At 51.8% G+C, this 70478-nt stretch overlaps 2 protein-coding genes, 1 long non-coding RNA gene and 1 other non-coding gene across 6 annotated transcripts; 2 read left to right on the top strand and 2 right to left on the bottom strand.

Moving 5' to 3' along the window:
- Positions 1–23815: 23815 nt before the first annotated feature.
- On the top strand, positions 23816–23888 carry TRNAT-UGU. Its single transcript has one exon. It is a non-coding gene; the product is annotated as a tRNA-Thr (tRNA).
- A 1969-nt stretch (positions 23889–25857) lies between these two features.
- HHIPL2 (HHIP like 2) lies at positions 25858–44423 on the bottom strand. Its single transcript, XM_028531424.2, is given in 9 exon segments — positions 25858–26335; positions 27420–27502; positions 30054–30135; positions 34343–34488; positions 35585–35711; positions 37297–37628; positions 39562–39705; positions 40558–41075; positions 44097–44423. Coding segments are annotated over 9 exon segments (2169 nt in total). The 3' UTR covers positions 25858–25925.
- Positions 44424–48660: 4237 nt separating this feature from the next.
- On the bottom strand, positions 48661–65859 carry TAF1A (TATA-box binding protein associated factor, RNA polymerase I subunit A). Of its 3 annotated transcripts, none has more exons than XM_028531299.2 (11): positions 65680–65859; positions 64587–64709; positions 62483–62652; positions 60999–61112; positions 59362–59560; positions 56423–56553; positions 55264–55422; positions 52518–52584; positions 51129–51252; positions 49515–49669; positions 48661–49042 (listed from the first exon to the last, which is right to left on the bottom strand). In XM_028531299.2, the coding sequence occupies exons 2-11, from the start codon at positions 64705–64707 to the stop codon at positions 48930–48932; spliced, it is 1353 nt and encodes a 450-aa protein (XP_028387100.1). In that variant the 5' UTR covers positions 64708–64709; positions 65680–65859; the 3' UTR covers positions 48661–48929. The 3 variants fall into 3 exon arrangements, with proteins under 3 accessions (XP_028387100.1, XP_035871946.1, XP_035871947.1); XM_036016053.1 differs by lacking the exon at positions 65680–65859 and adding an exon at positions 65530–65562; XM_036016054.1 differs by lacking the exon at positions 65680–65859 and adding an exon at positions 64806–64871.
- On the top strand, positions 64650–67540 carry LOC118498273. Its single transcript, XR_004900797.1, has 3 exons — positions 64650–64711; positions 64926–64928; positions 65535–67540. It is a non-coding gene; the product is annotated as an uncharacterized LOC118498273 (long non-coding RNA).
- Positions 67541–70478: the final 2938 nt, after the last annotated feature.

Genomic DNA, 70478 nt, shown 5'->3' with positions numbered 1-70478 from the left:
TCGTTGAAAAAAGAGAGAGAGAGAAGAGTAGGGTGACCTTGGCTTGGTAGCCGAAGACAACCTACTCTGGAGAGTGAGTCTCTCTCTCCTCTCTCTCTCTCTCTCTCTCTCACACACACACACACACACACACACACACGCTCACTGCCCCATCCAGACTCTCTGAGGTCCCGCCCTCCCTCCGCTTTCTCATTTCTCCTTGGGAGGCCTCCATCCGAAGCCCTGGAAATTCGCTTAGCCCACTGGGTCGGAGGCATCCAACCTTGTCCGGGGACTGACAGAGGCTTGCAACAAGGTCACTCACTCTGGACAGCCAGCCAAACCCTGTGCAGGGACGACTGGGCTCGTGCTCAGCTGTGGGCCGGGCAGCATCTCCACGGTAGCGTCGCGGGAGCCCTGGCAGAGCCCCGGGGCCTAAGAGTGAGGACCACCGCCCAGGGCAGCCACAACCCCCTCGGGGACGTCCTGCCAACGGATTATGAGGCCTTCTGCAGTCGTCACCAGCAGAGTGAAGCCATGCTCTAGAAGGCCCTGCTTATACCTATCTCTCCGTGACACAGCCAAACGTGGTATGCAGCCCCCAGATTTTCCGCTCCTAAAGCAGTTTCACTTCTTGGGAGGACGGGCGTGAGGAAGGCTTGACGGTACGGGAAACAGGGGTGGGAGTGTTTAAAGAACGGGGAGCCTGGATTGGGGGCAGGACTGAGAACCCAGACCTGTCTCCTCTGCAAATGGCCCAGCCGTGACCAAATCGGGGTCCCCTGTGCCCATCACCACAACACAGGGAAAAACTAGAGAACCAGGAACACAGCGCTGGCGGTTGGAAGTCAAGATAATGGACATATTTATGACCATTGTTGCTGTTGCACATGTATACAATGAACTTCACTTTCAATGAAAAGCACTAAATAATCTAATGACAATTCACTCCTTTCAAACCATCGCTCCTCCCATGAGCTTTGAGAGACACTGTGGCGTGAAAGCACAGGGCACCTTCTGGGAGCCTCTGCCCCTCGTTTCACCCGAGAGGAGTCCGGGGCCCAGAGACGCCACGTGACACATCCAAGAGCTCACAGCTCTGAAGCGGCTGAGTCCAATTCCAGCCCAGACCTTCTGAATCCAAGTGTCTCACTCTCTATAAAAAGAAGATGCCACACGTTCTACGAACTCACCAGTGGGACTAGCCAGTCAACGCCCCTCCCGGAATACTCTTCTAAGTTACAATCTCACGTGCCTCTCATTGACTCCGCTGGTGGCCTCAGTATCCTATTAGAAACGGTGTTTTGCATGAGCTCCGACTGCTTCGGTGTGGTCTTCCAGAGACACGGTCACCCGTCCAGACAGTAATGGTTAGACAAGAGTTCTCCATGGAAAGAATGTCAAATACTTTTACACAGACATAGGTCACCAATTTATTAAGGTTTGCATGAATTCCTTTGAAATATAATTACCTATTTAAATTTCTCTAAAAAAAGTAAACTCTTAATTAAAATAATAAAAGCATAACAGTCCTTTTTCCCCCCTGGTGGATTTTGTCCCATGGTTCTGTCGTAGAGGAACATTCTCCATGCCCTGCTGTAACCAACATGAGAGATGTCACTTGCAAATCCCCTCACCCGAGGGCCACATCCCATGAGGAGCTAGTGTCCTTCACTCTGCCGATTCTCCACACTAACACATGCAACAGAGACCCTGCCATGATGAAAAAAAGTCGGCTGGATGGAACAAAGGTCCTAAAGAGAGAAGGGGGGAAAGGGAAGACGGACAGCGGACATACGGATAAAGTACAACGGCTGAAATGGTTGGTGAGACGTGGAATGGATCTGCGGTCTGCCGTGTGCAGTTTCATCGTATGCTCATTGGCTGCTTACCGGCCTTCTTCCAGGGGTGGGTAAGTGGCAGATGGAGGGAGGGGGGAGGGAAGGGAAGAGAAGGGGAGGGAGGAAGGGAAGGGGACAGCAGGGGAGGGGAGGGAAGCTAGTATTATACAAATAAAAACATTTGAGCTATGTAATATATACTGATCAGAACACCCACTATCACAAAGAGCATTACCACTGTCACTTGGGGTCCCATGACCAGTCCAGTCCAGCGTCTCCCTTTCATAGTGGTCACTGAGGCCTTTGAAATCCTCTGCGATGTCAATCCTTGATGACATGTGATTGTGCCCCAAATAGCCCTTGAGTCCTTTAATAGCCCATTATGAGTCCAAGGTCTCGAACTGTTCTGTAATCTCAGTCTATGCTACATTTTAGAGGATAAAATTTCCATAAAATAGACTCTGCGAAGGCTTTCCCTTGTGTTTGTCCTTAACCTTTCTATTTCAGGCTCTCGGGCTGCCTCTAGATTGTGTTACAGTGGGGGTTTGTCATCCAGTCCGTGTTGGCGCCGGTCTAGTCCCTTCACAATTCCCTTCACTTTTAGGGTGTGTAGGGCGGCCAGAAAGCCAGACAAACTGGCTGTTCCTACTGTTTCTGCCTGAAAGGTTTTCACAGGGGATGATCTTCTACTCAGAAATACTCTATGCTCCTTAGCCTCACCCTGAGTCCCCACTTCAGGTCCAGGCATAAGGTCCACATGGAACTTCCCAAGAAAGAGTCTAAAAAGACGAGCCAAAGCAATCTTGGTAAAGAAGAGCAAAGCTGGAGGCATTCAATGTCCTGATTTCAAAGTGTATTACAAAGCTATCATCATCAAAACAGTTTGGTACTGGCATTAAAACAGACCCACAGAACAGAGAACCCGGAGATAAGCCCGTGCATAGACGATCCATTAATCCATGACAAAGGAGCCGAGAGTATACAATAGGGAAAGAACAGTCTCTTCGATAAATGGTGCCGGGGAAAGTGGCCAGCCGCGTGCAAAAGAATGCAGTGGACCCCTGTCTTACACTCCACACAAAAACCAACTCAAAGTGGCTTCAAAATATGAACCGAAATCCTGAAACCAGGAAGCTCCTTCGCATCAGTCTCGCAGTGATTTTTTTGGATTTGACACCACAAGCAAAGGCTTCCAAAGCAAAAGTAACTATTGAGGCTGCATCAAACTAGAAAAGCTTCTGCACAGCAAAGGGAACCACGGACAAAACGAAAAGCCAGCCTACCGCAGGAGACAAAGCATCTGCAGGTCGTACATCTTATCAGCAAGGGGTTCGCATCCTCAACACACAATGAACTCACTCGTACAACTCCGTAACAAAAAAACAAATGCACAAACAATCGAATTTTAAAAACGGGCGTAGGATCTGAATAGACGCTTTTTCCAAGAGGACAGACAGATGGCCCACAGATGCATGAAAAGATGCTCAGTATCACTAATCACCAGGGAAATGCAAACCAAAACCACAATGCGAAGATATCACCTCACCTGTGAGAATCACTATCATCAGTAAGTCAGTAAGCAACTGTTGGTGAGGAGGTGGAGGACAGTGGGCCCTCTGCATTGTCAGCGGGGATGTAAATTGGTGCAGCCACTGTGGAGAACAGGACTGAGTCTCCTCAAGAAATGAAAAACAGGATTGCCTTATAACCCAGTGATTCCACTTCTGGGTCTTTATCTGTTCAGAAACAGAATCAATATCTCAAAAAGATATCTGCACCCCATGTTTATGGCAGTGTTATTCACAACAGCCAAGACACTGAGGCAACCTAAGTGCCCATCAGTGGCTGAAAGATTATCTTTAATGGGATATATAAATCTTCACGTGTGTGTGTATCTCTACACATCCATACAAACACACGATGGAATCTTACTCAGCCATGAAAAATAATTTGTGAAAACACAGATGGCCCTCAGGGGTATTAGGCTAAATGAAATAAGTCAGACGGAAAAAGCAAAATACCATACAATCTCACTTACACATGGAATCCAGAAAAGGAAAACTGGGCCCACACACACAAAGGCAGACGGGTGACTGCCAAAGTTGGGGGAGGGGGAGGAGACTGGGTGAAAAGTCAGAAGGTGCGACTTCCCCGTTATGAGCTAAGTCACCCTGGGGTGTCATGGACAGGCGGGTGCCTGTAGATAAGGCCGCTGTGTTATATGTTTGAATGCTGCTAAGAGAGTAGATCCTCAAAGTTCTCGTCACAAGAAAAATAAAGTTCTGTACCTAGGTGAGGTGACACGTGTTAACTGGACTCACTGTGGTGGTCGTTTCACAATGTATATAAATATCAAACCACTGGGTTGTACACCTGAAACTGGCATGGTGTCACAGGTCAGTTATCTCAGCTAAAAACAACGACAACAATAAAATACTCTCAGTAGCAGAACGGTAACAAGAAAACACGGTGTGCTGGTTGGTGCCTCCGTGTCCCAAACGACACATCGCTTGCCAGACACCCAGCACCAACCACCTACCTTTGGCTCCGGTGTCAGGTGGGGTGCCACTTCTTCCCGATGCCTCTAGAGTCTCCAGGTGCAGGGTGCATGCTCCCATGGGCCCCCAGTCCCCTCTGGCTCGAGTTTTCATCGCACCACGTAACTGCCCTTTATTCACCGGCATCACATCCCCCAAACAGACCGTAACTCCCACGGCCATTTGACCTCTGCCCAGGACCAAGTGCAGCCCCAGGACAGTGCAATAGGTCCATGAGGGGTGATGGGTGGGCCCCTTCAGCACACACCACAAACTGCACTGATGTAACAAAACTGTCAAATGTGCGTCCCCAATGGTTTCATAGGCCGTAGGTGACTGGGACGCTTATGAAGCCATTGTATAGGCCACTGCCCCTGCAGCAGGGGCTCAGCACCTGAATACACCCCAGAAATTGATCCAACAGCAATGCCTTAACAAAAAGGAATATTTTTGCAAGATTTCATGGAAAGGCCTCAAAGAAGCTTTCCTTCCTCAAAACCACAAACAAAATTTTCTTTAAAAGTCCTTGTGTCCCTTCCTGTTCCTCCCCATGAAATTCTCCCAGTGAGCCCCTGCAGCCCCCGGACACGGCCCCTCCCTCCCCTGGCCACCCTCTGCCTCTCTCCACGCCCAGGTTTGGGGAGGAAAGAGCCACTCGGACTTGCATCGCCCAGCCCAACAAACCACTGCTCCCCCCGGAGACCCGCCCTCCTCAGAAAGCTGCACTACACACCACAAACAAGATATATAAATATCAAACCGCTACAAACCACAAACAAGTTCTCGCTGAAATACAGAATCTCCAGGTTGCACGTTTACGGCGATCATGTGCACTTGACTGGCAGACCAAGTTCGCGTCCAATCCCCCTTCTGGGCCTCTGCTCCTCACAGACTGACAGAAACACCCTTCCTTTCCACTGGAGGGTGCAGTGCCGACCATTCTCCACTCAGAAGTGGGGCAGGGCAGGGGCTCGAGGGAAACGGCTTTTAAATACGTCCCAAGCACCTTGAAATATGCCCTGCCACCTGGAAAGGAAGTACTACGAACACAAACCGTCTCCGTCAAGGTTCAACCTGAGAAGCAGAACCAGTAGGAGCTACATAGATTAAGAGACATCGTCGAGGAATTACCCGTGAAAAAAATACAATAAAGATTTTTTTAAAAATAAAGGCATTACCTGTGCCATCCTGGCGCTGGCTGAGTTCGCCCATGTCCCCAAAGGCAGAGGGCCAGGGAGGCAGCATCTCCGACGGGCTGGAAGCCGGGGCAGAATTCCTTACCTGCCCTGGCTGAAAGGCCTCCCACCTGATTCACTCAGGCCCACCACGTGACCCAGCTCAATCTCCTTACTTAAAGTCGCCTGACTAGGGGCTTTAACAAAATGTCTTCTTAGCAAGGCCTAGCTTAGTGTTTGGTTTTATTCAAACTGGGGACTATAATCTAGCCGAGGTGACACATCAGAGAAGCTACCACACAATAATAAAAACAGTATGAAGAGCCCTGGCCAGCAGCTCAGTCGGTTGGAGCATTGTCCCATACACGGAAAGGCTGTGGGTTCGATTCCCAGGCAGGGCACAGGCTTGGGCTGGGATTTTCACTCCCAGTCAGGGTGCGTACAGGGGGCAAGCAATCTCTCTCTCTCTCTCTCTCTCTCTGTCTGCTTCCCTCTCTCTCTAAAATCAATAAACATACCCCCAGGGGAGAATTAAATAAATAAGCAAAAAAATAAAACCAGTAAGAAGATGCACCTGTGGGGGGCTCCCCACTGTACAGTCCCCCCCTAGGTTACCTCCTTTCCTTGGCACCAGCCCCCGGTGTGACACCTTCTCCATTCTACACAAACTCTCCAGACTGATTATTGGGTCCAACGCCACTGTAAGGCAGCAGCTTACATATCAGTCCATTTCTGAGTTAGCGGCCAACTGCTCTACCTTTGTACAGAGGAACTTGATCTGTGGAAAGGTAATCCTCGCTCTAAGCATTATCTATCTAGTGGGGTGAACCTGAGGAAGGATTCTGATGGGTACCTCGCTATCCCATTACCATCCGCCAGGGGGCGCACCTCCCACTGCCTCCCGAAGGGCAGGGAATGTCAGACCGACGCCGAGATTTAGCGCAGCACAGGGTCTCTCAGCAGCAGGATTGCTGACGTCTGGGGCCGGACAATCGCCGGGGAGGCCATCCTGCGCATTAAGACGTTTAGCAGCATTCCTGGGCTCTACCCACTAGATGCCAGCAGTGAGCCTCCCCTCAGGCGTGGCACCCACAGCTGTCCCTAAACATTGCTCAAACCCCTGGACAAGAGGGGGAGGGGGGAAGGCAAAACCCAGCTGAGAGCCCCCGGTGTGGACCCAAAGTTCACACGGATGACGCCTATCGATGAAAGGGCGGGGGCTGCAATGTAGTCATTTCAACATACAGGACACAACACACAGGCCCCTCTCCAGGCGAGCAGCCACCCTTTGGAAACACAACGCGCTCTCTCTCACCTTCAGGCACACGCTGCTGCCCCCACCGCCCTCCCCTTTGCCCGGATAGTATCTATCCTTCAGGTCCTTGAGCCCCTCACCCTGGGAACGGTGCCTCTCCGTGGGTCCCTGCTCAGAAGCAGTCACTACCCGTCCCCTCCCTGAGGCGCCCTCCCCTCCAGCACTCCATGGCATGGACCTGCCACAGTGCGTAAGACGCTTGCTCAGTCGATGCTCTTTTCCAGATAATTCTAAAATCTAAAACTTATCGATGGTTTACCCTGTGCCAGGCACTGTTAAAAAAAATAATAGTAAAAGAGTGAATAGTAAACGAGGAATGAATGAATGCGTGTCAACTGGGAACCTAAAAGAAGTTACCTGTTCCTCGTCGTGGTCAGCATTTTACTCCTTATCTCAGTACTGAGAGTATTCCAGTTCACACAATGGGGTCTTTGGGGTCCCCAAGACAGAAACCGAGAGGAAACCCCAGAGACCTTTCCAGGCGGATGTTATGAAGCTCGTGCTGGAGCCCAGGGTAGACAGGCCCGAGGGCTCGGGAGGTGTGTGAGCTGCCTCGGGGCGTCTGATCTGCTTGGCCACTCACGTAAGCTGGGGACGGGGCAGGCCGGCCTTCTGGAGAAGGCGAGCCTGGGGAGAGGCAGGCTTTCGGAATTTTCCACTTCAGCGCCAGGCGACCTCCTTTCCCGACTGCGCTGCTGCTGGCGGGCTGCTCACTCCCGCCCCCCAGAAGGTCGTGGGGCGGGCAAACCTGGGTCAACCTCAACCGCGCATGCGGGTCAGTAGTTCAAGGCCGGCAGTGAGACGGGAGATAAAACCGGCTACCTCTGCGTTTCTGAGTAAGGAGTGGGGGGTGGTGACATTGTTGTTTTGTTCAGCTCTCCTGCTCGCCATCTGGCATCCTCGCGGTCCTGAGCCCAGGTCCCCATGTCATCTCACAAAACACTTAACAGTGTTCACAGAATCCGTGCCCTATTGTGCAAATATCGTCTACAAGAAGTGTGCATATTTGGATGTCGGTCCACGGTCCCCGGCTCACAGGTCCCCAAACCCTTGGAACGTCCTGCCCGAGCAATAGCTACGGGAGTATCTTGGGTGGTAACATTTGGTGTTCTGTCCTCTGTTCCTGAAACTACTCTACAGCCATACGGTGAAATGGGTGTCTTGCTATTAACATAACAAGTTCATGGTCATGAGATGACCTTGGGGGGTTATGGGAACCTCTGGCTTCCGCCCAGCGGGTCAGAAGCTCAGGGAACCACCTGGACGTGCGGTTGGCATCTGAACGGAGGGCAGCGTTGTGGCGTGGAGCCCTTCACCTGGGCAGTCTGACCCTACCTGCAGGTAGTCAGAGCCGAGGTGAGCTGTAAGCCGCTCACTGGTATCCAAGGATCGCTTGGTGGTGGGGGCTGGAAACCCGCATCTTGTCCCTGGGTCCAGAGTGGGACCTATGAAACACGTTTTACATTAAAACTTCCGTGAACATCATCTGTCCACCTTTAATAATACGGGGGGCGGGCACTTAAGGTGGTTCCATCTGCAGCAGCCACTACTGGGAATGTCAGTTATCACATTTCACTGGTAGGGGAAGAGTCACTTTATCAACATTCAGTTCTCACGGACAGAACCCCAGGTCAACAGCCCCTTCTGTGGCCAAGACGCGGCTTCAGCACAAACACAGTCACTCTGAACCCCGGGACCCCAGTGAAAAACACCGAAGCCTACCCCCCCCTCCACCAAGAGCCGGTCACTACGGGCCCCAACAGACTGTCCTCTTCAGGACGCAGTCGCCTGGATTTTGCACAGGGACTGAAACGTTACGTGATTTGAGTGCGATCCATCAACACCAATGAGCCCTCCACACTTTCTGGTCCCACACAGACCCTCCCAGACCATTATCTGCGACCCGTCCCCTTTTAAGAGCCGCCCAGTCCCCGCCCCCACAGCGCGGGCAGGACGGTCTCCTGTCGTCCCGCAAGGACCGCCCTGCACGCCTGTGCGTCTGGCCAAGCTGAGGACCGGTTCGCCAGGCGGCCCCCAACACTCGACGCAGCGGAGGACACGCAGTCTGGAAAACCCCGAGCCCGGACCGCAGACCCAGCGCCCTGGGCCCAGGCCTCGCGCAGGGAACCGGCTCCGTCCGGTCTTCCACGGTGGGCGGAGTGACCTAGAAGGGGAGCGAGCGGCAGGCACGCTCCTGGTCAGGACTCAGTGGCCACTGTGCCACTACAGAAGGACAACAGATGGAGAAGTAACCTCAGATGAATATTCATAAGAAGAAAATCAATTAGCTCCCTTATGTGCCACCTGCCCCATCAACCCGACTTCGCCCACAGCTGTGGGGGGCGAGGGCGGGAGAGGCGCAAATCACAGCCTTCACCTTGAAGGCGTCCGCGCAGTCCAAGGGGCCGCTGCCAAACCCGGGGTTCTGGCACACTTGACCTGAAAAGATGGAATATTTTGTGTTCTTGACCTTTAAAACAAGAAGCAAAGCCGTAGAAAGATGGCGTGGTGTCATGGGAAGAAAAAAAGACTTCCCAGGCGGTCTGGTCTGGGCTCATAGCCCGGCACTGACCCTTGTTAAGCCCTGCCCCTGGACTCTCGTTAAATGGGACAGCCCCACCATCCTCCATCCTCATCTGCGTACTGGGGACAGACAGCGCCCCCTGTCGAGGGGGCGGGGAACAGGACAGGGGGACTAAAGTACACAATGAACACGAAGCACGCGGGCACGGCAGGAATGAACAGCTGTTAGTTGCTGCCGCCCACAAGGACACCGCGTTCCGGGGAGAGGCTGGACGTACAAGCATCAGGACCATTGGAGACGGTCATCTGCTGCTGGACGTGGACACCGGGTGTCCAGCAGTGTTACGGCGGCGCCACAGTCTTTTTAGGAAGCAGAGACACCTGTAAAAGACTGGTTATTAGTATAAAATGTTCCTTGAAGATTTTGCAGGTGTTGTTTTAAATAATACATCTCCCTCATATCGATCTTCTACTCCTGCATCCAGATATGTTACAAGAACAAGAGCAAGACCACCAGGGTGTAGCTGGCATTAAAAAATTCCAAGGACTTCAAAATTCTAACTTGTGCTCTTAAAAAGCATTTTTACAAAATGGCAGCAAATGAACGGACTCAGAGAACCAAGGTCAAGGGCAAGGAGCCCCATGTACCCAGAAGCCTCGTCACAGAACACCACTCAGGGGCCAGTGCGCCATGGCTTGTCACTTAGGAAAGGTTGCTTTAAACCAAAGGGAACATAGCAAGTAAAGGTCACACTGTCAGTGACCCCTTCTTCTGGAATCTGTAAATGGCCCCTGTTTCCCTTTAGGGAAACCATCACCAAATAAGAGAATTCAAAACTACCGCAGAAACCGACTGCTCGTGGCAGCCCTGACTCGTTCCGGGTTGTGGGCCACCCCGCGGGGCCACTGTCTGGGCCTCACGGCTCAGACCGCTCTGTTCACGGCCCCAGCACTCGCTTCTCTGGATGGAAATGCGGCCAGAGGTTAGAGCAGAGAGGGGCAGGGTTTTGAGGATTTTATCTGATTTTATGGCTCACCTACAAATGTATTGTAAATAGGGATCCTTGCCCCGGGTCGATTTGTAGCTGTGGAGCATGTCCAGCCAGCTTACTAACTTGCCACACCCCTCGTAAAGGAAGCAGGTGGAAAACTGCATGTCTGGTTGTCGGAGTCGGCCACAGACCCAGCGGTTCCAGCAGAGAGCCGACAGCCTTCCCTGCCCCGGGAGAGGGCACCGCCCCCGCCCCCAGCCAGGCCTGTCACCGCGGCTCCTCAGCTGCGGATGCGGGCGCGGGGCAGAAGAAGCCAATCGGCCTGCAAGTGCATTTCACTTTGCAGAGGAAGGAAATGAATACGCATGCTCACTCCTCCCAAAACTATCGGTCGGGTACGGAGAGCCACTCTGGGCACGCCGGTCCCCCAAAGCCCTGCCCGGCGGCTTTACACGTTCGTCTGTGAATAGGATTCCAGGACAGTTGATCCCATCATGCAGATGAGAATGTCAGACGGCTCACCTTCACCGCCGTCCCCTGAAGCCCGGGGCAGGCACACTTAATCCCGCCTCTCAGTCAAGTGCAAAACAATCTGCATGGACTTGGAGAGCCAAGCGGACTGGAAAAAGAGCTCTGAACATCAGGGTTGAGGTTGCCAAGGTTCAGCCTGAAAATGAGCCTCTCCTCACCCTCCACTTCTTCTCCCCCCACCTCCACGAGCTCCCTCCTGCTGAGCTTCTGCTCTGGGGGATGGTGCAGCGCAGCTGTGTCTGCAGAAGAAGGAGCCATCTGTTGCTGAGGGGCCCAGCATGGGGGTCTTCGCCTCCCACCAGTTCTGCGAAACCGTGCCTTCCCATTTAACAGATGGCAAAGTCAAGGCTCAGACAGGTTAGAAACATAGTCCAGGATGCTCTCCCTGTATCTGCGTTGGAGGCAACACCAGCAATGCCTGGAGGAACAGCCAGCCAACCTCCCTGGGTCTAAAGAGCAGGGGACCCACCGCTGTCCTTGTTGGGTGGCTGATCCAGAAAATTTGAACATCACTAAAAATGAAGAATATAGTCATGCCCCTCCTGCAATCTTGCAACCGTAATTTCTCTTGTTCATCAGATGCCTCCTGTTGTTCAGACCTCATTCCGTGTAATTTCCATAGGGTACATGTCTAACCCTCACCCTTTCTAACGGGGCATGATTCTTGCCCCCCATTTGGCAGAGGAGAAGACTAAGGTACATAAAGACCAAATGCCTTTTCAAAATTGAAGAGGCAAAATGCAAATCCAGATGAGATAATCTGGCTCCATAGTCCACACAAACTCTAAGGTATGGGTTGTACCACTTCTCCGGGGCATTCTCCAGGCGGGGCAAACACCTTCCCCGAGACTGGGAGCTCCTTGAAGGCAGCAACCACGGTTTATTCATCTTTTATTCACATCACACACACATGCACACACGCACGCACACACACACACACCCAGCGCAATACAGAGTACAGGGTAAGCACGTAATAAACTTTTCATTTCTTACATCATTTAACCCCACACACGTTTATGTTCCTCTTTTTTTATGATACATTGTGTATCAAAATACTGTGGTCCCGTTTTATTGGCAAGGGGCTGCCTCATCTTTCCAGAGAGAAAAGAAAGAAGAGAAGAGAGAAAAGAAAAGAAAGGAAAAGAGAAGAGAAGAAAAAAAGAAGAGAAGAAAAAAGAGAAGAAAAGAGAAAAAAGGAAAGAAAAAGGAAAGGAAAGGAAAGGAAGGAAAGAAAAGAAAAGAAAAGAAAAGAAAAGAAAAGAAAAGAAAAGAAAAGAAAAGAAAAGAAAGAAAAGAAAGAAAAGAAAAAAGAAAAGAGAACGTCCACTTGGACAAAAAGGCCAGAAGCCCCAACTGAGAAGCAGCTCTTCCCGACCAAACAGTTGAAACTCTCAGGGGGGAGTTTAGGGAAACGAGTTTGAGACTCCGTGTGAGACCATCTCACCAAGGACCAGAAGGCCAAAGACAGCGGGGGACCGGATCTGGGAAACGCATCATTAGGAGATTTTGTCTCTGGGCGACCTTCCCGGCAGCACTCTCTCTCGCAAACGCGGACGGCCCCGCCCACGGCTCCTGGGCCCCAAGCCCGCAGGGCCTGTGAGCGTGCTGACGGCTGCGGGCGCGCGCAGCCCAGTGGGGAGTGCTCGTGCATCCACACCGAGAAAATTAGGGTATAATCACGGTATAAAAGATGGAAAAGGGCGCCCCTGTCCCGGGCACTGGCCTTCAGCGGGGCTCGCGGGACAGAAGTCTGGCTTCACGCGTGAGTGCAGACGCACAGCACAGCACGCGGGGGGCGGCAGGGCCCAGGAGCCAGGGCACCCGCGGACAGAGCTGGCTCCTTCGGAGAGGAGCAAAGCCAGCCCTTGTGGACGCCTCCTCCCTCAAAGCCCTGCCTCGTCTCTCGCCCGCACTCCTCACACCTTCAGTCTTGAAGCAATCCCTGCATGCGTTCGTTTTTTCACCCCACGCCCCTCATCACATCACGGCCTCCTTCTCATTCTTGCCGCCGTCTCTCACGGCTAGACCATTACAAGTCCTCTCACCTATAACACATCAGGGTAAAATACGTCCGGCCCACGATCACGCTGAGCCCCCGCCTGCCCGGAGGAGCAGGACGATCTGTTTGTGTCCTTCATCCCCCGCTCCCGATACCACCGAGCACAGCGGGAGCGTGCACACCCCGCCCAGGGAGAAGGGGGTCCTGAAGCCTCTTCTCGAAATGGCTCCACCGGGGGGCTGGTCTCTTCGGCCCCCGCCCCTTTGCTGCCTGAAGGCAGAGGTCTGGGGGCGTGCTGGAGCCCAGAGGAAGCAGTGCAAGGAAAAGAAAGCTTCCAGTAACCTCTGCTGCTGTGGCCAGCTCCCTCTATCCCAGCCACAGGGCCCAGGGCCGCCAGGTGTACTTTCCGACCTGCTCAGTCAACAGAAACAGCCCGGACCCAGGGGATATGGTTCTTGACAATAACCTTCTCTCCCCCTCACCCAGCTTCCTCACTCTCCCACCCCCCACCCCTTGCACCAGGAAACAGCTCCCGTTCTCAGGGCTTGCGGGACCACATTCCGGTGGTAGTCGGTCCACCTAACGGCCTCACACAAATCTAACTCTTATTTCAAGAACTAGTTCATGTCCCACCTGCCCAGTGAACCACCGCTGACCGCCTGGCGGCCCTCCGTCCGACTGCGCATGTCCGCACTTCTTTGAGCCCGGGTGGCGCTTCCTCGGGTCACCCGTCCATCACCGCCTGTGCCAGCTCCTCCCCCCACACTGTGCTGCGACTCCCTGGGGGCGAGGACCAGGGCCTGTGCTTCCTGGGTCACTCGAGGTTACCAGGAAGACAGTACATTTGGCAGAAAAGGTACTTCCATGAATGTGTTGATTAAGGCATAAACTTCAATAGTTCGAGGCACAGGGAAGAGCTCAGATCTGCACCTGAACCCCAAGTACGTTTTGAGCTGCGTAATGAGAAGCAAGGTCGTCCCGGAAGATGTCTCTGAATCTGGGCTAATTACAGCTCCACGACAGGGTGGTTGTGAGCAGTAAGGGAGGTGAAGGTATGCGAACTACCAAGTAAGTTACCAAAACGTAGTGTGTCTTCCACAACTATTGCTCACCGTCCCCGGCCACCCTACCTGGGATGGATGGTACAGATGACCTGTTGGGAGGCAGGCAAAGCTGGCAGGTGTCATCTGCATTCCAAAGCACCAAGACCCGGGTCCAAGGAGCCGGGCTCTCGACGAGGCATGAAAGACACAAGATGCTCCTTGACTCTTAAGGGGCCCTCAAAGGAGGTCTGGGTAAAGGCGAGACGCTCACAAACTGGAGACCCCAGTTAATTCAAGAACCACCTCCAGCCCGACGTTTTGGCCAGGGAGGGGTGCCGGGGACTGTCCACCCCCTCGTCACTGCTGGGGGGTGAGTGTTCGGCCCTGAAGAGCCTCTGGCCCTGCTTTAACGGCCCCGTGGCCAGGGCTCTGGCCTGTTCTAAACCCACTGGGGGACGATGGGGCCTCACTCGGCCAGGCCTTGACCAGCAGGCTCACGTGCCCCTTCCGTGTGGACAAACTTCTCCCCTGGCCTTTAGGAGAGCCACCCTGTGGGACACCCAGGTGAGTCCATGGCTATCTATAAATAATGCACGTGTGCAACTTGAGGTGAAAATAAAGCCCTGTGCCTACGCAGGGACAGTGTGTGTGTGTGTGTGTGTGTGCATATGTGTGTGTGTCCGTGCAAGAATCAGTGCAAGAATCAGTGACGGAACAAGAACTCACTGCGTATCCTTTCCAGGGCAGCCTCGAGCCACCTTACAAGTGAGGGAGGAGGCAGCGCCTCTGCTTCTCACGGGGGGCAGTTGAGCTTCCTGCCCACCTGCTTTCTCGGGTAGACCCGACTTAGCCTCCCGGCTCCACCGCCCACCTGCCCGGCGACCTCCCTCGGTGACTCACCTCCATCCCCTCCCGTGCACCCTGCCTGGGGTAACACCTCCCTTGCAGGTGCTTGTGAGCATCAAACTGGGGACAGAGCGATCCTAAAGTGCTGGTACCTGCTGCTCCACCCACGAGAGCTATCATTATGTTATTGCAAGTCCATGCACAGAAGAACAGGAGAACAAATTGTCGCAATGTATTAAGTGTGACAATTTACGTCTAGACAGCCACATGCAAAACGAAAGGGGATGAAAATGGTGGGAATGGCCCCCTGCCCCTCTGGGTTCAAGGTCCGCCTCCTCCAAGGTCACGTGTGGGTGTCTGGCCACTTTATTTGCAAACCTCAGTTTCCGGTTGCTGTGACTCACCTGGAGCAGTACAGGCCCTGCTGCAACCCCCCTGACATTTTATCAATAATTTACAGATGAGAGCACGGAGGCGAAAGTGAAACGACATCCCCAAGGTCAAGGAGCTAGCCGGTGGCAGAACTGGAACTCAAGACTACCAGTTCAAAGCCGGCCTCCCACCCCGTGCCTCCCTGCCTTTCTAAAGCACTGACCCCCTGGGGCCCAACAGCGGTGTCCACAGAGTCAGGAGACAAGGGGTCAGATGATTGGGAACGTGCATCAGGCCAGTGACAGCGAGTCTCCACTACAGTTGAGCTGGAGAGTCCCCCGGAGACCACTCCTCACCTGGACAACGCTCAAACCCGCCTTCCACCTTTCCACTCCCAGGATGGACTCCCGCAGCGGCACTTTGCTTACCTCCCAAGGTAGGTAACCACGGCGATCCCTATCCTAACCGGTGGAGCACGAGGCTCAGAAAGGGGGCATCACCTCCTAATGCAGGGAGGGCCCACCAGACAAAAGGGTCTCCCCACGACCTCCACCGCCACTGCCCATTCACACAACAGTCATCACGGAGGGGCACGGGTGCCAGATCCCAGACCCCCGCCGAGCCCAGCTGGTCCTCGTTGTCTTCCGAGGCCGAGCCTGCTGCGAGGTCTCATTTAATTGTGTATTTTGGTCGTTTGATATCTGTAGCCAGATGCCTGGAGGCAGTAAATGCCCTTTTCCATCCGTTCCAGCAAGAAAAGGTACCTGCCATGGCAGTATTTGCTTCACTGGGCTGCTGCCTTATTTTAAGAACTGAGTCTTTCCTGTTTCTTTATTTCTTTATTTATTTCCACTCTGGGGTGCCTGCACTCCAAGACGGACACGGGTAACTTCCGCGGAGCGCCGCGCTCCCTCTCGGGCGAGAACGCAGCACCACCTAGCGTCCACTCGCTCAACTGCAGCCCAGGCAAATAACCCTGGTAACCTTGACAAAAAAGTGGTGTGCTCTCAGGGAGAGCTTTTTACAGGACGCGTTCTTCTTTTCCTCCCATAACGGCGTTCGCCTGGCAGTATCAGATTTATCTTATTTTTAAAATAAGTATGGTAAGACACAAGGCTCCGGAAAGAAAGCTGAGTAAGTCATCCACTTGCCAGCCCGGCGCTGTAATCCCCAACTTTGGTGGCTGTCAGTTATACACGATGAGCTCATGAGAGGAGCGAGCAGCTCCCAGGTGCCCCAAGCACCGCCGTGGAGAAAGGCGGCCCTCCCGTGGGACCCGAGTTGACAGTCTTGTCTTTGTTTAGCCTTTCCTCCCAGCGTCTCTGAGCATCAAGTGCAGGATTATCCTCACAGCACCTCGGAGGACTGATCCCAGTGTTACTATTATTCAGTGTTATTATTACCAGCAGGTAAGCACAGGGACTCACGTGTAGAGCGGCGGAAAGTCCTCCCTCTGTGGCCCCTGAGAGCAGAGGTGGGGCTGCCCTGCTGGCGAGCAAGGGCCCCAACCATCAACCTGTTGCCACCCACCCGCTCCGGCCTCCAGATGCCCAATTCCTTTCCGACAGGTTAGCTGGGCTTCCCAGCCTGGGCACCACTAGGTTGGATAACCCTTTGTTTGGGGAGGGTGTCTATCCTGTGCGCTGTGAATGTCCAGTAGCATCCTCGGCATCTACCCACTGGCTGCCAGAAGCACCCTCTCCCCCCCTCCCCCCCATTTAGACAACAAAATCTCTACAGGCATTGCCAAACGTTCCATGCGGGTGCAAAGTACCTTTGGTTGGAAACCACTCTTCCAGAAGGCCAGCACACAGAAAGATAAAAATAATAATGCTAATCACAACTGCCACTACCGTTGCTGCCATTTAAAAGGCGCACATTGTGGGCCAATCGCTTCCCATCATTGTCCGATCTCATCCCCCCACCCAGACACCAGGCTGGGTCAGCTCTCCAAGAGACGTTTATGTCGCAGATCCAGAAACTGAAGCTCGGAGACGTCGGGTAATGCGATCGAGGTCGTTGGGCTTGCCTGACGGCTGAGCTCATCACCACGTCTGGGACCTGGGGCCACAGATCACAGCTGTTCCTGGGACAGCCTCGGGTCTCAGCAGCCCGTCTAGAGCACGCCGCCGCTGTGCGAATACAACGCCCAGATTCAGGCTGGGGCACAGCAACACCGTCCCCCTCCTCTGACAGCAGTCCCCAGTGTGAGTGCTGAGGACACTTTGCAGCACAGTAATGGAGAGAACCCCAAGTCTGAGGTCAGCCCCTGTGCCCCAAAATCATCATTTCCACAGCCTTTACTTTGGGTGACTCTCTCCAAGTCTCTGTTTATTCATCTACAAGACGAAATGAATTTGTTAGATTGGGTTCTCACCCCGGCTGTGTGTTATAATAACTTGCAGAGCATTTTTGAAAAATAGGCCTCACCCCCAAACACTTAAACCAGAAATAATGGGGCCTGGGCAAAGGCATTCTTTTAAAGCCCCAAAGGTAACTAGCTAACTAATGGGCAGCCTGAATTAGGACCCCTGCAGCCAGATGGACTGTGAGACCCTCAAGCTCTGCGTTTCTACCTTAAAGGCCCACCCCCGCCCCTTAGACTAGAGTCTTTTCTCCCTCACGGGGGCCACTAGGATCAAAGACACACAAGGGCTCTTCTGCGGGGCAGCTGGTTTCTCTGTCGCAAAGGAGTGTCCCCAAACTCTTGAACAAGTCCTGGGGCTCCCTTCGTGTCTCAACTGTCCTTCAGTCCCCGAACTGACCATTTCTAGAATCCCGTTCCACCGGCCGAGCATGGACACCCCACCCCACCGCCCTGCGGGCGTCGGGGGCTGGGCCCTCCCTGCACACCCTGCTGCCAGGAGCCGGGAGCGCGACAGAAGACAGCTGCGTCCACTGAAAGGCTATCCGCTTCCTGGCCTCGGTGAGCGCCTGCCCCGTCTGCCTTTAATGAGGTTAGTCCTAATCCCTGTTCTTGCAGGAGGTGAGAACGTCTCTCCTTTCTGACCTGAGTCAGGGCTCCCGGAGCGGAGTGATAACATCTCACTTGGCCGTGCCCGAGACGAGCCCTGGCTACAGAAACGGGCGCTTGAAGGCCGTGCTCTCCATCCCCCCGCCTCCCGCTCCCGCCCCCCACCCCTCCACGCCATGCCGGTCTCCGAGACCCAGCCTCCCCCACACCAGGAGGGCTTCGCGCACTACTTTGAGGTGCAGCCAGCAAAGCAATTCACACGGAGGACTCCCCGATGCCAGGCCCTGTGTGAAGTGTTTGCACGCGTCTTCGTCCCAAGCAGGCCCAGGTGATGACGGTATCGTCATTGTCAGCACCGTTCTCGTTATCATTGTTTGCATTAGACAAAGGAGGAAACCGAGACGTCTACACTCCCAGTTCCCGGACCCCGGCCTGGGAACCACGGTTCCACACTACACGAGACCGACTTCGTAGAAATGTAATCCCCAAAACTGAAACGTACGCATTTTTCCCAAGTGTACATGAAACATTCCCCAGGGTAAAGCACTCATTAGGTCACACAAAACAAGCCTCTATAAACTCAAGAAGGTTGAAATTATATCAAGCATCTTTGCCAACCACAGTGGCGTGAAACTAGAAATCAATCGTGGGAAGAAAACTGGAAAAAAAAAACCCTCACACATATGTGAAGATTAACCAACATGTTACTAATCAGCTAGTGCTGATTAATAAGAACAAAGAAGAAATCAAACAAAAAATCAAAAACTACCTGGAAACAAATGAAAATAAAAACATAACTTTTCAAAATGTATGGCATGGAGCAAAAGCAGTTCTAAGAGGGGGAAGTTCATAACTAAGCAAGCCTTACCTCAAGAAACACACACAAAAAAATAATCCCAAATACACAATCTAACTCTGTACCTAAAGGAACAAGAAAAAGGAGAAACAAAACCCAAAGTAAGTGGAACAAAGGAAATCATTAAAATCAGAGCAGAAATAAACAAAATAGAAATTAAAACAATAGAAAAGACTGACAGAACTAAAAGCTGGTTCTTAGAAAAGGTAAAATGAATAGACAAACCTTTAGCCAAAATCATCAAGAAAAAATAAAGAGATAACAAATGAACAAAACCATAAATGAAGAGAAATTACAACCAACACCACAGAAATACAGAGAATCACAACAGAATACAATAAACAATTATATGCCATCAAACCTGACCATCTAAAAGAAATGGATAAATGTTTAGAAAAAATATGACCTCCAAGACTGAGCCAGGAAGAAACACCAAGTCTAAACAGACCAATCACTGGCCATGAAACTGAAGCAGTGATCAAAATAATTGCCAAGAAACAGAAGTCCAGGACCAGATGGCTTCACAGGTGAACTCTGTCTAACATCCAATTAGAATTAATACCTGTGCTTCTCAAACTATTTCAAAAAATTGAAGAGGAGAGAATACTTCCAATCTCATTTTACAAAGCCAGCCATAGCCTAGTACCTAAACCAGATAAAAACACTCCGAGAAAAATTATAGGCCAACATCCTTGATGAACACAGATGCAAAGATTCTCAACAAAATATTAGCAAACCAGATTCAACAATACATTAAAGGGATTACACACACCGTGACCAAGTGGGATTCATCCCAGGAATGCAAGGATGGTTCAACATCCATGAATCAATCAAGGTGATGCTTCATATTAATAAAATAAAGGACAAAAACCATATGACCATCTCAATAGAGACAGAGAAAGCATTTGACAAAATTCAAACGTCCTCTTATGAAAAAGTTCTCAACAACATGGGTATAGAAAAACATGTCTCAACATAAGAAAGGCCATACATGGCAAGCCAAGTTAACATCATCCTCAGTAGTGAAAAGCTGAAAGTCTTTTCTCTAAGATTAGGAACAAAACGAGGATGCCCACCATCACCATTTCTATTCAATATTGCACCGGAAGTCCTAGCCACAGCAAGCAGAACAAGACAAAGAAACAAAAACCACCCAAATCACAAAGGAAGAAATAAAACTCTCATTATTTGCAGATGGCATGATACTATATATCTTTTTTAAAACCCTGCCCTGGCTGGTGTGCCTCAGCGGATTGAGTGTCAGCCTGTGTACCAAAGGGTCAGCAGTTCGATTCCCAGCCTAGGGCACATGCCTGGGTTATAGGCCAGGTCGCCAGTATGGGGCGCATGAGAGGCAACCACACATTGATATTTCTCTCCCTCTCTCTCCCCCTCCCTTCCACTCTCTCCAAAAATAAATAAATAAAAATCTTTTTAAAAATATATAAATAAACAAAACATAAAAACCCTAAAGACTCCACACAAAAAAAAAATGTATTAGCTATAATAAAGGACTTGGGTGAAGTTGCAGGATACAGAATCAGTATACAGAAATCTGTTGTGTTTCTATACACCAATAATGAATGATTAAAAAAAAGAAATTTTAAAAGCTATCCCATTTATAATTGCATCAAAAAGTATAAAATACCTGTAAGTAAATTTAACCAAAGAGATGAGAGAGCTATACTCTGAAAACTGTAAGACACTGAAGAAAGAAATTGAACAAGATACAGGTGAATGGAAGGACATACCTTGCTCATGGGTGGAAAGGATTAATGTCATCAAAACATCCTTCCTACCTAAAGCAATACACAGATTCAATGCAATCCCTAGTCAGGTACCAGTGGCATGCTTCTCAGAATTAGAACAACTAACCCTAAAGTTTGTATGGAACCACAAAAGACCCCGAATAGCCAAAGAAATCTTGAGAAAGAACAAAATGGGAGGCATCATGCTTCCTAATATCCCACTATACTATGAAGTTCCAATCATCAAAACAGTATGGCACTGACATAAAAACAAATGTATAGATTAGTGGACTAGAACAAAGAGCCTAGAAACAAATCCTCACTTACACAGTCCATTAGCACATGACAGAGGAGGCAAAGATAGATACAATGGGGTAGAGACAGTTTCTTCAAGAAGTGGACAGGCACATGCAAACAAATGAGACTGGGCTGCTTCCTTACACTATATACAAAAATAAACCCAAAATGCATGAAACACTTAAGTGTTAGATCTGAAACCATAAAACTTCTAGAAAAAAACATAGGCAGTGAACTCTGACATCACAATATCTTTTCTGATATGTCTCCCCAACCAAGGAAAACACAAGGAAAAATAAACAAATGGGACCACATCAAACAGAACAGTTTTTGCACAGTGAAGGAAACCATAAAAAAAAAAAAAAAGAAAACCTACTGAGTTGGAGAAGATACTCACAAATGATACATCCAATAAGGGGTTAATGTCCAAAATATATAACAGACTCATACAACGTAACATCGAAAAAAATCCAATTTAAAAACGGGCAGAGTCCCTGAATAGACATTTCTATTTCTCCCAAGAGGACATTGCAGACGGCCAGCAGATATATAAAAAGATGCTCAACATCAATAATCATCAGGGAATGCCACTTAAAACCACAACGAGCTCCCACCTCACACCTGTCAGAATGGCTCTCGTCAATAAAGAAAGAAATAACCAGTGCTGGCGAGGATGTGGAGAAAGGAGAACCCTTGTGCACTGCTAATGGGAATGCACACGGGTACAGCCACGGTGGAAAATAGTATAGACGTTGCTCAAAAACTTAAAAATACAGCTGCCATAGGACCCAGCAATCCCATTTCTGGGTATTTATCCGAAGAAAACAAAAACGCTCATTTGAAAAGATATATGCAGCCCTATGTTCACTGCAACATTAGCACGAATAGCCAAGATAGGGAAATAACCTAGATTCCATCAATAGACAAGTAGACAGAGAGTATGCGGTACATAGTATATACACTGGAATATTATTCGGCAATGAAAAAGAATGGCATCTTGCCATTTGCGACAACACGGATGGACCTAGAGGGTATTATGCTAAGTGTGATAGATAACTTGTACAGAAAAAGACAAATACCATATGATCTCACTTATCTGTGGAATCTAATAATAATAATAAGTAAACAAAGCAAAACTGAAACAGACTCAGAAATAGAGAGGACAAGCTGACGGTTGCCAGAGGGGAGGAAATGAAGTTGTGGGAATGTAAAAAAAAATAAATGTTTATGAGGCACATCCATGAAAGAGCTATTTGGTGTGAGACAGAACCGGAATCCAGGAGGTGAGCTTTATTGCCAGTGCCAGTAAGTGGCTGTGTTCCCTTGGGCCCTCGTAGGGTGGGGAGTAGCTCACTGCTGCCCCCCTCCCCGGGAACTCAGACGGTCACGGCCCACTTCCCAAGGGACACATCTGCCCATCCGGGGTGATGAGAAGGCCTTTGTGCCCTAAGTCATTCTGGAGAACCCGACAGTCCCCACCACCAAAGATCCGGGCAAACGGGAGGAGAGGGTCAGCTGGGACCAGAGCCCCTGACCCCAGCATCCCGGGTTCTGAGCCCCTGCTGTGTGTCCTGGGTCCCTCCCGGCTTCCTCACTCGGGGGCAAGCGGATGAGTTCGAACTCCTGCACCACGTGACCAGCCTCGCTGAACACGGAGAGCGTGGCGCTGGGTGTTCATCCCCCCTCTCTAACCCTAAATGGAACCTGGAGGGTAGGCATTACACACGTCTTGTTCGCGTGGAATCTCCTGTACCTGAACACACACACTCTACGTTTCCTGAAGCCACTAATCGCTGCCACTTCCACGTGTGAATCTGCATTGGGTTTACAAAGCCACGGGATGACGTCATCGGTGCCATTCACTCGGCCTGCGCTGAGCACCTGCTGCGGGCTGCACCCTCTCCCAGGTGCTGCACATACAGCAGGGAGTGAAGCAGACACCCCTGGCCTCAGGGAGCTGCCATTCTCACAGGCAGAGACAGAAAAGAATAGTAAACATAATTAATAAGCGTGTCACCTGGCAGGAATACCTTGGTTCAGGAGGACGGGGTAGGAGGGAGCAGGTAAGGAGGGTGGTGCAGCTTTAAACCAGGAGTCCACAAAGGCCTCCTTGGGAGAGTGAGTGTGAGCAGACACGTGAGGGAGGCAAAGCAGAGAGGCCCGGGGGGCACTGGGAGCACACGCTCTTCTTCATCCTCGCCTCGTGCACAGCGGGTCCAGGCGCGGCCGTAACGTCACTCCTGCGGTACCTCGTTCATTAAGCAGAAGACAAGAGGCACCCACAGTTTCATGATCCCGACCCTTCTTTTACAGAGCGGGGACGAGCCTTCCTTTCTCCCCGAGGTCTAGCAGTACACGAGTTCTCAGTAAGTGTGCGTTGAAGCAATGAACTCCTCCACAGCCAATAGTTTATTTATGAGGGCCAGAGACGCCCCCTACCTTCAAGAACTACAAGAACTAAAGTTGCTACAGATCGTCCCAGAAACCACAGGTTGGAGGCTTCTCCGAGACCTAAAGGGGCCGCGTTTCCTTCCCGCATTTTCCCTTCCAGCCTTTGTCTGTAGGCGTAACTCACCCATGACTTAGTGTTGTGTGACCTAGCCGTAAGATTTTTGAGATTTGGGTTTCTCCTGCTGATGTTGTAGGCATTTTTTCTCTGGTATTTCTTAGTCTTTATAAGAATCATCATGGATGTGGGATGCCTAAGGTCAGTTATTCTCCCAGCCTGCCAGCTAAAGCAAGGTTGCTTCCAATGTCCTTGGATTACAGTATCCAAGGTAACAAGTGGGCTCCATAGCTCAGTGGTTAGAGCACTGGTCTTGTAAACCAGGGGTCGCGAGTTCGATCCTCGCTGGGGCCTCCTTTGAGCATTGTTTTTTTTTTTTTTTTTTTTTTTTTTTCTTTTTTTAATTATCCGGCGTAAATACGGAATAGCGACTCCAAAAGGGAAAAGTCATCCCTGAAAACGTTACCCGGCAAGATAGAAGGTTACGCCTCCTGAAACGCAAATTGATGGGCATCCTTACTGTGCTTTAGATGTGATCCGGAAGAGAAAATCCTGGACTGCAACAAAGACCGGAGAAAAAAATAAAAATAAAAAAGCCATCTTCGGCACCCCGCTCCCCCCCCCCCCGCCCCCGCCGGCGCTGTCGGCACCTGCGGGCCCGAGCACGGGAAAGGGAAGCGGGAGGCTCCCGGAGCTCGTTTGCACCGCCTCGGAAACGCCAGCCGGGCAGTGCGCGGCCGAAAGTGAAAAAACGAAAAGGCGTCCCCTCCCGGGCACGCCAGCGCGGACCGGTGGGCGGAGGGGACGCCGCGCCTGCAGTTCTGCCGCGCGGCCAGAGGAGGGCGCTCTGGGACCGGTTCCCACTCGCGTCTTACCAGGCGAGCCAGTGAGCCTGTAGGGAGTGTGGCCAGCGTGGCCAGCGTGGCCAGCATGGCCCGGAAGAAAGCGCTCTGCGATTGCCACGTGGCAACTCTGGCCTCAGAGCCCAGACGCGATAACGGGTCCTGCTGGCTTCCACAAGGAGGGGGAGACATTCCCCAAAATAAACTGCCCTGGCGAAGCCAGTGTTGGAAGCCCGTCTCATTCATTTCTCTGTTGCTGTGTGTGTTTGCAGGGAGGGGGATTGGAGGGGTGCCCCAGAACTCCAGAATGCACATGACTATAGAGTCATAAGACTCTACAGTCTGAATGCATAAAGGTTCCCCACCCACGATTTCTTTTCCCACACCTCAGGGCTAGGGCTAGACAAAGGACTCTCTGTAAAAAGTAGCTACCAGCCATGTGTGGGCAGTGGGTGCCTGAAATGTAGCTAATCCGGGGTGGGATGTGCAGAAAGAGTAAATACTCAGAAAACTCAGTTCAAAAAAAAAGATGTAAACTACCCCATTGTTAAATTGGTAATATGTTGAAATGTTAATATTATAGATACAGTGAATTAAATAAAATATATAATTACATTAATTTTACCTCTTTCTTAAATGTGACCGCTAGAAATTTTTCAATTACATGGGTGGCTCCCATTTGTAGCTGTCATATTTCTCTGTTGGGTGGTGCAGGTTTAGGGAGTCCCGGGCCTGTGACCTTGACTTCAGGTTCATTTTTAACCAGGTAAACTGTAGTAGACAGAGGCACCGGGGGCTCCCCCAGCCGGTACTGTGCCTGGCAGGCAGTAAGCATGGCATTAGTTGAAATAAAATTAAGTATCTCCAACATAATTTCAAACCCCATGAAGAACCAGAGAACGAATGTGTTTCTTAAATTGAGTTAGCTTTGGGACCGATGCAGTTGTGAGACTCTCTATCGTGGCTTGCAAGATGTTAGGTCTGGAAAAACACACTCACACCTTTGCTGGTCATTTTGCCCTTCTGTGGTCAGGACATCTGCTGTGACCGGGAAGTGTTTCCGCGGCCTTGAGGAAATAGGCCCCACTGAGGCAAGAAAAATATCCCTAATTATCCCACAAGGGTCAGCACTTCACCGGCACCGATGTCCTTTTACAAGCCCTTAACAGATCCTTGAATGCCTTCATGCCCAGACTACTCGCTCTGCACCTGCAAAGCCGATGACCCTCTCAGAGGGGCTGCCCTTGGAAACCTGTGGCCTCAGGCCTCCTCTTAGACCTGGGATGTGGCGTGAGAATGAAATAGGCTAATGCCAAACACTCGAGAGATCAAGAGGTATGGCTCCATTCGCGCAAGTGCTGATTTATTGCAATACCTTCGGTCGTAGGCACTTGCAAAGCCAAACAGAGACAGGCAGTGTCTGAGCGGGTTTACAAACCAGTGCCCAGTGCAGGTGTGCTGGCCACGTGGGATCTATCTGGCCCCCTGCCAGGAGCAGACAAGGAGAACTGTTCCAGGAGCAAGATTCCCTCGGAGAGACAAGGAGGCCCTAAGCCAAGCTCTCTCCGCCATCCCGGCCCCGACCACCCCCAGCCCTGCTTCCTGTGTGTCTAAAGAGGCCCCCGTTGAACACAGCAGGTTCTGCGTGGTGAGGAGGCTCTCCCTCCGCAGGCCAAGGAAGGGTCCTTCCAGCCGGCCCCCACTGTGCAGACTGGCTCTCGGGGCCGCTGCGGGGCTTCCGGCTCTTCTTCCTCTTCCCCTGGGGGTCCGGGGGCCACACTCAGGCTCCCTTCTCTGCCCCAGGACCACGAAACAGCTTCCTGCTTCTTGTGGGAGAAGCCGGCTTCTTGGAGGAGCCTTTCTCAGAGGAGGCCGGGTCTGGACGGGAAGCTGAAGTCACGCTGGGTAACTTCCTAGCAGCCTTCTCTGATTGCTCCTTCAGCAACTCCAAGACCGTCTCTGGGAAACAAGCATTTGCGTAGTGAGAAATCCAAGTCCTGGAACAGTAGCTCTACGAAAAGCACCGCCCAGGAGACCCATGATGCCATGAGGGCTCTGTAATATAAATTCTTTTGAAATTAATATTGTTTAAGTCCCTTAACTGGCTTTGATCTAAATACTGTACTTTTTTAGTAGTCACTCCAGTGGCACATACTCTGGAATAGTTAGTGCCCTCACAGGTAGTGCCCCTGCTCTACCGGTCTCTCCTGACTGCCCACCCTACTCCAAGGGAGCGGTCCTCACCCTAGGGGCCTCAGCATTACGTCTATTTCTTTATTCGCCCACATTACCGGGCCCCCCTTCCATTTGACTCTGAACTCCTACAGGTCAGGTTCACGGCTATATCCCCAGGCATCAGCACAGTGCCTGCCACAGAAGTACTAAGTGAATGAAGCCCAATGAATGAATGAATACATGAGATTGAATGATTTAATGAATGAACGATGAATGAATACATGAGTGATTGAGTGAATAAATGAATACATGAATACATGAGTGACTGAATAAATGAATACATGAGTGATTGATTGAATGAATGAATGCATGAGTGATTTAATGAAGGAAGGAAGGAATGAATACATGAGAGAATGAACGAATACATGAGTGGATGAATGAATATGTGAGTGATTGAATGAATGAATACATGAGAGAATGAATGAATACATGAGTGATTGAATAAATGAATAAATACATGAGTGATTGAATGAATGAATACATGAGAGATTGAAGAATGAATGAATACATGAGTGAATGAATACGTGAGTAATTGAATGAATGAATGAATGAGTGAGTGAACACATGAGTGGATGAATGAATGAATACATGAGTGGATGAATGAATACATGAGTGAATGAATGAATGAATGACAACAGGTCATCGCGGAAGCAGGTGCACAGAGCAGATGTATAAACTGAGCCACAAGGCACCCCCCTCAACCACAGGACAGGCCTTAGGTGAGAAAGTAACCCTCCCACCCAGCAGGGCTGTCGTGTCTGCAGAGGGTGCCAAGGTCTGAGTCGAAGACAAGGACAGACTGACTCACTGGCGAGTGGCCTGAACGGGACCCGCTTACTCTTGGTTCCCACCGGCACTGGCTTGTACTTGCACTTGCCCGGGGGTGCTCGCCTGCAAACAGAGAGAAAAGGTGAGGACCCAGGGCTCTGGAGACGGCACTAGAGAACCGAGGTCCCCAGGAAGGGCCCATTTGCACGGTCTGGGTTCAGCACTCCCCTCTCTGTGGGGTGGGGCAAGGTGTAGTCGGAAACAGGTGACGAGCTCAGGTGGAGAGCAGGAAGGACATGGCCGTCACAGGGACCCCACAGGCCCTTGGGCGGTGGTGTCATGGAGGGCTTATCTCCACACCTGCAGAATGGAAAGTAACAGCACCCCTCCTTGCAGGGGGATAGTGAAGATTACATGAGACTGTGTGTATACTTGGCACTCCACGAGTGATGAATATATCACTCTTTAAATTTTTTAACGAGATTCAAAAAAATACATGGAACAGTGCCAGATGTCTCACAAGTGCCCCATGGCTGATGGTGATGGTGATGATGATGATGATGACGATGAAGAAAATCCCTTGAATAACTGATGGCGCGGCCCCTTGAATAATGCCACCTCCCTGCCTCCTAGGGCACTCATCCTGGACCTGCTGGCCAGGGGGCGGGGAGGGGGGTGTCTTCCAAAACCAGAGAGACCCCTGCTGCCTGGAGCAGAGAGGGACCTTGGCAGCCAGTCCCCACCGCCACCTTCCCTGCCTCATTCCAACTCTGTCTCATTACTCTTACACCCGTCCCACGTGAAAAAAGTCACCTTATTTATTTGCTGAGCACTTATAGAGTGCTTGGGCTTCCAAATACCTGATAAATATAACTCACTGAATCCTCCCACTAACCCTGGAAGGCAGGTGCTCTTACTATCCTATGGCGCAGCAGGGAAACTGAGGCACGCAAAGGTTCAAAAACAGATGCGAGGTCACATAGCTAGTTGGCGGCAAAGCCAAGATGCAACCCCAGGCAGGAGGATGAGATGGGAGGGAGGGAAAATTACACAGAAATAGACCGACTGCCCTCGGAACGCTGAGAAGGATGCTTTCAGCGCAACAACAGCCTGAAGAAGCAGGCGGAGCGGAATTTGCAGCCACGGCTACGGAAGTTCTTTAAAAGTCTGTACGAGTCAGCGTAAGCATGGCCAAAGCGAATGGGTGGGGTGGGAATGACTTTAATCCACAAAGGAAACCGAGCCCCTATGCTCAGCCCCTATGCTCCCTAGCTGGACCTACATCGGGCAGGCGATGTTACTGAGCCCGGCTCCGTGGCCTTGTCGGCAGGCCCAGGGTGTTAGCTGCCCTGCTGGCAGCGTGAGTGCCTGGGACATGGTGACCGCTCAGTAGATGTCACCCTGAGGAGACAGGTGCATGAGGAGGGGTGTCCTCGGTGTGGAACAGCAGCTTGCCGGCTGACCTCTCACCGTGGCTGCGCTTGTGATGGAAGACAGCTGAATTATCCCCCAGCCAACTCAGGAAACTGCTGAAGGGAAGCAGAGGGGGTTCACGCACGCACGCAGAGAAAGAAGCCCTGTTACTGGAAAGAGCAGAGCTCCGCACCAGGCACGACCAGCCGCCAGAAGCATTTTGAAGACCCTGTTCGGCCCCGCCCTCTGAGAACAGGAGCTATGCATGGAGCAGCAGATCAGCTGTGGAGAGAGCCCAGCAGCAAATTCAGCCCTGGCCACCCTGCAGCAGTCGGGGCAGCGTCCAGGCACAGCCTCGGGCCCTCGGCTCCTCCAGGGACTCCGAGGGACTGCCCACTGCGATCCCCGCAGCCAAACGCAGATGCGCTGTGAGCCGGTCCTGGCCCCTGAGCCCTGACGGGCAGCTGGACCGATTTGCCTAATGTCCTCTGCCACCACCCCAGACACGGGGAATGTAAGCAAGCCTCCTAGGGAAGCTTTTCCTCTCCAGGCCTTTCTTCAAGCTGGCTCGCGGGGAGACGTGGCTGCCTTGCGCAGGAATCCCCAGAGGAGCACAGCGCCTGCGCAGAGCTCCCAGGATGAACACGCAGCACGTACGGACCACCCACCCTCAACAACGCCCCCCCCCCCACCCCAGGTGGGAAGCTGTATCGTGGCTTCTGCAGGATCAGCTGGAGGTGGGTTAGCCTGTGAGAGCGGTGGGCGAAGCAGCAGGAGAAACAGTGTACGGTCCACCCAGGGCGTCCATACTGCCACTGAGTTCCAGCAAGGACAGGGACAGACACCCAGAGACCCGGCGGTTCAAAGATCTCGGGAACCCCGACCAAACCTGGGGGACAGAGCGGCAGTGCTGACTCAGGGGGCCAGAGGTGAGCACCCACTGTCCGGTGATCCCAGACAGAAGTTTCCAGAACCATGTTTTTAAACAACAAGCACAGCCCAGGAGCCACCGGTCTAGACTAGACTAGTCATCCTGGCCAGGCTCGAACTCCGCATTTCCAACCGCGAGGAGGCCACAGCCGACCAAAGGGTCCACAGGTCCCAGACAGCCGCGGTCCTGCTTCGCCTCACCAAGTGGCCTCAAGCGTAACTGGTCACTTCGGGTCATTCTCGGGGAGTGAGGGCTCTCTTCTGATGGCCTGCCACAAAGATAGGGACCTGATAGAAAGGCACCCGAGGAGAAAAGGAGACCACATCTCACCTTGAGGGGTCAACAAGCTTGTAAATGGATCCGCGAGGTGCGTAGGCACTCGGGTAGGAGGTGGCCAGGAAGTAGAGCTCTCCTGGGAAGAGAGGACAGGCAGGCGGTCACGGGCAGGGCCGAGACACAGAGCTGGGGGCACAGAGGATGCTCGGCGTGGCTGTGGCCCCGGCGGGCAGTGAGCCCAGGGGAGGGACCCCGGGCTCCGGACTGAGAGCCCCCAGAGGGCAGCCCAGCCCAGGTCGGTTCTGCTCACATTCATGGAGCCAGACAGGGTTATGCCTTCACCGTCTCTCTGCTCCCAGAACCCCCCCTCATGCACCCCCGTTACATGCCTACCTCTCCCCTGTTGCCAAGGGTGCTCTGTGACACCCCGAGGCCGTCTCCAGGCTGAGAAGCATCGACCGGTCACTTCACATGGCCCCTTCTTTGGGCTGTTACTCCCCCACTTCCACCTTCTCCAGGCCTGGGGTCCTAACTCCCCGTGACACCCCCTGTCTAGGGCATCTCCTCCCGGTCTTCTCCACACTCACAGAACTCACCTCCACCCACTGTCTCCTCGTCTCCTCTAGAAGGGGCCCCGACACCTCCCGCTCCCTCCCGTGGGGACTCCTGAGTACGCAGCTCCTTTCTCAGAAGGAACACCTCACCCCCCCTCACTCCCTCGTTCTGCAGGTCCCTGTGAGGGACAGGGCAGTGGGGACACAGCTTCAGAGTTGGAGAAAGCTGGGCGTGACTTCTGGTCACTCCGGCCACAGCTGTGTTGTTCTGGGCCGCCTCTCCACCTCTGTCACCCTCGCCTTATTCATTCATTTCCCAAACGGGGACAGTAACCCCTCCCGATGGTCAGGGATCCCATTAAAAAGTGTTTAGTAACCCGCAGTTACTCTTACTCCCTCGTCCTCCTGCTCCGTCCATCAGGGTTGGTGCTGTGCCAACTGTGACAAACAGCATCAGGGGCCTGGCACAATGTCCGTGTCATCGTATGAATTTAATCCACTGCTGTGTGCATTGCACATTCGCTCTCAAGTTTACAGAAGGAAATGCCTGCTCTCTCACAAACTGGAAAAGCCCAGAGCTCCAGGCAGCTCTGGTCACTAAGAAACCTTCTCCCGTGAGTTTGTGGCCAAGAGGGGCCCACGCTAGAAAGCCCTGTGTGGAGTGAGGGAGCGAGGGCTCTGCAGGGCCCCGCGCACAGAGCCACAGCTGCCTGGCACACTTGGGTTCTGTGTGCTGACACACTCCAGTTACCGTCCGCCCCTAGGAAGGGGTCTGCGAGCTGGGACACGCCCGGCCCGAGATCCAGCTGGCCCCTCGGACTGGACACCCCAGGCACCCTTCCAGATGATCCCACCGTTAGATGAACGAGGCGTCCAGGGGGCGTCTGCATGGACGCTGGGCGCCCTCATGCTGGGCCCCTCCAAACCACGCAAAGAATCCCTGGTCTAGAAGGAAATTCACAGACCCTGCATCGCTGCGGATCCCTGCAGGTGTCTGTCAGTTACGTGTCCCAAACACGCCAGAGACTTCCATCGTGTCTTTAGGACAAAACAGTGGTAGAAGTGACTCTCATCTGTAATATCTGACGATGTTTTTTTTTAATTTTTGCTTATTGATTTGAGAGAGAGAGAGAGAGAGAGAGAAAACAGAAACACTGATTGGTTGATCCACTTATTTATGCATTCACTGGTTGATTCTTGTAGGTGCCCTGACTGGGGATCGAACCCGCAACCTTGGCATGTTGGAACAATGCTCTGACCAACTGAGCTACCTGGCCAGGGCTCCAACTGACATTTTTAAAAATATATTCTAGGGCAAAACAAAAGCAAAAAACAAAAAATATATACTACGCCGCGTGAAGCCGTGTGCATTCATGGCACGCACCCTGACTTTGGCCAGCCCTCTTGAAAACGCGTTTCGGGTGCTGACACGCGGAAATCCAACCCACGAGAACCCAGGGGTGGGCAGCCCGTGTCTGCCACTCGCTCTGCGGCGGTCCTCACCCCAGCTGTCACAGGGAAGATCTTGAGAAATAAACAGCAGCCATCCATTCCATTCAAAATGACTTACCTAAAGCTGATGAGGAATAATAAAATAATGAAACAACCCGCAGATCTAAACATGTCTAGAAGTGGGGAAGACGGTGACGGAAGCAGAGAATCTGAATCACTCCATGCAAAAACACAAAAGCAAGAAACTCTGGAAGAAAATTATTTGCCTTGGAAGCAGCCGCCGCGGCTCGAGGGCCCCCCAGACACACACGCCTTGCCAAGTGCCTGCCGTAGAAGTCAGCCAAGGACACTCGGTCCGTCTGCCGGATGTACTGACTGGTACTGAAAACTGTTCTATTTTCTTCTGTGACAAGTCTCCAGGCACCACAAACCATATTACCAAAGCCAGGGTCGTGGCAGACAGCAGCCCAGGGTCCCTGGGCTGGTCTGCACCCGGGGGCTCCAGCCTCGAGGGACCCAGCAGAGGAGGGGCCTGCCAGGCTGTGACTTCCACACCAGCCCTTTTCCCCCACATGTCGCCCAACCAGCCTGTGGTTTCTCTCCTTTCTTATGTGTTTGCACCTCCCATTTGGAACCCACAGAGACTTTTCTCTATTGAGAATGCTTGAACGTTCCAATACCCCCTGCTCCTCTGAAATAGCCATCCTGAGCTGTCTCTTCCCCAGCGAGGTGAGAGGAAAGGGTCCAGGAGCTGACTGGACATTCCGCATGTCCTGCTCCGGTCAAGGTCTTGTTCGGCCACTCTGAGGTCCCGAGGGAGAGGAGACCAAACACACAGGAAGTCGTCAAGGGTCTGCTTTTCGCGTGTGGAGAACCCCGGGTCTGGAGGGGCCCCCCGGAGATCACTTTAGTCTCCTCCTTGCCTCTAAGCATGGCCAGATCCAGTGCCAAATAAAACGTTATAGTTCAAAAATGTACTTTAGGGCCCTGGCCGGGTGGCTCAGCTGGTTGGAGCATCATCTCCATGTACCAAAGGTCACGGGTTGGATTCCCGGGTCAGAGCACACACCTAGGTTGCAGGTCCGATCCCACTGGGGCGTGCACAGAAGGCAGCCAATTGGTAGTTCTCTCTCACATCAATGTCGTTTTCTCTCTTTCTCTTTCCTTCTCTCTCTCTCTCTCTCTCTCTCTCTCTCTCTGTCTCTCTCTCTCCTCTCCCCCCTTCCATTCCTCCCTTCTTCCCTCTCTTTCTCTCTCTCCAAAATCAATAAAACATATCCTCAAGGATTAAAAACAAAATGTAATTTCTGTAAAGCTGAAATTTAAAAACCCACTTTCTTGATTACAAAATTTGGGGAAATATATTAGAAAGGAGTCCTTCTCTCTCTCTATCTCTCTCTCTCTTATACACACACACACACACACACACACACACGCCTTGCTTTGCTAATGCCTTTGACACATGCCCACTTTGTCCAGTAAGTAGCCACCCACCTAGCTGTCGACCCTTGCCTCTGACCTCTGATCTCTCAGGAAAGGGACTGTCCCCTGCTCACTCTCAGCAGGCACCCCACAAACTCGTGCAGGGTCATGAAGGAGCCCAGCCCAGCCAGGGGCTGGTCCTCAGGGGTGCTCTCTCCCAGGTGACACCCCAACAAGACAAACACTCCCTGTCCACCTGGTCCGCCCCACTATTGGCCTTGTCCTCCACCCTGTCATGGCAGATTAGAACAAAATCGGGGCGGGGGGGGGGGGGGCACATGCAACTCCTTGGTCATCCCCGGAGTGGGAAGACGGAAGCGTAGGCCTCCATCTGGCCGGCGCAGCTCGTGCACTCAACCGAGGGGACAGGTCGGCGTGGCCAGTGTCCCCTCGCTGGCCAAGGGAGCAGAACAACAACATCGGGGCGTGTGATCACTAAAGCAGATAAAAAATGCCAAGGGCACGGAACAGTCTCTAGTGCATTATAACAGGTGACTAAATGATAGTGAAAACAGGAGAAGTGGTCCCTGCTGTTTAAATAACAGTAACAGTGCCCTGACCGGTGTGGCTCACTTGGTTGGGCATCACACTGCAAAGCAAAGGTCACCAGTTCGATTCCTGGCCAGGGCACATGCCTGGGCTGCAGGTCCAGTCCCCGACTGGGGCCCATGCGAGAGGCAACCAATCAATGTTTCTCTCCCTGTCTTCCTCCCTCCCTTCCCCTCTCTCTAAAATAAATAAATAAAATCTTAAATAAATAGCAATAATAGCAAGAATAATAATAACGGGCTAATCGTTCGGTTCACAAAGCCTGTGCTCCAGGAGGCAGAACCAGGGGACCCCGAGGTCGGTTACCGGCCTCGTCCTCGGCGAAGGAGATGATGAACTTGCTGTGGGTGCTGACCAGCCCCGGGAAGGCGCAGGACTCGGTGGTGCCCAGACAGATATCCTGCTTCTTCCATTTCTTCGTTTTTCTATCTTCCTTCAAAGCCATAAGCTGACTAGATGGAAAACAAAACCTTACATTTTAGGAATCCATAGTTCCACCCTGCGGGCTGTTTTTCTTCCTAGAAGCAAAGCACCCTGGAGTACTAAGACGGGGTCTCCCCGAGGGGAGCGGTGACCACCTCTCCCAAGGCCCCACAAGCTGCCTGACACACACTTCCATCGCCCACCTGCCCCGGATGGGGAAGGTCATTTGCTATCACCAAGGAGTTTGGTGCCCTGAGAACATGGCACCATGACAAAAGGCTAACTTCAAGTTCATTAGTTATGTGACCTTTGGGTAGCTGCTCAGTATCTCTAAGCCTTAGTTTTCTCACCTGTAAAATGGGGAAGGGAAATAGAATTTACGGTAGGCGAGAGCTGGGAAGGTTAAATCATATACATAAATATGTCACCCAAGTGCCTGGCATAGAATAAAGGCTCAAAGACCAGTAGCAATTATGACGATGATGATGTCTACATAACAGAAGGTAGATGCTTTCTATGCCTCGTCATCTACTGAATTAAAGGCAGGTTTTCAGAGGAAAGGGGAAAGGAAGTGGGTAAACCACAGGTGTCACCTGAAAAGTGCAAAAACAGAGCCCACTGAACCCCAAGTGATTCTAATGCATATGCTTCAATTATGAACCACTGCCTACTGACCAAGCGATACACATAGGGGTGAGTGGGAGGTAGGGGTTGTGGTAAAAGACAGAGAGAACAATGAAATCCCCAAGCTCCAACAAGCGATGAAGGACCTCACCCACTACTAACTCTCCCCCATCTCTGTAACCAAGAACGGCTGCATGAAAATGCTAGCACCCTGTCCCGCTAGGGTGGGGCAGAGGCACCAGACTTACCCTCCCACCTCAGACAACAGCCCAGACAAACAGAACGACAATGGGCTAAAAGACAGCGGGGAGCAGGGAGGACTGTGCCCCCTAAGAGACGAGAGACGAAGTCCCAGCTACGATCCCTTGGGTGAGTCTCCACAGAGGCAGAGCCCCACAGACCCCTGGAGCTGAAAGGACAGAGAGGGAAGCCCAGCCTCCGCACAGCTCCCTTGTTCGTAAAAACGTCGAAACAAAAAGAGAGGCGTCCCTCCTTCCTCACCCACTCATGAAGTCCCCGAAGATGTAGAGGCCGTTGAGATTCGGGGACTGGCACCCTCGGTAGACATAGCCTCCGGTGACCGACTTCCCCACCTCGTGGTCGTAGGCAAAGATTGGCGGGATGTCATCTGTCTCGGAAGAAAGATGTTGCATGGGTCACCGGCCAGCAGTGACCACGGAACGCTGCGGATGGCTCGCCGGAAACACGCGAGAAAAAAACATGCACGGAGACAGACCAGTTTCTGTGGGGAAGTAGGGACGAAATGGCCAGCCCCCCCTAGTGGGGAGCGTGCCGATTTACCATCCATACCTGCTTTTATTGGGCTCATTTTGCATAATAATTCAGGTAAAGTACAGTACTCATCAGGGGGAAGTAAGGAACTATAGAAAACAAGGAAATCTGCCCATCTACTGAGTCAGGGCCAAAGAGCTGTAAGACTTTGAGGAACAAACTAACTTCCTCCTTGGACCCCTCTCATTCAACTGAGAGCATTCTAAACAAAGAAGGCTTCACAGTAATTTGCATATTCTTTGTTAGGCCTGATCACCCGGGGAATCCGCCCTTTTCAGCACAGAGCTACACAACCCTGCCATTGTTTCAGGCTTAGGTGGAGCAAGGGAACTAAAGCAATAAGGAGATTTTCTCCCAGACTATGAGAACTCAGGCTATGTCAAAGCCGAGGAGCAAGGGTCCATCACCCCCTTTTGCTGCAGCCCCCCAAATCCTTCTTTTGGGGGGGGCCTCCCAAAGTGATCGTGCCTGTCTTAGGTCGTTCCCCCCGTGGGGAATCTTACCCATCTTTGGCTAACCGACCAAGCTTTTGGGGGTTCAGTTATGAATAAAGCAGCAGAAGCAGCATTCCTGCCAGGGAGACAAGCCCTTGTCTCCTTGCTGGCTTACGGTTCCAAGGGCGTTCCCTTAGCCTTAGCCTAGGCGGGGGTTTCAGCTTCTGATACCAGTCAGGGCGGTTCCCAACAGAAAGAAACGGCGTATGAGGGTCACCGCTCAAAACTGTGTGCTTCTAGGGGCCAGCAGGGGGCTCTCTAAGGGAGTGGCCTGATTGAGTGGAAACTGTTTTATTCCTGGTATTCAGGAGGGCAGGCCACGAAGAGAATCACGTGTGTCGTCCTCAACAGACAAGCCACGAGACGTGTGAACTTCCCACTAAGGAAGCCGAAAATCCCCCCACCTGGGAGGCAGGGACCTGCGGGCCCACACACCTGAGATTTTCCCCTGGGTGGGCGAGGCAGATCCCCAGGCCTGAGGATTTGGGAAGCGCTGGAAGGGTCTGCAAGGCTGCGTGGTAACGCAGGACCAACGAGACCAGGCTCCGCGACAGAGCACAGAGCCCTCAGGAACACCTAGATCACTGATGTTTAGGGATGGTACGGTTCATTGATTATGTAAGGAATGTCATTTCAGGGGGGCTATCCCAATTGCAAAATAAATAAACACACAGCCACTGATTTTTCTCGGCTAGAGGTTCTCAAAATAGTATGCCTCAAAGTCCCGTGGGTCACTTATGTACAATGCAGATTCCTGGCTCAGTCTCGCTCCCCGAGTCCGCCCTAGACGTTAACAGGGCGACTCTGGCGTCAGGGACAGGAGACCACCGTAAGCAGCACTATCCCCCAGGACACTTACAGGACCTGCAGGACAAGACACCCCCAGGTTTCATGCCCCCACCTCCACTGCCTTCAGGAAATGCTCACCCAAAGAGGCATTGCGACAAAGCTTCTCGTCGTAACATTCGAACCCTTCCTTTGCTCTCCAGCCGTAGTTTCCGCCTTTAACAATGATGTTGACCTCTTCAAACCGGTTCTGCCCCACGTCCCCACAGAATATCCGGCCTCGGCCCCGGTGTGTGACCGGGTCCCCGCGGTCCACGGCACAGCGCCACACGTTTCGGATTCCATAGGCGTAGACGGCGGGGTGGGCTCCTGGCTCAGAGACAAAGGGATTGTCCGGGGGGACCCGGTACCGCCTGCCCTCTGTGCCGGCCCCGTTCACATCGATCCGTAACACTTTCCCCAGCAGGGAACTTCTGGAAGGGAGAAGGCCAGACACGAGGCACGGGGTAAGTATGCAGAAGTGGCATTGCTGGGTCACAGTATAATTTTTTTTTTTTTTTTTTAGGGAGAGAACCATCAATGTGTGGTTGCCTCTCAGAAACCCCTACTGAGGACCTGGCCTGCAACCCAGGCATGTGCCCTGACTGGGAATCAAACCAGCAAGCCTTTGGTTTGCAGGCTGGTGCTCAATCCACTGAGCCACACCAACCAGGGCCTGTTCCTAATTTTTTAAGGCATCACCTTCCTGGTTCCCAGAGAAGCTGCACCACTTTGCATTCCCACCAACAGCGCCCAAAGCTTCAAATGTCTCCGCATCCTGCCAACACCTGTCTTTTAAAAAAAATCACAGCCCTCTTAACAGGTGTGAGGTGTGCCATCTCCTTGTGGGTTTGATCTGCGTGTCCCTGCTGGTGTGTGATGGTGAGCATCTCGTCACGCGCCCGGTGGCCATCTGGGTGCAAGATGAGCAGGTGCCAGGGCTCTGCTGTGCAGCCCTGTCCCTACAACTGACAACACCGTGTTGTACAGCTACAGTGTTGGAAGGTAAAGCTCATGGTAAGCATTCAAAATTAAAAAGAAAATCAAGCAATAAAATAAAATAAAATGGCACCGGACCAGAGGAGACAGCCCAAGAAGACCTGCTAATAGTTGATGCATAGCAACTGCTAGGGATCACCTGGGGAGACATGACAATACATGTGTGTGCACACACACGTATGTACATGTGAGATATAAGGACTTTCTGGTTTGCGGTTCAGTGAACCACGAGGCCAACGTGCGATGGAGCTCGGGTCCACGTGACCCTGAGCAAATCGCTTTATGTTTACAGTGAGAAAGCACCTCTCCGGCTTGGGCTAATACCAGGCGCGTTTAAAAGGAGCGGGTTCTCTTCCTCCTCACACCGCAGCGTGGTCAGGAGAGAGAACGGGGGCTTTCAGAGGCTCCGCCAGCCAACGCCCGGGTCTCTGGGCCTCGGTTTCCTCACTTTCCTGGAAAGCGGGGGAGAACAGCGCCGCCTTGTGGTGTGGCCGCAACATAACGGCTAAGAGAGTTGCTGCGAGAGAGCCTGGAACACGGCAGGCATTGGGCCAACGTTAGCTCTTCACGACCCCCATCAACCACGAGGTTGTTACTGCGAGGGAGAAGGCCGGGTCCCCTGCCCTCTGTCCCGCTGGCCCGGCCTCACTGTCTGAGCGTGAACTCTGGCTCTGCCGCCTGCGTGCTGTGTGACCCGGGACAGCTGCTCTGCTGCCCTCTGCCTGCACTGTCTAGTCTGTAAAGAGCTGTCACGGCGCCTGTATAACACACACTTCAAAGGACGCGCCTATTCCGGAACCGTTTACGCAGGGACTCCCTTGTGCCAGGCACCGTTCTCAGCCCTGGGGCTGCATCGGTTAGAACAGGTAAAGACGGCCGCCCGTGGGGGCTGTTAGAATGGCATTGCCAGGTGAACAGCAGGTGCTGCGAGCCGCACCCGACAAGCGCACACACCCAGCACACACCGGCTCTTGCTGCCTAACTGTCACGAGTCGCTGGGGCCTGGCGCAGCCCCTGGAGCTCAGCGCTCGGTCATCTTGTAGAGCGAGGTTGAACTGGGTCGTCAGAGCTTGGTGTACGTACAACGCCCTGATGATATGCGTTAAACACTCTGAATTCATCTCTACAAAGTGCTCTGAAGATCACAACGATATCTGTAATATTAACTACCCGAATATACTATGCCTGAAATACCCTGGACCCCCCCCCCCCAAAATAAATGTCCTGCCCACGTGCCTCAACACAGGGACCCATCGTGCACTAAGTGGTCTGGGTCTGACCCCCTGGAGGCTCCTGCACAGGAGGAAGAGCAGTGCCCCAGGGGCTCGCCCTAAGGGCCCGGGACCCAGCAGCCCCCGCCCAGCTCACTTGTTCTGAGCGTTGCCAAACTCGCCGAAGGGGTCCCCGGCCTGCCCTCCGTCCCCCGTGAATATGTACAGGTAGCCGTCCAGGCCGAAGAGAAGTTGTCCGCCATTGTGGTTGGAGGCCAGTTCTTCTATCTCCAGGATGACCCTGGAAGGAGAAGAGGTGCCGTGCATCAGGCTTCGATACCAGCTCAACCTGTGTGCTCGTGGGATGCTCAGAAGCGCTGGCCCAGACCAGCCGAGCCCTGCTTCCGAGTGTCCGAGGGTCACACAGAAGGCCGCTCTGGGGCTCTGAGACACCCCTTGTGCCCTAGTGCGACCCCTTCATGCATCGTTTTCCTTTCCCATCGTGACTTCAGGAGACGCGGACACAGCCAGGGGAGCAGCCGTCCTTATCTGAGGCTTGGCCTTCCTCTCTGCTCCACCAGACCCCTTAGCTCCCTTCCTCTGAGCCAGCCCCCAGGGGTTAGTGTATCAGTTCCCCGTGTTCCTTTCAACCCCCCAGCCTGTCTCTGCAGGAACAGAGAGACGAGGCAGAGAGAGGAAGGAAACGAATCGGAACGGCAGAGTGGAAAGGCCGTGAGCTCGGGGTCAGCCGTGAGCCCCGAGTCCGTCCTCTGCGCGTCAGCAGCAAGCTTCCTGCGGCACGAGAGGTCCCGCCTTCCAGGGAGAGGACGTGGGATCGACGGCCGTCACCGGAGACTGCCGGTTCCTGTGCGTGGATATTGCCTGTCTGTGTCTTTCAAACCACTACGGCTGCGGGCCTTTGCCGGCCTTCCACCGAGTCACACCAGCGTGGCTCCACCTGGGGGACTGACTGCCAGGTGGTCGTGAGACGCCACGAAGGCCCTCGACTCTGAGTCCACCTTGGGCTGCCCTCATGGACCCCCAGTGACGTAACCACCAGCGATCTAAACCGGGAGAGCTCCCCCACATCGCCCAAGAGGCCCCACAACACTGTCCAAGGACCCAGTGCGCCGATACACACCGCTCTGCTCACCTTTCTGACGCCGGGTTGGCTCTGTTGGGGTCGGCCCGGGAAGCCTTCATCTGGCTAATCCGGATCTTTTCCACCTTCCCCCGGCCCAGGCACGAATAATAAATATAGAACTTGCGGTTCTGGCGGAACCGGGGGTGAAAAGCCAGCCCCAGGAAGCCTCTCTCGTCCCCGATCCACGGAGTGGTCAGCACGACGTTCCTGAGGTCCAGGAAGGGCCGTTCCAGGCGACTCCCGTCGGGCAGGTAGACCCACACCACCCCCACCTGCTCGGCCACGAAGGCGCGGTGGGTGCCGTCCCCGGCGTGGGCCATGCACACGGGGTTCCGCAGCCCGTTGGCCACCTCGGCCAGGCAGAGCCGCAGGCAGCCCCGGCGGCCCCTGGCCACCGCGCCCAGGCGGCGAGTGAGATGGCCGTCCCTCAGGACGTTCGGGAAGCAGTAGTCCTGGTCGGGGAGGTTGCGGAGGGGCGTCCGAGGGTTCTCGGTGTCGTAGAGGTGGGCCGTGTCCGGCGAGCACTCCTGGGAGAGACAGCAAGCTCAGTTCCCCACTGTCGGGCTGGCCCGGCGGGGCTGGCCCCAGGACTTTTTGTTGTTGTTGTTAGTCTTTTTCTTTTTTTAACCCTCACCCCAGGATATGTCTACTGACTTTTAGAGAGAGAGGAAGGGAGAGAAACATCGATGTGAGAGAGAAATATTGATCAGTTGCCTCCCAGAGGTGTGCGACTGAACCCACAACCCAGGCTTGTGCCCTGACCAGGGATCGAACACTCAGTCTTTTGGGGTATGGGACAGTGCTCCAACCAACTGAGCCACCTAGCCAGGGCTGGTCCCATTTTGGGGCAAGCAGAAGGGAAAACGGTCTGGGAAAAGATCAGGATTCTGGAGTCCCTGTGACCAACTGCAGGGACCCAAAGTTTCCATCCAGTTAATCTCCCGGAGGCAGAAAAGGAGGAAAAATCTCTCCTATTCACCCTGCAGCCGTAACACTTTAACTTGGTTCTTGACACATAAAGTTTTATTGTGATGAACTTTTTTAAAAAAAAGATATAGTACCAAATTGCTCCATCTTTCCCTTCATTACAAGTGCTGGGTCTGTGAGACTTGACTTCTTCGTACAAATCTGAGGCAACGTGGCCGAAGTTTCGATTTGTTAAATCTGAGCATGGAATCCATGGTATGAACGATGTCATTTTCTGCATGTCTCCACATGTTTGAAATATTTCATGATTTAAAAATAAAATGATCAAAATGAACACGTGATTTATCTATGGCTCCCAGAAATTAGGTCTCTAGCAATTTCATCACCTATTTCTTAAAAATCTTTCGGTGTTTAATGGACATAAACACTGCTGGGAGCTACAAGGATTTAGTGGATCCTCCTGGGCGAAGGATCCCCTGCTCTTCAGACCTCCCTGAGCCACAGCAAGTTTTAGAGAATAAGGAGAATGCTGTGGGGAGACAAGCAGTTCCCAAGAGCGAAGGAAGACAGCGGCCACTGGGACAGCAAAGTGCACAAGGCCCGGTTAAAGGGCGGGGCCTGGGGCTGCTGAGTAGCGATCACGGATCTCTGACATCTCCCCCAGCCCCACGGCCAGCACAGGACGCCCTGTGGTCTCATCGCTTAACAAAGGACCCGGCACATTGTTTCCCACATGTATCAAGTTCCCCATTCTCTCGTGTTTCCACCCTGAGTGCAGACTGCGGAGCCAGCGCCTGGGTACTGGGAGGAGAGGAAGAAAGAGCCCAGCAATTCACAGCACTGAGCTCAGGGTATTTGTCAGAGCGGCTGACAAGGAAGCAAACTGCACCCTGACCGGTGGCTCAGTTGGTTAGAGCATCGTCCTGATAGGTCAGGGTTGTGGGTTCCATCCCTGGGCAGGGCACATACAAGAATCCGTCAAAGAATGCATATAGAAGTGGAGCAACAAATCTATATTTCTCTTTCTCCCTCTCTAATTATAAAAAAGGCAAAGCTGGTTGCTTCAGCTCACTGAGTCGTTTCTCTTAGGAAACTAAGGCCAGGCCTAAGGCCAGGCACTGGATTCCGCTCTCCAGAGTTGCGCAGGGAGCCGGAGGCGGGGTTCTGAGTTCGAGCACACCGGCCTCAGGGTCAGAGACCACTAAGTAAATGCTCTACTGGCCTTTGGAATGGGGGTTATTAAAGGAGCCCGGGACTCGGGGACTCAGCCTCCAGCTTGGGGCCCCATGGGACACTGCTGGGCCTCGGATAAGTCCATGCAAACCTCTGGACTCATCGTCAGTAAAACGCGGGTCCAGGCAGCTGCCTGGAAGCGGGGCCTGGCAGCGCTGAGAACACTCTCACTACGGGGCGGAGGTGGGGGGCGGGGGGGGGACAGAGAGGGAGCGCCTTTTTTAATAAACACGTGCGGGTTAATCTGGTTCTTCAAGTGCCCACCACAGGGGAGCCCTGAGGAATCGGGCTTTCCGAAACCTCACCCAGTCGGGGAGGGGTGCGGGGGGGGGGCACATTTTCACCAGGAGAGTCCTCAGCGTTGTCGCAGAGCCCAGCCAGCTCCCGCCCAAAGGGCTCTCCCAGCGTTGGTTCTCCAGGAAACAGCCAGGGCTGGTGCTGAGGTGACAGAGTGCGGCCCCAGGCGATGCCACCCAGGCGGCTGGCTCCCGTGCCGGGCTCTGCTGTGTTCCCTGCTTGGACAGCTGGGGTGGCCCCTGCACTCCGGGGCCGCGGCAGCCGGGCGGCTGAGTCACCACGGGGACGCTCGGGGGGGGGGGGGGGCTCCGACCCCGGTCTGCCTGGGTGACCTGCGTCTCACCGCCAGTCCGCCATCGGAGAGCTGCTCCTCCCCATGGCCACGTTCCCGTCAGCTCTGCAGCGCTGACAGTGGCCCCCGGTCCCCGAACCCCTGTCCCCATAACACCGGGGTGTGCGGCCCGCACCTGGGGTGAGTGGTACCTGCCAGGGAGGTGGGTTCTGGCTGCTGGGGAGCCGCCGAAGCAGAACTGAGTCACCGCACTCAGCTGCTGCAAGCTCTCCCAGCCCAGATCTAGAGAAATGCAGGGGGCGGGGGGAGCCCCCAGCTGTGGCTGCTGCTGTCGTCACAGCAGGACCCCCGGCACCCAAGACCCAGGCCCTGGACCCTGGCAGAGGCCACCACTCCCCTGCACACACCCTGCAGGTGGGTGCTGGGCCCAGCTCCTGGGGTGAGGCAGGGAGGACCCAGGCCACAGCTGCGCTGGGCGTATCGCCGAGAACAGGCCACTGGCTCCTTCTCCCGTGTCCTAGAGAGCAGCAGCGGGGCCAGCAGGACCCGAGGGAGAGCTTGGGGGACCAGTGACACCACGCTCAGCACGTCCTCGCCCCTGGGGGGTCCATCCAGAGCCCAGAGCTCTAAGGGAGGGAGGCAGCTGGTGGCTGAGCTTCTAAAAGTCTGGGTGCCCAAGGAGCCCTCCTCCCCAGGCCCCCGGCCACCCTCCCAGCACCCTGGCCGCTGGGCTGGAAGGCACTTTTCTAAGCCGGCTCCGCCACTTCCCTCAGGGTAATTTTCTTACTCTCTGGCCTACCTGGCAAAGGATGTCTCTGATGTAACCGCCACACAGCTCCTGGCCCTGCGGGTCCAGGTAGCCCATGATGCTGTGGTACCGCCTGGCGATGTGCTGGTCCTTGCGCCGGTCGCAGCAGCCGAAGGACTCGTAGTGGGAACAGAACTCGAGGTGCAGGGCGGGCCGGAAGGGCGGCCTGTAGTCCAGGCACTGGGGGTGCCCCTGCAGCTGGCCCACCTGGTCCAGCAAGAGTTCGAGGCAGAGGCAGAAAGTGCCAGAAAGAGTCCAGAGCCAGGGGCCCTGCCCGCCCTGACCATCCCCAGGAGCAGATCTCCCAGGCACTGGCATTCTGGCCGGGGCACCTCTCAGCCTGTTGTTTGCTCTGGTTGGCTTCCCTGCTCTGGGCTAACTCCGCCCCCCACCCAGGGTTTTCTTCCTTCCTTCTCTGCCCCCCTCTCCAAGTTCACTGAGGTGGCTAATGAGCAGTGTCCCCTCCGTGGGCTGGGGAGCCGAGTATCTCCTGTGGAAGAAGTGAGAGGTGTCCCTGTCCCCTCCAATTCCCGACTCCTGAAGCTGGCCAGGTCCAGGCACCTTCTGCTGACTTACGGGTGTGCACGGCTGTGCAACAATCAGGACCTACGCAATGAGGTTCTGTGATTCACTCGAAGGGCAGAGAATTTCTGCAAGAGCAGGAAGTTCAGGCTGTGTTTGCAGTTTCTTTCCAAGCCCGGCTCCCAGAATAAGAACACAGGTTTCCGCAGCCCAGACATCAGGCTGTGAAGCCCAAGCTCAAGGGCTCCCAGAGCTCAGTGCCACCCCGCCCCGGGGGACTTGGGGTGGTTCTGGGAAGACAGCAGGGAGCTGGGGGCAGACAGGGGAACTGCATGGGGCCTGGGGTCGGGGAAGTCTGTGTTCGGAGTCAGGGGGAAGCAGGACATTTCACGATGGAAATGTTAGGTCCCTGAGCTCACTTTCCTTCTGGCACTTTCCGAGCTTCCAGTCCACCCGGAAAAGTTCTCAATGGCAACAGCCTCATTCTGAAATGCAGAGGAGACAGAAGGTTCTTCTGGGCCTTCCGAGGGGGCTTCCTGCCGGCTCCCCCACTCACCCCACAGACGAGGGCCCCTGCCGGACCTCATTGAGGCCACACGGAGCCTCCACCGAGCCACATCTGTGCTCAGAATGCTCTGGATTGGGAAAGCCCCCGGTGGCATTTAAAAACCACAAACCTTTTTGCAACTAAGAGGAAAGCCAGGAGGAGGGAGCAGTTAGAACCATCACCAACTCGGCCCTGCTCTCCTGTGTGGACTGTTCGATAACCGACCTCACTGAACGTGGCTTTGCAGAACACAGCACAGCAGCCGTGGCCCAGGGGCTGAGCTGTCTGCACGGGTTCTTTGCTCCAAGGTCAGACAATGTCATCACCGTGGGAGCCTTGGGCCGGAGGAGAAGCACTGGTCTAACGTGGGCTGGTGAATGCACAGCACCATCGCCTCTCAGGAATGGGAGTAACTCCTTCCCTCTGAGAAGTACTTTTTCTTAAACCTTTTTTAAAGATTTTATTTATTTATTTTTAGACAGGGAAGGGAGGGAGAAAAAGAGAGAGAGAGAGAAACATCAATGTGCGGTTGCTGGGGGCCGTGGCCTGCATCCCAGGTATGTGGCCTGACTGGGAATCAAACCTGCGATGTTTTGGTTCGCAGCCCGAGCTCAATCCACTGAGCTATGCCAGCCAGGGCGAGAAGTACTTTTTGATCTCTGTTACATTTATGCCTCAGTTTCCCCTTTGCCATGCCCAACAGTGAGTCCAAAAGGAATGCCTTTTTCAGAAAATAATTCTCAATGGGTCCCTTTACAGAACTGTGAACGGACAGTTCTAAACAAGCAAGCAAAGAACAACATGGCCATAATAAAACATAAATCTTTCTGTCTACCCAGGACGTGTAAGATCAAATCTGACCTGATTGCTTTGGGCAGAGTGGTTACAAAGTTAGCAGGAAAGGCCAGCCAGCAGGCCCCCTCAGAGCATGAGTTTCTGACTATTAAAATATGTAACACTTCAGGTGACACTACATAATACTTCAGTTTTAATGACACATTACATGTGATTATATAACAGTTACACAATAATTCTTTTTCACAGTCGATGACTCTGTTGGTTTGGTAGGTGCGTATTCTCACGTGCAAAGTCTCGTGCCGGAGGAGGAGTGTTTCACAGAACATGGATACAGAAAGAAAACTTTTTCACGAGTTTATGCCCTGAGAAAGGGGTTGACGTAGGCATCTGATACAAGGCACAGTGTGGTGAGACGAGGACCAGACTGCCGCCAGGGATTCTGAGGAGACGGCGATGACATCGGGCTGGAGGGTCCTCGGAAAATCCGGGTGAAGGCCGGGCGGGGTGCTGAGACAAGGCCCGGGTGGGTGCGTGGACAGAAAGCACGTGTTGCCTGAGGTCTGGTGACTGTAGGAGGCGAGTCTGGAACCACCAGCTGGGCCGGATCGAGTACCTGGGCTCGCTTGAACTCCTACTTCTGAAGCAAATACAGTGGCTCCTTTTTAAAAAATGACTGCATTAGTTCGCTAGGGCTGCTGTAACAAAACAGCACAACCCGGGCAGCCCGAACAACAGGAAGATGTTGTCTCGTGTTCCAGAGGTCTAAGGTCCGGGTGCCGGCTGGGTGGGCTCCTTCCCAGGGCCGCGCCTCCACCCTCAACTGGTCGGGGGTCTGCAGGCAGGCAGTATCTGGCACCCCTCGGCCTGTGGAAGCACCCGCCCAGTTTCCGACTCTGTGTCGCGTGCTGTCCTCCCTGTGCACGTGTCTGCGTCTAGACTTGCCCTTTCATCAGGGCGTCGGTCACACGGGGTTGAGGCCCAACCCAACAGTTTCATTTTAACTTGGTTACCTCTGCAAAGGCTCTGTCTCCAAACACGGCCACAGGCTGCGGTGCTCGGGGTTGGGACTCCAACAACTCTTTTGGCGGGGGGGGGGGGGGGGGGGGTACAGTTCAATGCACGGGAGCCACACCCCCAAGGGAGGGGTTGGAGGGCGGGTGAAACAGGTGGAGGGGACTGAGAGGTGGGCCGGCAGTTACAGAAACAGTCACGGGGACGTCAAGTACGGCCGAGGGGACACAGCTGGCGATACTGCGGTAACCCCACGTGGTGCCTGACAGGTGCTAGACTCACCGGGTGCCCACCTCAGAAGGTATGTAACTGTCCAATGACTGTGCCTTCCACCTGACACTAATGTTGCACGTCAACTGTCACTGAGAAATGAATTTTAAACAAATACATGAAAATCGCATTTGCGACGCACGGGAGGGCTGCCGTCCAGCTGCGAGCGCTGCACGCTGCAACTGCTGACTGAGCTGGGAGCCGGCCCAGGTGGCCCGAGTGGAGCGTGCACCTGGGGACCTCCCTGGCTGGGGTCGGGGCTGGCACCAGCACCTGCCCGCTGTGACCCTGGGCAGGCCACTCCATCTCTGAGGGCCCGGCCTCCTCTCTCGGTAAGACAGGGGTGATCCACAGGGTTTGTGGGGGAGGCGTGGTGAAACACAAAGCCCGCAGTGCTTGGTGAGCATGAGCGATCATCACTCAGGAAGCTGGCTCTCTCTCTAGAGGACCTGAAAACACTCAGTTCGGGATTCACGCCGCCCTTGGTGTACAGTCAGACACAACACGGGGCACGGGGCTGCCCCTTCGGGTGGCAGCTGTCGCCTGGTGCATTCTGGTCCCTGCGGGCACCTACTTGTCTCAAACGTATATTGTAAGTTTGGGTGCTTATCTGTTGATAGTCACTTCTTACTAAATACAGAATATTGAATTAAATCACTGACAAAGCATAGTGTGTCCCCCAATTTCCCGCAGACGGCTTCAAATCAGTGGGAGTACCAGCCAGCGGGGAGAACACAAGGCGTGCCACTAAACACCGGACTTCCTCTTGAGTCGGTGAGACCCAGGGAACTCGGGACGCCGGTTCTCTGCACAGGGAATCATCGGCAGGAGCCCTTACTCCACCCGTTTTCTCAGGATGCTGCAAAGCTTTTCCGCTCACATTCCTGGCAGTCCTTCCTGGCTTCAGAGCCAAGCGTCACCCGGGGACCCAGTGCGGCCCTGAGACACATTCCTTGGCGGTCTCCTCCCACCGGCCAGCTGCCTGCTGTGCTTTCTGGCTTCCAGGAGGAAGGAGGGCCCACAGGGGGTCGGGAGCCTGCCTTCAGGCTGTGATGCCAGACACACAGGCGGCCCTGGAGCCCCCAGAAGCCCAGCCGGCGGCAGCCGGAGCAGCGGCCGCTCCACAGCCACGGGCACCTCCCCCTCCCCCTCCGTGGGGCCACCCAGCCCCACACCGCCCGGCCTCACACAGCAAGAGAAAGGGAGGCGTCCGCTCTGAACCCTCCTGTTTCCCGAGCCCCTCAGCAGAACTCGGCACCCAAACATCTTCACGATGGCAAAGCTAACGTGGGTCTTCAGAGCCTAAAAGAACCAAATTCACGGAACAGTATCACAGGTACATCTCGTTACACAAAGTCAGGAAATTATATGCAAATAACAGAGACTGCTGTGGAGGTATATTCTCCAATTAAAGAAATATATTTTTTATTTGAAGATTATTCCTTAATACATGTTACATAGAACAGTACAAAAAAGGAAAAAACACTTATTCACAGAGTAGAGGTAGTGAGACTGTTTGTCTAGCTATAAATAATAGTAAACAAAAATGTAAAAATAAAGTTATTTTATAGCCATATAAAAAACTATCTTCTTAAAATACCAAATAAATACATTCGATAATTATCTATGGAGCTACAATGCTGTAGCCACTAATCTGAAATAACTTAAATTCAATATCAGAGTCCTGAATTTACGATACTGTATTTTTTCACCAACTTCTTTATCCGCTTCATTTTCTTCCTCAAAGCTTGATGATCTTGTTTTGAAATATACCGAAAATATCTGCAACCTAAAAAAAAAAGAAAGAAAGAAAAATAGTTTTAATACTGACCAAACACTTCCAACACATTTCTGCATTTTTAGTGCTGCTCCGATCCTGGTACATCCGATACAGCAGATGACCCCAGGAGACCCTGTGCACGGCTTGGCCAACGGCCCTTGGCTGCGGAAGCAGCCAGCACCTCTGTCCTACTGGCCCTGCGCACTCAAGTCACAGCAGAGCGCCAACCCCAGCCCACAGCGCAGCACCCCCCTGCTGCTTACGCAAGCACAGAGCTTCCCCTCCACAGACAGCCTGGCCCTGGCCCCAGCCGGGGCTCATCTGTCTGTTCACCAGTTTCTCAACGGCTGTTCCTCTAGCGTCCAACGTCCACACGTCCTGCACTAGGCGCGCTGCCAGTTGGTGGACAGGCACTTGCACTCTGTGATCTCAGAGTCCTCCCAAGGCAGCGTCCCGAGGACAAGACGACAGAGACACGCACCTCTGCCCAGCAGCGTGCCCGCCACGAAGGCTTTCTCGTGAGCCAGAGCTCGGTCCTCCGTCCAGTCGCCTCTCGCCCGGAAGGAGCTGAAGTGAAAGCCGGGCCACCAGCTCTTCCTGGGGGTCCACTGCTCGAGCACCCAGGCGAGATGGTTTCTGGGAAAGGAAACGCCAGGCACAAGGTCAAGGACGTGACCTCGAGAGTCTGCAGAGCGATGACGAGGAAGACGTCCCCCAGCCCCCGTCTGAGCCCGGCCTCCGCGGAGCACAGGCCGGAGTGAGCTCCGCCAGCTGTCTGTCTGCCTGCCTGCCTGTCTGTCTCCGGGTCCCACTGCCGCTTCGCTGAGCAGCCGGTCAGCTGAGCGCACAGGCAACAGCACGGGCCGCGAAGTCGAGGTCTTGGGCGCACACCTCAGACCCCCACGCTCCCTCCAGGCGGCCCTGGCCGCGCACGTGCGCACCTCTCAGAACTGCATCGGTCCTGGTGAGGGGAGGGCATGACCGGCACCCCCTCCTGGCACCACCTCACAGCACCGTCACCAGGGTTCCCCGGGCCCCGTGTGCGGCGGCCTCAGGCCGAGCCCTTGGCGTGCGGTCTGGCGTAAAGTTACCGTCCACATTCAGTGCCGCTACCACCCACATGCACGAACACACGGGGCTGACAGCCGCACTGGCCAATGCCGAGTGCTCGTCCACCACCTGACTCAGCCAACGCGTACTGGGGACCCATCCTGCAGAGCTCCCCGGGGTCAAACAAGGGACGGCACAGCCCTCGGCCTCCAAGAACTCTATGGTCAGCAGGGGTTCAGACAGGGCATTAGGCCTGCGAAGTGGCTGACTGTGGGCACATCAACGCATCACCCCAAAAACATTTTATAATCGGCTCGGTTCTGACTCCAGGGTCGGGTCAGATCTGAAGCCTGAAATCCATTCCCACCGATAGTGAACTTCCTAACCAACTAAAAATGGATACAATTGGAAAAAAAACTTTTTTCATATCCTTTCTTCTCACCAAGTGAAAACGACAAGTTCTGCCTTGTCGTTTGGTACTGGGAGTACCGGTACCAGGAGTGGTACCATCGGTGCCACCCTTTTCCTGAAAACGTGGCACCAGGGGCATCCTGATCAGAGGTGTCACCTTAGACACCCAGCTCGTGGTGCACCTGGTCAGTATCTGCCGGATGAAACCCGAGATGGTCTCGGGAGGCCCCGCGACCCACTGGGAGCAGCATGGGAAGCGGCTGCGGGGAGACCTGCCCCCCGGGACCCGAGACCATGACAACATGCGGACCCCAAAGAGCTTCCTGGGGGCCTCGCAGGGTGGGAGGGGCCCGTCTGTCCTCCCCTCCAACTGGAAAACGAAAACATTCCCTAGCAGTGTGGCAGGGCTGACTTTGCTAGTGTAGAAAAATCTTCACAGAATTGCGCAGGTCATACTTGTGACTTGGTGCGTGCTTGCTTCCGAGGGACTCGGAAGACGGCGGCAGCGCCCACAGTTCAAGACGCCCAAACCCACGGGCAGAGGACTCGACCTGGAAACTGGCAGGCGTCAGCGGTCATTCTGGGAAACGTTACTGATGCTGATGCAGTGATAAACACTGTGTGTCTTACTCACCCCGTCAAGGTCTGTCTGAGACACTTTGCCAAGTATTGCCAAGCAGTTCTGTTCTTAGTGCACCCCGCGAAATCCAGGACACCAAACAGCACCTCCAGGCCCAGCTTGCGGTGCTCCTCCCGCTCTGTAACGGTCACAGTGATTAGGCAGCACCGCAAGGCACGGGAGCGCGCAGAGCTGAAACAGTACATCCGGTCGGTGAAACGCTGCTGAAGCGTGAGCCCGCCAGGCCGGTTAACGGACCACACCGGTTCCCTGTCTCATACGCTCGGGGGTGAATCCGAAAAGCTCAGGAACTCAGCCCACGCTCCTCAGGTTGGAGTGCCGAGTCTCATCTCTACTCAGGTTGCACTGCTGAACACGTGAGTCAGGATCGTCAACGCACCCCTATGTCCACAGTCCAAAGTCCCTAACTTCTATTTTAAGATTTTATTTATTCACTTTGAGAGAGAGGGAAAGGGAAGGAGGAAGAGAGGGAGAGAAACACTGATGTGTGAGAGATACATCAATTGGTTGCCTCTCACTCACCCCCAACTGGGGACCTGGCCCGAAACCCCGGCATGTGCCCTGACTGGGAATTGAACCAGGGACCTTTCAGTTCACAGGCCGGTGCTCCGTCCACTGAGCCACCCAGCCAAGGCCCACGTCTAACTTCTGAGTCCCCAAACACTTAACTACGAATGGCCTACTGTTGACCAGAAGCTGTTCCGATAACACACATTTTGTCTGTTCTATGTATTATATCCTGTGTTCTTACAGCACAGCAAGCTAGAGAAAAGAAAATGCTATTAAACATAAAGAAGAGAAAATGCTTTTACAGGAGTCACTGAAAAGACTCCGAGTATCAGTGGACCCACAGAGTCCGAGCCCACGTTGTCCAAGGGCCCACTGCACCCAGCGAGGGCACCATTCGAAGAAGCCGCCCGGCTCGGGCGGTTCCTGTGCGTCCCCTCCCGCACGTTTTCACCGGCACAGGCTCAGCACCGGCCCGGCTCGGGCTGCTTTCCCCTTGAGAGGACACGGGCTCGTCCACACAGAGCCGCGGCGCGGCCGTGGTTAAACGAAGCGGACCACACAAAGGAAAGCCCTTTCTCTCCTGCTGACTGTGGCCCCACGTCCTGCAGCAGGAGTCAGCGAACTTTCCTGCGACGGGCCAGACGGTAAATACGTAAGCTCTGAGCCAGGGGGTCTCTGTCACAGCTAAGTGGCTCTGCTGCCCTGAGCAGAAGCAGCCGCGGCCGCAGCGCTGGTGAGTGGGCGTGGCTGCACACCAGTGGAACCCGATTCACAGGACAGGGGAGCAGGGGTTTGCTGGCACCCCCCGCCACCCCCACCCCAGTCCACCGCCTGGCTACGGCGAAGAAACGATTTAAAACACGCGTGACTTACCTGATTTTCTCAGTAATCTATGGAATTCTAACATCAGTATATGAGATGGTACAATCTGATACAAAATCTGAAAGAAAGAGTAATTTTGTCAAATTTACACATGCAAAAGGCACTTCTCAGATTTCAGCTTCCTCTCCAATAAAGTTCTTACCGTCAAACAGACCCTCAGTGGATGACTCACAGGTTTCCCACATGCCCTGCTTTCATCCAGTTTCAACTCGGGTGCAGAAAGTGTTCTGTCTGCAGCTGGTTTTTAAAAAAACCCCCGATAACAACGAGATAATCAGAGGAGGGGGGGAAGTCCGTGGAAATTCTTTTATTTTCTCCTCCCATGTTTTTTATGCTGTTTACTACACTTACAGATGTAATTTCTTTCAGAAGCCAGGATGGAGGAGAGATGCAGGGGGAAGTGGGCACCACGCAGAGCAGCTGCCACGCAGAGCGGCCGCGCGACACGTGCTGGTCACGGGGATGCGCGAGGCCGTGCTCTGGGACGCGGCGCGGCAGGGACGCGTGAGGAAATGTTTTCACAGCCGCTCCACACAACAGAGACACTAAAGGTGTTTCCGCTCAGAAACAGAAAGGACTATTTTTGTTTATATGCTAGAAACAGAATTTAAAGTAAAATTCTATTTCTCATCCTAACACATTTAACATTAAAAATGAATTCATTCCCTCTGCTTGCTGAGATTCTTTGACTTTACACTGAGATAATTTCCTTTAAAACAGAAAGTAACTTTTTAAATTTTTTTCTTCTAAACAGCTTTTTAAAAGGAGATCAATCAAGATCAATATACCAATATCTGAGAATATTATTAAAACTTGGTTCTTAACAAAATCACATTAAGTCTTATATACAGAATTCTATATATGGTTGAATTCACTTAGGTTTTTCAAAAACCTTTTGTTAAAATATAGCATGTAACAGACGTGCTACAAATTATGAATGTGTCATTCAATAAATATTTACAAAGTTATGCACAATTATGTAATCAGCAAGCAGACCAAGAAAACAGATCATCATCAGAACTCCAGAAATCTTTAGTCAGTTTTACAAAATTCTTAGACATGAGCTCTTCAAACGCTGGCTTCTGTCTGTCTGCGCGTCTATTTGCTTCAGCCCATTTTCTCGCGGGGTGGGGGGGAGTCCCCCCCACCCCACCGCCCCCCACCCAGCGCCCCTCCCACGGCGCCAACAGTGTCAGACCTTCGCACCGAGTCCTTCACACACTCCTCTGGTCCTTCTCACCCTGTTCCTGTCCATGCGTTACCCTGGTGCGTTCCATGCAGCTCATCAACCCTTTCTTCTGTTACGTGCAACCGCTAGTAAACTCACCACTGAGTTCTTAACTTCAAACGCTGCAGTTTCCAGAAGGAAAAACCGTTTCTCCAAGCCTGCCTGGTCTGGAAGGCAAGGCCACGTCCAACACAGCCCCTTTCTGTCGGACACACGCGGTCGGCTGGTTTTCCACAGAGTGGCCGACGCAGGTCCGGGGGAAAGCACGGTCTTTCCCACAAACTCGGCTGCAACCATCGCACGAAAAAGCAACAGACCTTGATCCTGACCTCACACGGCACCAACAACTCCGCTGAAAAACCATACCTCTAAGCATAAAACTGTAACGCTTCTAGCAACCAACACAGAAGAGAACCTTCATGAGCCTGGGTAGGCAAAGATTTCTGAGACAAGAAGTACTAGTCATTAAAAAGTAATTAGAAAAGAAAGATGCATAAACTATACCTTGTCAAAATTATAAATAATGCTTTAAATAATAAGACATAGAAATATTAAAAAGATGCTCCACAGCTATTAGGGAATTAGTCATTAGGGAAATGCAGAGTAAAACCACAATGAGGCACCACCACAAAATAGAGTGGCTATAATTCAAAAAATGCGACAAAACCGAGTGTTGGCAAAGATGTGGAGAAACTGGTCTTTTGTCTCCTGACAATGAGAAGGTCAATGGTACAGTCACTTCAGAAAATAGTCGGGCAGTTTCTTAAGAAGTCGCACATATACTTCCCAGCAAGTCCACTCTTCAGCAGATACCCAAAAAAGCGAAAATACACGTGCACGCAAAGACTTGTACATGAGTGTTCATAGCAGCATCCCTGACGGCCACAGAGTGTAAACAACAACAACAACGTCCACCAAAGAGAGAATGCATGAAAATGGAATTCTACGCAGCAATAACGGGGAACAAGTACTGGGACACTAGCACAGATGAACCTCAAAAACCTTACGCTGAGCAGAAAAGCCAGGCAAGAAAGGAGTGCACACGGTACAACTGCACTTCCGTGACATTCTAGAAGAGACCGATCCAGTCGGTGGGGCCAGAAAGCAGACCGAACAGATCAGGCAGAAAGGGGCTGCCTGGGGCCGGGAGTGGGGGTGGGCTGGCCGCAGGGCAAACTACGGGACTTTCCAGACCGAAGGAAATGCTCCGTATTTTGGGTATCGTGGTGGTTACACGGGTGCGTGCATTTGTTCAAATGCCTCTAGGCGTACACTCAGAATCTGTGTGTTATTGCACGTAAACTTCACTACCGGTGACTTTTAAACTGACAGTAATGCGGGACGTTCCGAGCGCTGCAGCGCCGACGAAAGCTGGACAGCAGTGAACTGACACACTCCCACGCGGACCCCCAGCCCCATCGGAACGCTGGCCGGAAGTCCCCCAGCCCCGCTGGAACGCCGACCGGAAGTCCGCCAGCCCCGCCGGAACGCCGACCGGAAGTCCCGTACCTTCAGCACACTGATCAGCTGCTCCCTCGGAGCCTTCCCCCTCTTCAGGAAGCCGTACAAGTACACGTGCGCATTCGGGTTCGACGGGAACTTCTCGTCGTAGGCGTAATTCGTGAGGACCTCGCGGGCCCCTTCTCGATCCCCGTAGAACTCCAGCATCTGCGGAACAAGACGCGCTCCCTCAGCGGCCCCCGTGATACGACGCTGCGTGAGGGGCGACGCCCAACTAACTCCCTGACGGGCGCCAGGGTGTCGCCAGGGTGTCGCGGGGCTGGAGGACAGCCTCTGCCGCCTGGGGCCGGGAGGCAGGCCGGCCTCCGCTCTCACAGAGGTTGGCGCAGTGCCCGCCACAACCTCTACGGAGCACAGACGTCCCCCACGACACGGGCCCACGTGGGTCCCCGCTCTCTCCCTGCCGTGCCCTGTTCCCGAGAAGTGCAGCCACCACACCCAAGCGCTGTCCTGTGAGCAGCACAGCGCTCGACGGGAGCGCGCGACAACGGAGGACCTCAGGAGAACCTCAGGCCCTCCGGGGCTTCAGCCACAGGAGGAGGGCGCGGCAGCAGCTGCTGCTCCTCTCATCTCACGCCACCCTACCCGTCCCGGGAACTCCCAGGCGCACCAGCATCTGGGTGCACGGACCATCTTCCGACAACCCCACCATCGCTTCAGCACCGTGAACCGTGCAAAAGGCAAACTGTTTAGACGGTTTATTCCCAGTGCCCGGCGCCAAGGCCCCTCCGCTGCTTCACAATGACCGAGCAACAGGACGTCCCCACGAACGTCCTCAAAGCCGTTCTTCTCCATCCCATACACTGTGACCTAGCTTCGGATCTCTGCCTCCTTCCCACTCCACTGCACCCCATCGGATCATAAACGATCCTTCCGCATTTCCTTCAAGCTCAGGAAGGATAACACACAGTTGACATTTACAACTAGATCGCTATTTATTGTATAAATATCTGGCTGTGACACATTATCCAGTGGTAAAAATAAACACAAAGTCGCGTTTACAGAATACTACTATGAACAAAAGTTATTCAGACCAAAAAAGATACATCTTATTTTTTAAACAATTTTTAAGCATTTTAGTTTCCTTCTGATCCATAGAGATGAGGCCTAAATGAAACTCATAAAACTTCATGAAAAGTCTACTTACCTCCACATAACTCTTCACAAAGGGATCCCAGACTCCAGGAACCTGAATCAGCGAGTGGAAGTCCGTGGAGGTCTTCCAGCTGTGGTCGAGCATGCTCTGGGACGCGGCGCTGTAGGCGTAATCATCCTGGTCTGCTCGAAGACAGAGGGTTTTGAGAGTCATCCAGTGTCGCAGACTCCCGCCACATCAGCCATCAGCAACTACCCACGGGAAAAGCTCAGGCCCCGAGGGCTCTGCCGGTGAATTGTAACAAATAAAGAGTAACACTAACTCTTCAAAAGCTCGTCCCCCTAAAAAGGTAACGGCAATGGATGCATAGCTCTGTGTGCATGTCCTACAAAGCACTCAACTGTACGCTTTTAGTGGGTTAATTGTAGTCAGAATCACATCTCGGTTTTCAATAAAGCTGTCTTTTTAAAAAATACGAGAGATCACCACACCTTACAAACTGAGCAACGTGAAAAATCTGGCAGTAACGTACATTAAAGAGATTACGGACAAAAGAAAACCCTGATCAGACTCCCTGTGGAATGTGAATCGGAAACCACCTTGGAAAGGGTTCGGCCTACTCTACACTGAAGCTGAAAGTGCACATGCCCCTTGACGACGATTCTACTTCCGCAAACACACACCTATGGGGACCAGTATACCTGCCCGAGAATCGGAGGCATTATCTGTAGTAGCCAAAAACTGCTAATCGCCTACATGGCCGTCAATATACAGAAGGAATAAACTGTATGACTGTCATACAATGGAATGTTTTAAAAATGAATGTTAAAATGCACAAACAGGACACTAGGAGGCAGGCCACCCTCACTGCACGGCCTACAGACACTCCCCAGAGTGGGCAGGGTTTCAAAAAGCAAGGGCGGGGCTGCAGGGAAAGCTGGGACAGCGGATTTCCAAGACAGGACAGGAGGTGGCGCTGTCTGGAAGGCACCCGGGGGGAGCCTTCTGCAGAGCAAGCTCCTGAATCCGGGTGGGGATTACATGGACGTTTGTTTCAGAATTGTTCATTCCATCACACGTCTGTTTTACACCCTTTTTCTGTAAACGTCAGGTCCTCAAATGACACCCTGCATTCAACTCTGTTCCGTTACAGTGTTGATGACATGCCACAGGAACTCAACTCTTGTTCACGTCAATCAGCCCAGGGTAAAACTGGGTTTGCTACCTGTCATTTCACTGAAGTCACAGCACCTGTATCAACAGCGTTAAGTGGGGACTTTCTGCATGTTATATTTCACAGTCTTACAGGTTTAAAAAGAAAGTCACTCAGTCTTTCAAAAGCAGTAACTAAGAGAAGACCAAAGCACTTTGGGGACCACTGCTACTTTTTAGCCAAAAAGTAACCCTCGCCAAAAAAAAAAGAGACCTCCCTGGTGGACCACCGAATGAATACCAACGCAGACGGGAAATGAGGTGGTAAGGGGAAAGTAGGCAAGGAATGACAGAGGAAAAAATTTTAAAGACAAAGGCAGATCCCCGAGGAAGCATGAGCTGGGTGGAACCTGCTGTGGAAGGGGGTCCCCGGTCAGCAAGCGCATCAAACCCAACCAGGGCGGCCACAGGAGCCGCAGGGACCCGTTCCCAGCCAGCTGGGGGCAGACATCCACGTGTTTAGTTCTTACGAGCTTGGCTACATAAACCCAGTCCGAACTTTGCTCTGTTACACATGGAAGTGCATGTGTCATCCGTCCTCAACCCCTGCCGCCCCAGGGCACCGCGTCCGCCGCAGGGAGGTGCTGAGTCACCGGTCCGTGGAGGGGACCTGAGGCAGGCCAGGTCCCAGCTGCTTTCACTGTCAAATATTTACTTCGGCTCTGCCTGACCGTGTGTGAGAAGTAAACATTGACTTTAAAACTTACCTAGCCAACATCAGCAAGCCTTTAAAAAATATCGCAGCAGGCGGTATGGCAAGTTAACTAAAGAGAGAGAGGACAGATATGTGACCTCAAAAGACAGACTGCTGTAGACAAGGAGATACACGGGACAGAACTCAGGACAATGAGGAAGCAAGAGACGAAGACCCAAACGATACAGGCTGGACATGGGGCCGACCTACGAGGGTGAAGGGATGAAAACACGGGTCCAGGGAGTGCGGAGGGCAGAGGGCATTCTGGGCAAGGAGACTACACAGAGCCTTTCCCAGGTTATCGGGATGCAGGGGGCAGTTCAGAAGTACCTTGGGAGAGGGAAAAACTAGGGTGGGAAGGGGATCTTGAGGTTAGTAAAAGCAGGGACCCGAGACCAAGGCAGCGCTGCTCATCTCAGAAGCCTCGCCAGGAAACGCTGCTCAGCACACAGGACGTGGTCGACACTGGGTCTGAGACCTGGCGCAGAATGAGAGCGTAACAAGAACGGTGTCATCCCCAGAGCAGCGACCGAGACACACCAAACGAGAGAGAGAAAGCGCAGGGAACCCACAGCTCCAGAGACGACAAACGGGCTGGCACAGGGCACCTCCCCATGGAAACGGTCAGAGCAGGGGACTCCGTGTGAGGACACACGGTCAGTCAATCAAGAAAACCGTCTATTACGACCTCTGTGCAGAGTGGAACGACTTTACCTCGTTCTGTACTGTAGACAGAGTACTCTGAGAAACAACACAATAAAACGCACTAAACCCCATTCTAAACCCATGAGAAACACTTGAGTACATGCAATAATGCCTGCTGACAAAAATGATCATCCTTCTTGGAACCATGTTTAAAAAAAGCAATGCATCTAAAATGGTCATCAACTTAATTTGTGTAATTTTTGTCTGAAAGTTCTCTGCTCCATTAGAAACGTAAAGGATGATGATCGAGAATTTTACATCCACGGGAATGTCTGTTCTCGGGAGTGTCTGGGAAAAGCCTGGCGGGGGGACTAGGTGCCCCCCCAGGGCCCGTGACTCAGCCGCATCGCCACAGGGAAAGCTCGCTCGGACTGCTCACCGAGCCGGGACAGCTCCACCTTCTTCTCAGACCAGGTGTAGTACCGCAGGAGCCCTTTGTAGGCCTGGACCAGGTTGATGAGCACCTCCTGGGAAGCGGACTTGTCGCCGTAGCGCCACGTCTCCGCCTGGCTGAGGTTTCTGCTGGCGTCGTCGAGCAGCCCGTGGTGCACGAGGTACAGCGCATGCTGCAAGGAGATCTGCGACGGCGATAAGGAAAGGCCCTTGACCTTCAGGTCCTTACACAGCCATTCGTCAGAAAGTTTGGTCAACACGTGGTACTTGCTGGGCTGAGACCTTGCTGGCGCACCAATGATCCTACAACACTGTCCCTGTCATCAAAAGTTTCAATCTGCCCCGGCTGGTGTGGCTCAGTGGATTGAGTGCCGGCCTGCAAACCAAAGGGTGGCTGGTTCAGTTCCCAGTCAGGGCACATGTCTGGGTTGCAGGCCAGGTCCCCAGTAGGGGGCGCTCAAGAAACAACCACACACTGATGTTTCTTTCCCTCTCTCTCTCCCTCCCTTCCCCACTCTCAGAAATAAAAAAATATATATGTGTGTGTGTGTTTTTCAAGATTTTTTACTTTTACTTATTTTTAGAGAAGGAAGGAAGGGAGAAAGAAAGAGAAACATCAATGTGCGGTTGCTGGGGGCCGTGGCCTACAACCCAGGCATGTGCCCTGACTGGGAATTGAACCTGTGATGCTTTGGTTCGAAGCCCGCACTCAATCCACTGAGCTATGCCAACCAGGAGATATATATATTTTTAATTTCAATCTAGCCAAGAGGAAACACAGCGGAAACAACTCGAGGTGAATAAGAGAGAAATTACGTAAGCTTACAGAGAGAAGGCAGCAGGATCCAGTGGAAAGAACCTGGGCTCTGCGGACAGTGTCCTGGCTCAGACTCTAAGCAAAAGCCAGGCAGACGGAGAGCACAGGGTGGCCGCCGAGGGCTGAGGGCGGGGGAAAGTGGAGGGCTGTGGTCCAAGGGCACGAAGGCCCACCATGAGATGAGCAAGTACCGGGGACCGACCGTGTGCTAGGCCAACCGCAGCTGACGGTGCTGAACTGCACACTCCACAGCTGCCGTGAGAGCAGAGCTTCGATGTTCTCCGCGTCACACCCCCACCAACAGGCTGGCGATCGTGTGCGGTGAAGGGCGCGCCCATCACCTTATTGCGGTAACTCTCACACTGTGTCCTGCAGCAAAGCATCGCACTGTACCCAGTAAACTCATGCAACGCTATATGTTGATTACACCTCAGTGAAGCTGGGGAAAACGTTTTCATGTACTCAAATTCCCAATTTGTTTAGCTTTACCCTTTCCCAAAAGCACCAATTCCTAGAGAGCTCAGAGGCCCATCGCCATACTGCACACAGGTGCCATCTCCGAAAAACGGGTTCTGGTGCCAGAGACACACGGCAGACGGCACTTCGCGCGGAGAACAAGGCGGGGAGCGGAAATGCAGAAGTATATGGTCCTCACAACACCGCTTCCTTTCAGGCTCTCTTATTCACCCAGCAGTCTCACCTTTCCGTCCCTGCCTTTCCTTTCGCCCGCTCCCTCTCACCACCTGGACGAGCGACTCTTGCCGCCAGAGCGCAGCGCAGGCGCAGTCACAGGGCCGCATCCTCACCTTTAAGTAGTTCATCACGCCGATATTCTTCATCCTGTCAGCAAAGGCGCTGAAAGTCTCCACGCTGCTTTTGGGATGGTAGTAGAGAATTTCACTTCCGAGTTTCCAAATAATCTGTCAAAACAGAAATTACTAACAAAAATGTAAAATCTGTGCTTTAACCAATGTCTAAGAAAAGCACTTTTTTTGTCATTACAACACTAAAAAGCAACCCATAATTTCCTTTCCTCCACACCACTCCCATCAACATTGTACTGCGCTACACCCAGAGAGACTAACATTGTATCACACGTGATACAATCTTTCCCAGCTACTGAATCGAAATTCCAGATAACTCTAACAGTACCATTTTTAAGTCAGTAGTCTAAAAAGGTGGGCAGTTAAGATACACACTGATGATAAAAAATTTTAAGTAGGAGGAAAATCAAAAAACTTGGGTTCTATTAATAGTGCTTCTTCATTGCTCTTGGTCCCGTCTTGATTATCTGCAAACCTAGGGCCACAGACCGGACACTGCCTGCGACCTCACCCGGCTTCATTACCATCAACTCTATGAAATCTAGATGAAGAACACCAATTTGAGAACTGCTATCAGCCACGGACAAATGTTGATGAGATATATTTTCTCCCAGGGCAGCAAAACCTGGGTGACAGGGACTGGAGCTCTTCCTTTTCACGGAAATGAGAGAGAGAGGTCAGGGCCACGGGTGCAGGACTGGGAACCTCTGGCACAGAGAACAAAGACGAGGCTGTGAAAGGGACAGCGATCGCCCGAGTGAGTTCAGGTGCAGAAGACTAAGGCCTGAGTGCTGGCCCAGGAAGAGGAGCAGTGAGAGGGGGAGCCAGAGTAGCGGCCAGCGAGGCAGGAGAGAAAATGGAGGGAGCCTCGTGTCCTGGAAGCCAGGTGACAGCGCATCACACAGGAGGCAATGACCTACTGCCAACAGGTCGAGTTAGGTGAGCACTGAGAACCGCCACTGTATTTAGGAACACGGAGCACCATTGACCTTGACAGAGCATTTGGGGAAATGGGGACCCTGGAGGTCGGGGAGGCCTAACTGGACAGTGTGTGGAGAGAACAGGTTCACACACACGCTTTCAAGGAGCTCTGCTGAGCGGGAGAGTGGAAAAACAGAGCAGAGCCGATGGGGGAAGAGGGGTCAGAGTGATTTTAAGACGGATAAGTAACCTGTTTCCCCTCATCCTAGAGAGAGAGGAAAATAATCACAGGGGGGAATGAATTATCAGAATAAATAAATCAGTGTTAGGGAAACCTGAGAATTCAGAGTTCAAACTATCTTTAGTCTCCTTTAAAATCACAGTAAGTAACAAGAGTGTGTAAAATAATGTCCCAATACAAACGCTCCGTCTAAAAGTACTTTTAAATCAGTTTGAGACCCTACAACAGCTATTCCGGGTGGAGCTCAGGAGCCTGAAACGCCCCAACACCGGTGGTCCCTCCAGTGGACTCACACCTCACTGACCTCGGGTGCAGCCTGCCTTTTGTTGCTGTCTGAGTCCTCCAAGATCTGAAAGTAACTGTGCATGTACTCGGCCGCTCGCTGCCACTGGTGCTTCAGCAGAGCTTCCTGGATGAAGCTTAAGCAGGCGCTTGTTGTCTGAGCAAACTCCTTCTGCTTTCTCCCTCCAGTCGCTACAAAGATTAAAGAGTAGAGTCTTTAAACCTTGTGCATTCATTAGCAAAAATGAAATAAGAGAAGAAAGAAACTATTATTGCTCCAACACTCACTATGCCAGAGGCTCTATGCCAGGAACTTAACGTGTTATCTTATTGTTTTTCTCATATATTTCAGTCATTAAAAGTATGAGCTCTAGCCCTGGCTGGCATAGCTCAGTGGATTGAGCACAGGCTGCGAACCAAAGCATCGCAGGTTCAATTCCCAGTCAGGGCACATGCCTGGGTTGCAGGCCACAGCCCCCAGCAACCGCACATTCATGTTTCTCTCTCTTTCTCCCTCCCTTCCCTCTCTAAAAATAAATAAATAAAATCTTTAAAAAAAAAGTGTGAGCTCTGAGCACTGGCTGGTGTGGCTCAGAGGACTGAGCAATGGCTTGTGAATCAAAAGGTTGCTGGTTTGATTCCTGGTCAGGGCACAAGCCTGGGTTGTAGACCAAGACCCCAGCTGGGGGCGTGTGAGAGAGGCAACCACACATTGATGTTTCTCTCCCTCGCTTTCACCCTCCCTTCCCCTCTAAATAAAAAAATAAAATCTAAAAAAAAAAAATTACGGGCTTTGAGATAGATGTGGCTTTGACTCCTGAGACCAGCACTTAAAGACCTATTTGAGATTCTGTTTCCTCACCTTGAAAATGCCTAGCACAAAGAATTACTGAGGCCGTACTGATATAATTACATGAGATGAGATTTAGATCAAAAGAAAAAGAAATAGGAGCTAAAGTCTAGATAGAACTAAGGGGAAAGCAGTATTTGAAACCTTGCTTCCCAGTAACTGTCTCAGTTTGGGCTCAAATAAACTCTTCTAAAAGCTCTTTACAGGTCTGGATGTTTCTTATGTCAACAACAACTTCAGACTGAATCTACCATTACATAAATGTGCTGCACTGTGAAGAAATGAGTCATTTTCACTTGTAAGTTAGCTTTTTACTAGAGGCTAATTATTTTCAAATACTCTGTTTTCTCTTTCTGAGTTTGGATATTTTAGGACACAGAACATTAAAGAAAAAAGGAACTAAAGATGATCTTACAAAGGAAACTAATTTGCACAAGGTCAAAGGTTAGGACACATGGGCGACTCACAGGTTTTCTTCACCCTTCACCCTGCGACCTATGTTATCTTACTAGAAAGAGTAACTGCCCCGTATTTACAGAGCCTGGTACTGGGACTCCCACTGAACATGTTCTCAATCTGGCACCTTTTCTTCTCCATTTAATTATTTTTCTCTCTCATCAAGCAAGAAAAAAACCCCGCCACCTATAACCCATCAGCCATGAAAGGGGGGTGGGGAGAGAAGGTCAGGTTAAGAAAGAGGGATTTGCGGGCAATGAGGAAAGTGCTGGTTCAAATGCATCCCCAGAGCCACACAGTCCAGCGGGCCAACACACAGATCATCGCTTCTTTTACGTGTCCTTGTACGGGGTTTATCCCAGGGAACCGTGTTTATAGTCACATCAGATGGAAATGGGAGGAACTATCCGGCTTTTGAAATCTGTTATAGACCAATTCTGTTAGGAACTATTTCAATGCAATTCAGCAGCAACTTCTTGAAAATACCTCCTAGCTACGTACTCCTCGATGCTAGAGACCACGTCTTCATCTACAGAGCCCCACCAGTTAGCCAATGCCAGGGATGTCATAAGCGCTCAGTGAGGAAAAAAAACTGTTATGTACCATAATATAGACTGTTATTAATTGGAAGGAAAAGAATTCTAAAAGAAATAAGAGAAGAACCTACTTTTTAATTATTTCTTTTTTGCTACAGCATAAGAAACCCTCATGTATCTTACTGCTATCCTAAAAAGTGAACCACCCCGGTTCTTCATTTTGTATCCACATGGAACCCAATCTCTTGCGCTGAAGGCAAACGGTGGTACGCTGTCTCACTTACCCACACTCTCTACAAGCCTTTGCAGCCACGGGAAATGCATTCCTGAACCAGAGCCCACTCTCATTTCCTCTGGGTCATCCTCCGTCCTGGGCCTTAGCAAGTCTTCGCTGAAATCACTCATACCTGTTTCAAAATGAGAATATCAGTCACTTTCTGCGCATCTCAATCCACAGCCTTCTGAGGTATACAGAAAGACTTTTTAAATTTAGTGCACGTTACCTGATCAGCAAAATTAATTGTACTGGTAGTTCCTTCAAAAAACAAATTTATTTCAGCAACAGCCAAAATAAATGATCCATTCAAAAAAGACAAATGTTACATTTCAAGAAAACACAACAGTAAGTATGTCCCCTTGCTTTAAAACAATAACAAAAAAAACCCCAACTTAAGTCTAGAGAAACAGCAAAATAATGCAAAATAACAAAACAGTACAATGATAATAGTAATACTGGCTACAATTTACTGGCCCTTCTATATCCACCAGGCACATAAATCACCTAATTTAATCCGTACAGACATCCTATGATTTTCTTCCATTTTCATGTTGAAAAAACGGAAGGGCTTAGGGAAGTAATGTCACCCGGCCCAACCTCAGCAAGGTGAGGACAATATTCTATATCCGATAGTTCGCTATGGTATAGGTCCTGCTGAAACTGCCTTCCCTCTTCTCCACAATCCTACACCGCTACCCTCGTTTGGGACACCTCCAAGTTGGGTCTAGATTACTGCACTAGCTTTCTACCTAGTGACCCTGCCTCAAATTTAGCTACTTCACATCGGAGCCAGCGTAAATCATCTAAAATCAAATTCTATGGTTAGAAGCATGGGTTTTAAATAGCACAGGAATTTAAATCCCATGCACGTGTGTTTTACGGAATCCTTAAAGAAGCCGCTCTTCGTTTCCAAATTCTCGAAAACTACAGAGGTGTCACGCAGGTACCACCTTAGCCAAAGCGTTGCCACCCTTGTGCCTCCTTCTCAGAACTGGAGGAAGGGCGCATCGGGAGACAATGCCGGGTGAACGCTAGCGTACCCCTTCGCGTTCCTCTCTGACTGCCCGCAGTGACTGATGGCCCACACCCGCGGCCCCTACCTGCCCAAAGCCGGACCCCTTCTGCACCGCTAAACCTGAAATCGCGGATCTGGGCGGCTGCGCAACCACCGGAAGCGGAGTTAGCGACTGCAGCGTGTGAGCATGCGCACAATCCGCATCGGGCTCCTAGGCGGCGTGTAGACACAGCCGCGACCCTAACTTCCGCCGCGCGGACCCAGCTGCGACCCTAACTTCCGCCGCGCAGCCGGCTACGTCCCGGACTCGACCCCCACCTCCCCTAGCGCGGTTTCCTCCGCCCTAAGTAACCCGGAAGTGACCGCGAACTGCCGCCCTCCCTCTGCGTTCGCTCCAGATTTAATCGTTGTCTGTCCCAGTCGGGGAAATGGGAGGCTTTATTTGCTAATGGATGTTGGGGCGACGGGAGGGCAAGTGGATGAGGGGAAGAGTCAAAAAGCAGAATGCCGCGTTAGCCCAGTAATTCGCCTTTAGGTTTTTGTTTGGCTGGTGGTCCTGGCAAAATAAATCTGCGTAGCCTTTTCCTTGTTTCCTTGAAGTCACTTTTCTCTTGTATCAAAATGTAGCTTTGAATGTAGGGGACCCTGGACTACCTCCCCCAAGTTTGGGCAAGATCTTTTTTCCCCTCTCAGCAAGGGAGTCCCTGACATGAGAAGCGTTGACAGACTTCTTACGAATTAGAGGTGGAAAGTGAGATGGCTAGATGTGCAGTATGGGAAAGTGGAGCTCCAGGGAAGACGATCCTGGAAAAGCAGAGACCGATGGAAACACAGTATCTGCCTCCAAAGTTTGGAGTTCTTCTATCTGAGAAAGAAGGGTCAGACTGCCTTTCCGAAGCCTCCAAGGTAACAGAGTGACGACTAAGAAGTGAACGTTAAAGGGAGGCAGCGTTAAAGTCTTTACGAGAATTGTGAAAGGTTGCACAGATCATGGCATAGGCTGCCGCAGGAATCTCGGGAGTTTCCCCGACCCAGAAAGCGAACCGTTGAGCAGGATCCGGGTGTTGCAGAGCTGACTGAAGGGTCTGCTAAGAGTTTGTACGGGAATTCCTCTAAAGGCTGCACATACTTGATTCTGTGTTGTCCTCGTAAACACCATGCAGTAGCCAGGAGCTTGCAAGAAGAATTCCCTCTGCTGTTGCTGTGTCCTGGGTCCCTGGCCTCACTCCAGCCTGTGCTCTGACTCCACTGCCAAGTCTGATCCAGAGGACAATGTTGTTCCAAGAAAACACACATAAAATAACGCAGACATGGGTTTCCAGTCTAAAGGCTCGGTATGGCTACATTTCTCCCCTTGCCATGAAGTAGAATTTCACCCAAACCAACCCAGAACTGATTTTAAATGGCAAGAAATTCATGCTCTCACCAAAATGGTGAAGACATTTCTGATTTACTGTAACATTTCTTAGACAACTCTAGATAACAGTAGGGAAAAGAGAATAAGTTCAGAACAAATATCTTTATACTTGTATGCCCTACCTACCCCTTCCCTTTCCCACAGTACAATTCTGGTAGAAAATGTGCTAGGTGAGGAGAGTAAAAATAAAATGACTATACTATATCACATCCAATGCTGTATATAAGACAAAGAAACAGCATGACAAAAACACAGTATAAAACAAAGCAAAGCATGCAGAAGGCTTTCTAGATTCTGTTGTAGAAGAAAACACATGCTAAGGAACAAGGACTTCCTTACCATTCCATTGAAGAACAACTTAGTATAATTAACTACATATTTTAAAGCTGGAGACTTCTTTAGTGAATATTATTTACATGAAACCCTTCACTCATTCCCTGCAATCTAATAAAGAACATGCTTCAGACAACCAAACAATTGGAGAGACATAGTTTATGTTACATCACAGCTAATAATACAAACAAGATTTTAAAAGGAATGTGGCAAAATGAAAGCATAAAACCAAACACAACCCTGGCTGGGTTGGCCCAGTTACTTGGAGCGCCCTCCCAAGCGCCAGGGTTGCAGGTTTGACCCAGGGTCAGGGCACCTACCAGAAGCAGCTGGTGGATGGGTAAGTGGGTGGAGCCACAATCAATGTTTCTCTCAAATCAATAAATAAAAGTTAAAAAGGAACAAAAACAGATCACATGATAACACAGAGAAAAATATCCAACTATATACACCCGACTTAGACTTGAGGAAAAAAACACTTATATTCTCGAAGGCTCAGCTTCATTGTTTTGCCCGTTTGGCTCCCTGAGCCACCGTGTTAAAAGGTCCAGGCCATCCTGCTGCAGAGAAAGGCCACGTGCAGAGAGAAGATGCAACAGCACATGAAAGAGCCCACGTGGAGCCAACAGTCAGCATCTTCGTTCCACACAAGAGGAGGAGCTTCTCAGAACTCGCAGCTCAAATCAGTCACTTGTATCGCTGCATGAGTGTCACCTCCAGACCGCGACACTTGGAGGAGGGGTGAGCTATTCTCACTGAACTATGTGCACATTCCTGACTCACAAAACTGCGAGCAAGGAAACGGTGGTGACGAGCTGCAGAATTCTGGAGTCGTGTGTCACATGGCTATAGATAACTGCAACAGGACGTGCATAATTTGCATCTTCTGTTTTTTTCCTCCATTGGCCTTGTTATAGATTACCAGTTTATTTATGCTGGAAACTTTGTGTGAAGTGTCAACATTTTTTTTTAACTTAAGACTCATTTTACTGCCCTGAATAAGGGACATTTTGGTAAATGTTCCGTGGGTACTAGAAAAGAACATGTGTTCTGCGGTTGTTGAGCAGTGTGTCCTATGACATCAGCGAGGTTAACATGCATAATGGTTTTGTTCAGGTCTTCTATATCATTACCAATTTTTCAGATAATAATACTGTTAATTACTGAGATAAGGGTGTTGTCATTGAAAATTGTGTTTGTGGATTTGTCTCTTCCTTTACTTTTGTTAGCTCTTCCTTCACACAGTTTGAAGTTTTGTTACTGAGCACATAAACATTTCCGGTTCTTATGTCTTGCTGATGTAGTCACCACTTTATCGTTATGAACTGTTCTTTTGTCTCTGATAACACACTTCATCCCGAAGTGAAATTCACCCAACATTAATATAGTCATTGCAGCTTCTGAGTTTATAGTTTGCATGATATATCTTTTTCCATCTTTTTACTTTCAGTCTAACTCTGTTTTTATTTGATGTGCTTCCCTTGTTAATAGGAGTTAGTTGCTTTCATGTTTTCAATCCAGTCTGACCATTTCCACCTTTTCATTGGTGTGTTGTATTGATTCATATCAACTGTAATAATGTATAGTGTTGAAATGGCCTCTATCATTTTGATATTTTTTCCAATTTGTTCCACTATTTTGTGTTCCTCTGGTCTTCACTTTGGGAATTAATCAAATGTTTTATCATTCCATTTGAATTCTTCTATTGCCTTTTAGCTATATCTTTTTGCATTACTGTTTAGCAGTGTTTCTAGGAATTATGATATGCATTCTTAAATTATCAACCACTTAAAGTTACAATTGTGACACTTCACTGAAATAAAGGGGCCTTGCCACAGATAGTCCCATTTACTGCCACCCCCAAGTCCTTCTGTGCTTTATTGTCTTATATGTTACATTTACATTCATTATTATTTTGCTTTAAACAGTCACATGTATTTTAAAGAAATTAAGAGAAGAAAAATATATGTATTGCCTTTTATATTGACTTGTGCTTTGCCATTTCCAGTGCTTTCCTTCCTTCCAGTAGTTCATCTTCAAAAACAGCTGCCAGCAATTCTCCCTATTCCTGCGTGTGGAAGGTGCTTCTCCCACTAAGAGGGAGGGTCTGTTCCTCCCGCCCCTGTGCCTTGAATCTGGGCAGGTCCTCTGACTTGCTCTGATGAAAAACCATGGCAACGGCGATGCCATGCCAGTTCTACATGTAGGCCTTAAGAAGCCTTGTGTTTTCTTCTTTCATTCTCCAGGAATTCAGCCAGCAAGTAAAGAAGTCTGGGCTGGGTAAAGAAGTCATAGAACATGCTGCTGAACAATGAAAACCGTCTGGAGAGAGAGAGGCCTATCCCAGTCATTTCAGCCGCCACGTCTGCGCCACCAGACACACGAATGAAGTTGCAGCCCCGGCCAGTCCTGCCGGCCGAATGGAGCAGCCACCACACGCGTGACCTTGGCCAACAACCCTCAGATCTGAAGAATCACCTGCTTAAGTCCAGCCAAGGTGTAGAATAGGAAGAAATAATAAGAAATTATCATTTTAAACCACTACATTTATGACATAGTACAGGATAACTAAAACCCTGGGTCTCCATCAGGTGTGCTGTCTTTCACCCAGAGGAATTATTTGTAGCAGTGCTTACAGTGCGGACCTGTTGGTGTTGCATAATCTCAGCTTGTATTGCTCTGAAGGGTATGTCGTCCCCTAAAGAGCCAGCAGAGCCAGAAACACTTGCCTAAATCAGTAACGTGCTCCGGTCTATTACTTAACTGTGACTGTGTTCTCCTACATGCATTCACCTTGTTTTATTATCCATCTAAATGTCATTCCTGGTTTCTTTGTGTTTGTCAGGAATAGTAAATGTGTGTGAGATAATTGTGAAGAATAAAAAAGCATGACTAGTATTTAGTGACTAGGAATGTAATGACGATTGTAGCTCATACTTTCCATTAAGAGCTTCAGGTTCATCTGAAATGGCAATGAAACGCTCAGACATCCCAACAACAACTTCAATCTCTGATCACAAACAAACAAAAAATGTGGGGGTTTTGCTAAAGCCGCCATCCTTCTTTCTCCTTCCACAGAATTTCCAAAACAGGCTTGCCAAAAATATTTTAAATTGTAAAACACATTTTTTAGC

The sequence above is a fragment of the Phyllostomus discolor genome, chromosome 15 (genome assembly GCF_004126475.2).
Source record: "Phyllostomus discolor isolate MPI-MPIP mPhyDis1 chromosome 15, mPhyDis1.pri.v3, whole genome shotgun sequence".
Taxonomy (NCBI): domain Eukaryota; kingdom Metazoa; phylum Chordata; class Mammalia; order Chiroptera; family Phyllostomidae; genus Phyllostomus; species Phyllostomus discolor.
This window is presented reverse-complemented; position numbering and strand designations above follow the sequence as displayed.

What these genes read in the sequence shown, in the direction of transcription:
- TAF1A (XM_028531299.2), bottom strand. Translation starts at nt 64,707, where the DNA reads ATGAGTGATTTCAGCGAAGACTTGCTAAGGCCCAGGACGGAGGATGAC. An exon ending in GGTGGAGCTGTCCCGGCTCG is followed by an intron (nt 56,554 to 59,361) that starts GTGAGCAGTCCG and finishes GTCTTCGAGCAG; the next exon opens with ACCAGGATGATTACGCCTAC. An exon ending in CTCAGACAGACCTTGACGGG is followed by an intron (nt 49,670 to 51,128) that starts GTGAGTAAGACA and finishes TTCCTTTCCCAG; the next exon opens with AAACCATCTCGCCTGGGTGC.